Source organism: Vigna unguiculata, chromosome 3, assembly GCF_004118075.2.
Source record: "Vigna unguiculata cultivar IT97K-499-35 chromosome 3, ASM411807v1, whole genome shotgun sequence".
In the NCBI taxonomy this organism is placed as follows: domain Eukaryota; kingdom Viridiplantae; phylum Streptophyta; class Magnoliopsida; order Fabales; family Fabaceae; genus Vigna; species Vigna unguiculata.
In genome coordinates this window covers 60520466-60591263 of record NC_040281.1, presented here as the reverse complement: position 1 = coordinate 60591263, position 70798 = coordinate 60520466, and the positions used below count along the sequence as shown (strand labels likewise).

The following is a 70798-nucleotide window of genomic DNA, read 5'->3' as shown; positions in this document are numbered from 1 at the left end:
CTTATATATACTATTTTATTGATAATGTTAAAATAACATTAGTTAATGTAAACATTGTACATGTATTATATTTGTAACTTGTGTAGTATTTATTTGTAAAGAGATGCCAAAAAAATGTGAAAATAGAAGACAGGTAAACATTCTCTTGGCAATGATTAAAATTTAATGACACGTTAATTAATATAAATATTATGAGAATTAGTTACAGAGTAGTTCAAGTTAAAGACTGATTATCAACCTGCTATCATGTTTGTCATATTTTTTTGGGCACAATACACCCCTTTGAACATATTTTCATCGGGTAGTTGGCCTGTCCTAACTCAAAATATCTTTCTCACCTCTATATTTTTAAAAAAAATTTAAAATGATCATTCAATTTTTATTTCGTTTACCAACCTACATCTATGAAACAGAAGATATTGGATTTCAAAATCCATTTAGTAAAATCGATGCATAAATACGATATGTGTATTGGATACAACATATAGAGACCAATTATTTTAGTAGTCAAAACTTTATAGCTAATGTTAATGAGCAATTTAAAAATCAATTCATCATTGAAACTATTTTAATTATCAATTTAGAGACCAATTATAATTTTTTGAAACTATTTTAGTTGTCAATTTGGTAATTATAAAATGACTAATTATTTTTTGTCACTAAAATTGGTCACTATTCAAAAATTTTATTGTGATGTATTACTACTTTATAAATTAGATACTTCATTGATAAATATCGTTAAAATATTCTAAAGTATGAAACACGATGTTTGTCATTTGAAGTGTCGGTGCATCATAGTCATAGAGTAAAACTATTAACTCGATCTCAAGATTTGGTGAAAGAAATTATTAGATTTCAAAATTGGGTTTATATAGTCACTAAATTTCAATATATATATATATATATATATATATATATATATATATTTCAATATTTTTATATATGTATTAAAAAATAAATAAAACAAAAAATAATTAAAATTTAAATTATATAAATAAAAAGAATATTTATATATATATATATATATATATATATATATATATTTATATAATATGTTAATTTAATTTTTTTTATGTTTTTTAATTTAATTTAATTTTTTTAATAAATTATATAATAATTAAATTTAAAAAAATGTAATTATATGTTTTTATTTTAATTTTTATTCTGTTTTAAATTTTTTTAATTTTATTTAAAAGTTAATTTAACAGCAGTGAACACAGTGATAGTAACGATGTGACGCAGTGAGGATGAGCTTTTGAATATTTTCTTGTTAATGTGGAGTGCAAAAAGTTAATTCGTTTTCTCTATTTTATTTTTTCTGCCTTTATATGGGTTCTTTAAATAAAGTGATAAGTCATTACTCGAAATCCTTGTATTGGTGGTTGATCCAATATATACTGCTTCTTTGACTATAATAATTAATAACCAAAGAATTCAAAAGGATTGGAGTAGATTAAAGTATTTATTAAAATAAGCTTCTTCTTTTTAAAAAAAAAACCTGCACAAAAATATGCCACTGAAAACTAAAGCAACGGTAATATTTATATTATTTGTGGGTGTAGCTAATTTTTCATGAGGTAATCGGATGATTTTTAAGGTGTTAGAAGCAAAGTTTCACTGTGCGTCTTTGCTATAATAACTGAAGAAATTCAAAATAAATTTAAATATATAATCAAATTTGATTAAATAAAGAAGTAATGTTGGATAAATAACATTGAATAAAATGAATTATTTTAATCAGATAGGATAATAGATTGAATCTTTAAAGTACTCGATTCAACCCAAATTTATATTTTAATATTTATGAATTTATAAATACATTTTAAATTTTATTTTTAATATGATATATATTTTTTTAAATTTAGTAATAAGTTATATAAAATTATAATCCACTATAATAATTATTATTAAAATTATACATTATCATTTTTAGTTAAAGATTCACTATATTGATGTCATTTATTAAAAGTAAAAATATTTTTTTTTTGTTAAAAATTATAATGTAATATAAATTGGCAATCTAAAAATCCCGATCGAATTAATCCACAATTCAAACGATTCAAATCCGATTAACTCCGTAGATTAAATGATCAAAATATAAAATTTAAAACATAAAATTCAGGTTATACAGTTAGATTAATTGTTTAATTTTGAGAGGAATAATTAAGAGTATATAAGTTAAATTAACAAAGATACATTCTATATAAAATGATCGAGTGAGGTGATATATGATTGAAGCTTTCTGAGCAGAAAAAATTAGAGGACAGTGAGAAATTGAAGTGTAAAGTAATTCTCTAGCTTGCAATAAACTAGGTAAACTTAGCAGAAGGACTACGGCACCGTGTAATCTAGTAAACTTAGGTAAGCATATGAAAAATTTCTGTATTTACAACTCCATTTCAGAAAGCTATAAAATGGAGTAGGCAAGTGAAATTACAAAATTAAGAAAAGAAAAAGAAAAAAGTGGGACTTGACTTCTCCAACCTCCTGAAAAATGATGTATTACAGACATAAATTGAGGCCTAAGTAAAAGGAAGAAGGGCGAGAATTAATGAAGATGAGAGCTCAAAAATCATAATCTATATCTGTGACATTCTGAGACGAAGAACGCTTGACCAGATGTCCATGCTCATTGTAGCGATCAAGGTTCTCACAGGGAGCAGGAAAGATGGTCCCTATTACACGCCCTTCAACAAAGGCACACTGAAAGATATGCTTCTTCTTGTAGGTTAGACCAACTGACATGTCTTGAAAACTCACATTTTTCACAGGAATTTCTTCACTGCCGTGTATACGTACTGGCACGCGAACCCCATGCCCATGGACTGTGGTAAAGCTTATGTCTGTAAGAATTGGGAGTGCCGTGGGTTCATACCCATCATCAGGGTGTTCATTGTAATCTGTCTTCATCACAATTCCAACACGAACATTCTCAAATGTCAGATTCCGATAACTTATTTGGCGCACGTATCCTCCTCGTCCAGGGGCGGTCTTGATCCTCACACCTCGTCTAGAATCCCACACAACAACATTCTCCACCGTGATATTCGATACTCCGCCAGACATCTCACTGCCTATTGAGACGCCAGCACTGTTTCATTTCACAACAAAACTATTAAGATATCAAGACCTCAATACATGTTAATTATACTAGCAATCAGTTCCCCTCAACGTTAACTGAGATTGATTTATGCACAATGGGAAAAAGTTGTCATCAGTTTATATTATGTTAGGGTTTTACCTGACCATAGAGCGAAGAACAAGGTTTCGGATCATTATATTCATGGAAGGCCTTCCATATGAAATTCCATACTGATCCCACCCACTTTTTATTGCAATTGCATCATCTCCCACACTTATGTAACAGTCCTCTATCAACATGTCCTCACAAGAGTCTGCTCGTACCATAGAAAGTAGAGCTTATTAAAATTCTTCACACAAACAATAAAATTAGATGAACATTACAATTCAATTTAGATTCCTCAGTTTGTTAATTGAAACACTAACCAAATAAAGTATTACCAGTGCCAGATAAATTGAGTGTATCATGTTTGTGCACAAACAAACATCATCTCACACATGTTATGCAAAACTAAGTTCTAAAATTAATCATCCACGTGTTTGAAACACAATTCCCTAAAATCTGACATCTCACACAAGCTTACCCAAAAAAGAAGAAAATAGATCAATTAACCCATTCCTGCCAGTATAATAATTTTCCCATTGAATCAATCCGAGCACATATTCATACTTTGAATGGTTCTGGTTCAGTTAGCCAAAAAATCAAAATATTTCCAGGATTAAGCTTCCACCCATTTCTCCACCGTACATAATAATACTAATCCCCTTCTATGCAACTTCCTTAACATGACGTTTCCTCAAGTTGGTTTCTTTGTTATTGCCAACTATCAAGATGAAGCTATCCTCACTCACCCCATTGTCAAGATCAATTTCCTTATTGCTAGGATAGAACTAATTACCAAATTATAGACCATACAATAAGATATGAAATAAAGTTTTGTATTCGGTAGAAGATACTTGCCAGGATCTATGCCATCAGTATTTGGAGCTTCAAAGACAGGAGCCAGTATAGTTACACCTTTTATTGTGATGTTTTTGCAGTCATACGGATGAAGTGTCCAGAAAGGAGAGTCACGCAAAGTAATATTAGAGATCACAATGTCACTGGACCACATGATCTGAACAAGTGGCCCCCTAGTGTGGTTGAGACGCTTCTGGCGAAATTTTTGCCACCATGCTTGTCCTTGGCCATTGATGGTACCGTTATGCCCTGTCAGTTATGACAATAGATGGAACCAAATATATTTATAAATAAAGCTTAAGCAACACATTAGATGAGAGGGAGGACGAGATAAAAGAGGAAAACATTGCAGTTCTAGGATTGCTTATCCGGATAATTATTGCCTCCTAATTACTGTACTGCTTACAACTTGGTCACAGATTTCTCCATAATAATGCATTATGCCACCCTTCAATGAGGTTATTCAACTAATAAGTCTTAAATTGCATCACAGTTGATATGAATCACAAAAGACTTCTATGCTAAGCCTTTTACCTTAAATAAGGTATAGGGTGCAAGGCTATTTATCAATGACCAAACTAAAATACATCAAGGAAGTATTAGTAAATGCTAAATCAATTCATCTCTCTTCAAATATAGAAATATTATTGATTCCAACTGATATGAACACTTAAAAAAATATGTCAATAAGGAACTATTATGGTTGTTGTTCACCAAAAGCTTTAGCCTTTGAAAATATATCAAAATCAAATAAACTTTAGAGGCAAGTTTCAACAATATTAATTTCATTTTGAGACGTTAAACTTTAATGTGCTAACAATGACATTAGATATTGTTATAATTGCTTAACTTAAGAGAAAGAGTTAACTTGCTAGAATACGTTAACTCATCTTTCGTATTACCTATATGACATCCATGTGTAGATCGTCATATCATTTTTGTTTCTTTACTAATGTAAGCATCCACATAAATGAATGACATCCATGTGTAGATCGTCCGACCATTGAACTCTCTTAGACACTTTTCATATTTTTAAGCCTCAAGTTGATATCAGAGGAGGTTGATTCAGCTCTATTTGTCACTGTCTGATGCATTCACTATTGTCCACTACAGTCCACCGTTACTGGCTGTTGTCTTTCAGTGGTTGCCTTCATCTCATGAAGTGATGCATTCACTGTTGAATCATTGCCATCCCCTACTCATGACACTCCAAATCAAACCACTTCCCAAAATCCCTCTCCTATTCCAAGTTCACCCAAGCCTTCATCACCTCCTCTGATCACTTATCAACGCAGGACATAGGAGATTGCTCTATCGTTACCATGTAAGTCCTCTTCTTCCAATTCCTTCACCATCATTGACCCATATCACAACTCTCAATAATGAAGATCTTGCCTGACCAAAAGCTCTTTGGAAGTTACTTGCTCTACCAAAATCCTCATCCTATTTACAACTTTCTAAGCTATCATCTGTTGTCTCCTTTTTTCTCCTTTGTCTCAATGTGTTCTCTATCATTATTCCTAATAATGTATAAGAAGCACTTTGACTAGAATCACACATGGGAACTTGTTTCTCTTCTACCTGAAAAGACAATTGGACAGAGGTGAGTTTATGTTATTAAAGTTGGGCTAGATGGTAAAATTGACCGCCTTAAAGTGAGATTGGTTGCCAATGGGTACATACACATATACCATTCCTCCATTTATGGATATCAAGAATTTCTTCCCATGTTATATCGAAGAGGAAATATACGTGGAGCAACTTCTTGACTTTGTTGTTCAAGGGAGTTAGTTAGTAAATTGCGTGATTTCTCTTTTCTCTTTAATCTTAAACGAACTCTTCATGCTTGGTTTGGAAAATTCAACCACATTGTACAAACTTGGCTTGAAACAGATCGCTTAGTCTTTTATTGTCATACCTCTCCTAAGAAATGTGTGTACTTAATTATGTGTGTTAATGATATAGTATTTAAAGGGAATAATGCCTCTAAAATTTCTCAATTGAAGAAGCATTTATGCAATTATTTTTAGACCAAAGGTCTTGGATGTCTTAAGTATTTTGTGGTATCAAAGTAGCTTGATCAAAAGAAGGTATATTTATTTCTCAGGAAAAAAATGCCTTCGATATTCTAAAAGAAATAGATATGAATTGTAAACCTGTGGCTAGTCCAATCAGTTGTGATATTGATTGGGTAGGAACTCTTATAGATCAGCCTTCCACAACTATTGTATTTTCATTGAAGGAAATATTGTTGTTAAATCTAGTGTCAAAGTTGAATACAAGGCAATCACATCACTCATTTATGAACTTGCGTGGATAATAAAACAATTGCTTCAAGAGCTAAAATTTTGTGAGATACAACAAATGAACATGCACTGTGACAACCGAGTATCCATATCAGTTCCGATCTTGTATTTCATGAGACGACCAAACATATAGGGATTGATTGTCATTTTGTTTGGGAGAAGTTGTTGACCAAAAAAATTTGCACGAAATTTGTCAATTCCAATTATCAACTCACGAATATTTAGACTAAGTCCTTGGGAGGACTATGAATTCAATTTATAGGTTCAAACATTCAATTTGAATGCTGCAACTTGAGGGAGAGTGTTAGAATTGCTTAATGTATGTGAAAAAGTTAACTTGATAGAATAGGTTAATCATCTGTTGTTACCTATTTGATACCTATGTGTCAATCATCAAATCATTTTTGTTTTTCTATTGATCCAAGTGTCAGTATAAATATGAATCCACAAAGAGATCACTGAACTCTCTTAGACATTTTTCATAATTTCCAATCCCAAAGTGATACTAAGTAAAGAAATCAAGAACAATGATGACATTTTAGTCCTTCACACATTGTAGGCACGATAAAAAATCCTAACCTGTTATCACAACATCTTTAAGATTTTGACCATGAATCAAACTGCCATATCGTGGCCCAGGATGCTCCCTCCCATACCCATATGAAGGCAGTGGAGCCATCAGTGGCCAATATTTTTCATCCTGTCAGCCATCACATAAGTGACAAATATAGTGTAAGTAAAATGTTTAAATATGAGAGTGGAAGAAATATGTAATGTAAGAAATAGATTTATCAAGGAGAAAGACAAAACTACAAATATAAGTAACTATAATTGAAGAGCTCAATGATATGATTTGGAAAAAAAGAATCGATAGCACTACTCTAAGCTAAATTCAAAATCCAGTGATAATATCTAGATCATTGATATTAAGTTCAACTGTACAAATTCTCCCACTGAAAGCCAAGTACACAATATAGACCTGTAAATTTGTGATGGGTATCAATGTTTCCAACTGTAGATATACATTTTACAGAAATCTGGCTCGTATGAAGAAATTCAGCAAACCAGAAGACTGACTCTTGACAAAATCAAAGTTTGTTATGATCTAGGTACAATAACTCTTCAAAAAGATAAATCAAGCAACATTCTACTCTTTAAATCTTAATTAGGACTTGTCATGTCGTACAATAACAGCATATGGCCTAAACAGAAGCCTATCTGTTATTATTTCATGTTGTACAACTCTTTATATCAATTTGATCACCTATAATTCAGTTCGAGGTCTTCTTCAGTAACCCTACCATTTTGGACTCTCAGTAGCAGTTTAAAGAATTATTTTTATTTTTGGCCCAAGCTTGATCGTTACTCTTGTGTTAAATTGAAGTATCTGTCTACCAGAATGGAAATTTACATATCAAAACAGCAATACGGGAACAAAATATCCTTTTCCCCCTAGGTAGGGATCAGCAACATTGATTGTAAAACACCAAAAGTTTTATCATGTATTAAGTGAAAAGATAAACCATTTATCTCTAAATCTCTCTTATTGATTTGGCCAATAGTTTTGTCTGGTCTCCCACTATGACTAACCATTGGACTATCTTCTACATGGTAAATGTTCCTCACTGGTGCTTCTTCAAGGGTTCTCTAAAATAGGTTTAAACCATCCAAAGAAGAAATTCTACCATTTTTTTTCCTTCTATAATGGGAGGTACACAAGATTTCTCTCTAATGACCATCTTCTTAATCTTATCTTGCCTTTTGTAACAACTCCATCATTGTAATATCATCTTTGCGACATGTAACTGGATTTCTTTGCTGTCTCTTTACTACTCAACACTCAGTCCCGTACAATACAGATCATATGGTTCCGTGATCGAATGTCCCTCTAAGCTTTTGTGGTATTTTTCTATCACATATCACAAGCATTGCTCCATTTCATGCAAACCTTCTTGGATCTTGTGGTTGACATCACCTTCTATCTCCCCATGATTTGGGAAGATGGGCCCAATGTATTGTAATATTCAAGCTAGAATAAAATCCAAGATTGTTTTAAAAAGAAAAATTGTGCCAAACAACTGCCGTCACAATAGGCAAAGTTCCAAACTAAACCACCAAGCCTTGAAAAAAATCTATAAATGACACAGCAGTTCTACTCTTACAATACATCATTTGTTTACCTTCTCCAGCATTAAACAGGTTAATGCACTGTGTCATCAACTCTGAAGATAAGATTTCCAACTATATCCTTCATGATTAGACAACATCTAATAACATTAGGTAACGTAAGCTAAATAGATCACACAATGCTGTTCGATCAGGTTAAAGACATTTTTTCAGAGAAATTGTTTACTACTAGATCCCTTAACAAGTTACCCCAATCTCTCTCCGTAGTTTCACAACACTAAAGATCACACAATCTACTCTCTTCACTACTGTTTCTTCTGTTACATGTGCAAACCACCTTAACAACTTCCCCCAATATCCTTCATATTAAAAATAATAGCACAAACAGTACAAAATTAACAGGAAGTTAAAAAAAAAAAAAGCAAGAAGGGAGAAAGGTAACTGACATCAATGCCGAGAATAACAGCATCTTGAGCTAGAAACAAAGTCATGTGGCTGGTGAGATTAAACGGCGCCGTAAGCCAGCGTCCGGGAGGCACGTTTAACTGCGCACCGCCTTTCTTCCCAAACTTGGAAATCGCGGAAACCGCCCTCTCGAAGGCCTCGGTGTTGACAGTGACGCCGTCACCGACACCACCGAAATCCGTCAAATTGAAGGCGGTGGGGCGGAGCTTGGGCATGGGCCTGGCCGGAAGAGCGCCGAAGGAGAGGAAGCCGCCGACAATGTTCCTCTGCCAGAGGAAAAGGGAGGCGAAGGCGGCGATCCATAGCACGGTGAAGAGGGTTTTGTGCGAGGTGAGGAAGGCGGGGAGCCAGCGGCGAAGGTCGAGCCTTTGGTGGTGGAAGCGCCCTAGCGTGGAGGTCTCCACCATTTTGCGAAGCGGGGTTGGATTTGGCAGGTGACGGAGACGTGGGTCAATGGAAACTCATGGATTGGCTTGGTGGGAAAAGGAGGGTGTGATTGAATGCGTGGATGAATATGAATTTTGATTTGGAGTGAATTGAAAGGGAAGGTCTGATACTGGAACTGGAAGTTGGGTCCGAAGACAACGATACGGAAACAACACTTTCTTCAAAATCTAACACACCATCACCTTGCACTTGGATCCTTGAATGCCTCCTCCGTTTTTTTCTTCTTTTTACAATTTCACTGCTTCCACCACACCCACATTCAATTTATTCTCTCTTTGTAAAAATTAACTTTTATGTAATTTTAGATACACTGGAATCAGCTTCCTTCAACACTCTAAGTTCATTCTCTTCTCTCTTTTCATATCAAATTCAAAGAACATCTTTTCTCCTTTGTTTAGTTCCTAAGATAATGTCTCGATCCGTGGTTGGTGATCAAATATTGTCTCAACTCTAAAAAGTAAAATATTGATAAATAATTATTTTTTTCTTATTTCATTACTCAAATCAAATTAAATTTATATTTATTTCATAAATTTGATTTAGATCAGTAAAATATAGAAGGAGAAATATATTTAATTAACGGTACATAGTTATTAAACTCTAAAAAGTAAAAGAGTGATGGATTATTATTATTATTATTTTTGTTAAAATTCCTTTCAAAGATAATTATGTGATAAATATATTTATTGTTTCTGGATAATATTTTTTATTTATTTATTAACATGCACATTTGACATGTAGAATGCAAAATTCATTATTCAAAATATTATTACTTTACTTTGAAAGTGAGAAGAATATCGCAGTGTGGCAATGAGGTTAACAACAGAACTATACCCTGATGAGTGATTGATGAATGCGTGTTATTGAGTGTTACTTTCAAATTAAGGTTAGTTCACTAAACGTGTAAATAATCAATGTTTTATAAGGACGTTTTAATTTAATTTTATTATGTTTTTTTATTAGGTGTATAGGTCAAGATATGTAATAAATCGTTCTTATGCTTTTAATATATAATTAAATTTCTATAAATGAGGGCTCCTTTAATAAACAATTTATTTAAAGTCTCAATTTATGAAATCAATTAATTTTAATTTAATAGTTTTGTTGAATTCTTTCTCCAACATTTTAACTTTGTGTATAGTCAAAGTTCTTCCACAATACTCCATTGTTATGATCACATGAAGTGTAGGAGAATGTTTGGTCTAATCCCTTCCTACGAACCTTTATATTAGTGTATTACTGAGAACTATTTAATAATGACAATAAAATAATTGCTGGTATTTTATGACGGTTTGGGTAAATTTGTTTCTCGTGTTTTTCTTTCTGATTGGTTCTTATTCTTGTGAAAAAAATAAAGAATGTTCTTGTTGGAGGAATTAGGATTTAATACTTGAATCTGAAATTACCATTGTTGCTCTCATTCGTTGTTTGATGAAATGTAAATTAGATGCATTTGAAGTATGTTGGTCTAGTTTTGGTAAATGTATTTAGAAGTCACATGTCACACTCACTCAAGATCAAAGCATGGAAAGTCTTTGCTTTTAAGTATCAAAGAAAAAAATGTCTCAACTTTTTTTTTAATATTTTAAGTCTTCAAGAAAAATAAAACATGTCTCAAAAGTACTAAAAGTTTTGACTAAAAAAATACACATTTTTTAGATCTTTTAAATCTTTAATCATTCTTGACATTTCTTACTACTCAAAAAATACATATTTTCTGTCATTTCTTTTGAAAACTTTTTTTAGGTAATACTTATATTTTAGTTATAAATACACATTTGGTACCCAAACTTTTTCAGAAAGTTCAATTTGGTACCCGAACTTTAGGAATGTTCAATTTGGTACCCCAATTTTCTAAAGAGATTCAATTTGGTCATCTTCGTTAAGTTGGAGTTAACACTGTGTCCATACAGGACACGTGTCAAGCCATGAAATTTTTTATTTTTTTTTCAAAAAAATTAAAAACTGCCACGTGTCAGTTTATCATCGTACCACGTGTTACAATCATGACATGTGGCAGTGTAATAATTGTTTTCAATTTAGTACCCTAATTTAAATTTTTGGTTCAATTTAGTACCTAATTTTTTTAAAATGATCCAATCTCGTCCTTTCCTATTTGAGACCAAATTAGTAAATAAGCTTAATTATAACTTATATAAACATGTTAAAATAATTGTTTTGAATTTATACATCAAATCACTACATCTAAATATTCAAATTATTTTATTTTTTACAAGTGTAAAAAAATTCATGTATAAAAAATTACAAAGGTTAAAATGTAAAAAATAAAATAATTTAAGTATTTAGGTGAAATGATTTGATGTATATATTAGAAAAAGTTATTGTAACATGTATATATAGGTTGTAGTTAAGCTTATTTACTAATTTGGTCTCAAATGGAAGATGACGAAATTTGATGATTTTAAAAAATTGGGGTACTAAATTGAACCAAAAATTTAAATTGGGGTATTAAATTGAAAACAACTATTAAACTGCCACGTGTCATGATTGTAAGCTGCCACATGGCACGATGATAAATTGACACGTGGCAGTTTAAAAATTTTTTTGAAAAAAAAATAAAAATTTCATGGCTTGACACGTGTCCTGTACGGACACGGTGTTAACTCCAACTTAACGGAGAGGACCAAATTGAATCTCTTTAGAAAATTGGGTACCAAATTGAACATTCCTAAAGTTTGGGTGCCAAATTGAACTTTCCGAAAAAGTTTGGGTACCAAATGTGTATTTACACCTATATTTTATTATGAATAATAATTTTAAAGAAATTGTTACCAATTTCTTTGTAAAATATTTTACACAAAATATTTTTTAATTAAAATATTTGTAAATTTTATAATTCTGTAAAAAATAGTTATTTATGAAAAAAATATTTCTCAATTAAAAATTTAGGAAAAAAAAATATTTTCTTGTAAATTTTTATAACAAAATTACAATAAAAATTTCATCAAATATGAAAAATTATAGTTATTTCTCAATTTTTTTTAATTGTTAAAAAATGTTAATCATGTAAGTTTTCTTATTGTCTATTCTTTAGTGCGTGCATATTAGTTGTTACTATTTTATGAAATAATCCTATTTAGTATTATTGTTCCGGTAAAAATTAGGGTATCTTAGACCAATAGAGAGTAAATAATCTAATTCAAAGTTAATAATTACTCAAACTATAAAATTCAAGTGCTTTAGTTTTTGGTGTGTCTTTTTATAATATAAGTAAAGTAATTACAAATCATATATCTTTGAAAGAAGAATATAATATTTCAGTTACAAAATACAAAAGATAACATATAATAATATAGACCTCTTTATCTTAAAATATCTCCTAGATTACTATACTTGTTAATTAAATAAAAATTTGTTACAGTAGATCTGTTTCTTGAAGCTGTATTTGAATCACCTTTGGACATTTTATCCATCTTCGAATATTGGATTGAACTCTGAATTACGAAACATGTATAATCCTATTGTGTATTGTTTATATATATATATATATATATATATATATATATATATATATATATATATATATATATATATATATATATATATATATATATTGTTGGGAGCACTTAGTTTTAACCACAAAATTACGCATTATGTATGTTATTGTTGGAATATTACATTTTTTTAGCTTAGTGAGTGTAATATATATTAACACTTGATATTTGAGAAGAAATTCTAATTCATACTTTGTTTCGGGGAAACTGTTGTCTAGAAGAAGAGAATCATGTGATAATTGACTTACTAGATTTTGCTTAAAGGAATATATATAAACAAGTTTATCACATCTCGTTAATATGTTCTATATATGATAGTTTTATTGCATTCTTCTTGATATCATAATTATTATTTTTATTTTATCTCCCTCTTCTAAATCACTCTTCATCAAATTCTTATCTTTTCAAAGGTAAACCTCTCTTTCTAACTCTCTTCCTTTCTTTATAGTCTTGTTCTTTTCTTTATGCTTTTCTTGGGCTGTGACTTGCACCGCACCACCACCCAATATTCCTTTCCCCGGTGATCCCAAAACCCTCCAAAGATCCCTGGTGATAGATGTGAATGGATGGAAGCATATTAAAAAATCTAATAACGTTAAAAGAAAAAAAGAAAAAAATAGAAAAGAGAGGAAAGTGGAAGAGATAATATTAGAGAGGTATGTTTGTAGATAGAGTAGATAGGAAGAGAGAAAGAGGTAGAGGCATAGGTGCATGGATGAGTGGTTGATAGCCGCAAAAGGTAAAGGCCAGAAATGAAGGTGACAGGGTCAAGAGTGGGCGAAAATAATGGGAAAAAATAGAAGGAGAGAGCGAGGAAGCTATTGTTAGAATGGTGGTAATTGTGGGAGCTCCATCTCTCAAACACGCACGACAACCTAGCTAGGTAGTTTTCCATGCCCGTAGGTGGGTACCCAAATTCAACAAACAAAACAAAAAAAGGCAAATCCAAAACAATCAGAGAACCTCAATCTCTCCGAGCAGCGGTCCATTTCTCTCCCGGACGCATAAGATTTCCGGCACGGCGATGGCCGCTGTTCGCCTATTCTTCTTCTTCCTCCTCCTCCTCCTCCTCTCCCTCCTCCCTCTCTCCCATCCTCAAACGGATAACCAAGCTCTCCTCAACCTAAAAAAATCCTTCTCCGACCCCCAAACCCTCTCCTCCTGGGTCCCCGACCAGAACCCTTGCGCCGCCCGTTGGGTGGGCGTCATTTGCTCCAACAACGTCATCAACAGCCTCCATCTCACCGACCTCTCCCTCTCCGGCATCATAGACATCGAAGCCCTCACCCAGATCCCCTCTCTCCGCTCCATCAGCCTCGTCAACAACTCCTTCGCCGGCCCCATTCCCCCCTTCAGCAAACTCGGAGTCCTCAAAGCCATCTACCTGACCAACAACAAGTTCTCCGGCCCCATCCCCTCCGACTTCTTCTCCCACTTAGCCTCCTTGAAGAAAATATGGCTCGACAACAACAAATTCTCCGGCCCCGTCCCGGAATCCTTAACCACCCTCCGCTACCTCTCCGAGCTCCATCTCGAGAACAACGAGTTCTCCGGCCCCATCCCCGAACTCAAACAGGACATCAAATCCCTCGACTTCTCCAACAACAAGCTCCAAGGCCCAATCCCACCCTCCATGTCGCGCTTCGAAGCCAAATCCTTCTCCGGCAACGTAGAACTCTGCGGGCAGCCGCTGGATAAACCGTGTGAGTCCGCGGCCAGTGAAGGCTCCGGTTGGGGATTGAAGGTGGTTGTTCTCATCTTCATTGCCGCTGTTCTCGCCGGGGTTTTTGTCATGGCGCGATCCAAGCGTCAACGCGACGATGACTTCAGCGTCATGAGCAGGGATAACGCGGAGGAAGTGGTGCAGGTGCACGTGCCAAGCTCCAACCACAGCAAGGGAACCTCCGAAGGGAGCAGGAAGGAGTCGACGTCGTCCAAGAAAGGGGTGGGGCGGAGTATTGGCGACCTCGTGATGGTGAACGATGAGAGGGGCACGTTTGGGTTGCCTGATTTGATGAAGGCTGCGGCGGAGGTTCTCGGAAACGGTGGGTTGGGTTCGGCGTACAAAGCCTCCATGGCTAGTGGGTTGTCTGTGGTGGTAAAGCGGATGCGGGAGATGAATAAAGTGAGCAGAGACATCTTCGACGCCGAGATGAGACGCTTTGGGAGACTCAGAAACCCTAACATCTTGACGCCTCTCGCTTACCATTACCGCAAGGAGGAGAAGCTGTACGTGACAGAATATATGCCCAAAGGAAGCTTGTTATACGTCTTGCACGGTACGTACCACCTTCATTCATTTCTAGCTTTTCAAGAAAATATATGAATGCATGCATGCAAGGTAATTAAAGGGATTGGGTAAAATGTTTTTCAGGTGACAGAGGATCGAGTCATTCGGACCTGAACTGGCCAATCCGTTTGAAAATTGTGAAGGGAATAGCACGAGGGTTAGGGTTTCTGTATAAAGAATTTTCTACCGAAGAGCTGCCACATGGGAACCTGAAATCAAGCAATGTTCTGCTAACTCAGAATTACGAAGCTCTCCTGAGCGATTTCGCCTTTCATCCTCTGATCAACCACAACTACGCCGTACAGACATTGTTTGCGTACAAAACTCCAGATTACGTAACACACCAGCGTGTGACACAGAAAACCGACGTTTACTGCCTGGGAATCATCGTTCTTGAGGTGATCACCGGGAAATTCCCTTCTCAGTATCACAGCAATGGCAAGGGTGGCACCGACGTGGTGCACTGGGTGCTCACTGCAATCTCCGACAGAAGAGAAGCGGAGTGTATTGATCCAGAGTTGAAGAGCACTCACTCTAACTCCCTGAATCAAATGCTGCAACTTCTCCAAATAGGGGCTGCTTGCACGGAGAGCAACCCCGACCAACGACTTAACATGAAGGAAGCCATTAGGAGGATAGAGGAGGTTCAGGTTTAATGGTTGTTCTGTCAATATCTCTAGCTTAGTACAGAGTTGCTTTTGTAGGTGAGAATTGTGCAGGCCTAGGAAACATTGCTCTTCAGCATCTTCACATATCCGACAACTAATGACTTTTGTGCATGTGATCCAAACACACACACGCGGGGCGAAAATGAATGAATGATCAGAGAGAAAAAAAGACATAAAAAATGGGAGGAAAATCGGAGGCATATGCATGATGGTGACATGTTTTTGATGAACTTTATCATGTCATGTATCTCAAATATTATGAAATATGCTGAAGCTCCGTGCCTCTTTTCTGCTGATAGCAGCCCTTGTAAATTATATGCTATTCTTATAAAATGAAATCATTTTTGAGACAGCATTCCCCCTGTATTATCACTTTTTGATTTCTCCCTTCCGTTGTAGATTTCTTTTTTCTTTTAAAGTTAGCTAATACAAACTTCTTTCACAAATGTCTAATATCCTAAGTCTTATCCATATCTTTCTGTTTCTATGTTTTTACCTCTTTCACAATATCAAAATATTATCCACTGGTTACACACTTGTATATCCTAAGTGCAACCTTTTTTTAATAGATCAAGTGTTTTGATTATGATTTGACTCATTTGATCTATATGTTATAAGACCATCAATATTACCGTTTAGAATCATTGATACGATTGGTTGATTGTGAATGGAACTTTGGTTTGTTTGATAGTTAGAATCCACGTAACTCAATTGATATTTTTTTAAATAGAACTCAGCAAATTAAATCTGTAAAGTAAGAATTATAATGTGATATAGTCAAACAATTGCAATTAAAATTCATTAAGGTTAACTTTTGATTTTCTATATATTTCTAAGATTCTTAAAATTTGTTAAGTCTTATGCGTTAGAAAAATGTAATTAAATGTCTTATGATTAATGTTTATTGGAAGAAAACAATACATAATGAAGAAATTACTTTTTTAAGTTATCTAGGCTTAAATTTACTTCTGATTCTTATAATTTTGTAATTGTATAATCTTTTATTTACATAACTTTTTTTAATTTTATATATATATATATATATATATATATATATATATATATATATATATATATATATATATATATAGGGATGACAACGGGTCGGGTCGGGCACGGATAGTGCCTACCCGCAACCCGACCCGTCAAAAAAAAAAATTCGTCTGTTACCCGCCCGTTTACCTGTCGGATATCTGCTTAAAAAATACCCGCGGATATTTTTAAAACCCGCGGGTACCCGTGGATATCCGATACCCGCAAATATTTAAAAAAATATATATTTTATAAATTTTTTAATATAAAATTATAAAAATAAAATATAAATTAAATTAAATTAAAATTATAATTAAATTTGACATAATAAAATATATTATTACTTCTAATTTTAATTAAATTTAACTTAATAAAATATAAATTAAATTTTAATTTTAATTTTTTGCAGGTAACGGGTACTCGTGGGTACAAATAGTACGATACCCGTACCCGACCCGTTTATAAGCGGGTATTAAAATACTTACTACCCGCTACCCGCGGGTAGTAACTATCCGTCGTGGATTTTATCTGCGGACACAGGTATTTTTGCCATCCCTATATATATATATATATATATATATATATATATATATATATATATATATATATATATATATATATATATATATATATAATCCTTCAATTTACTAAAATTAAGTAATTTTAATTTATTGTTAATATATCCTTCAATATTAATATATTCAACAAAATAATATTTATTAAATTTAATTATTCACTTTCATCCATAACTATTTTATTTAAATAAGTAACTGATATTATTATTATTATTTATATAGTAAAAAATTAGATAAAAAATTATAAGAAATATAATTTTATTAAAAAAAAAACAAATCGGTAATTAAAATTTTGTAAGATTAAATTGCATTTCTAAAAAAAAGGTAAGTAAATTTTTTAAACCTTTGATTTTATTATTCTTGGCAGATAGTTGGACACGTGGCACAACTCTACTCTGCTACGTGTCAATTCAAACTATTTTTGTCCATCTTCAAACGAAGAAAACCCATCGATCACTCACTCTCCTTTTAGTTCCTGCGTTTTCCAAACACACTGGTGGTGGCAAAATGTATCGAACGGCGGCGAAGCGGTTGTTGGGCGGTGCAAGGTACTATTACAGTACCAACTTTGGCCTCCGATGCCAGCCTCCTCAGAAGTTGGTACTCTCTTCGCGCTTTTTCACATCAGAGCCTCAACCATTTCCCGATCCACACTCTATCAACCGTGGTATTCCCGTCGTCACAACCACCGAAGCCCCTATCTCTTCAGATTCAGCTTCTTCCTCTTCGTCAACGGAAGATGGTGCCGCAAACCCTAAAACCAACTACGAGGACCAACAAGCTCGCGTGCTCCAGGCCTCGCTCCCTTACGTCGTTCGTTTATTTATCCTCTTCCTCTTCTTTTCAATTCCATCCTCGTTCTACTATATTTTGATAATTCAGTTTTCCGAAACTACTATCTACGTGTTTGTTTCTTGTTGTGTATATAAATTCTACGGTTTCTTCTGATTATAGCGATAAGCAATTGTGATTCTGAAATTGTGGCTTTTCAGATAAAGTTGGGATGGACCGAAGCAGCTCTAATTGCCGGAGCTAGGGATGTTGGCCTTTCCCCTTCTATAGTTGGATCTTTGTCCAGGAAGGAAGCTGCACTGGTCGAGGTGCATTTTCCTGTATTTTATTCCTATCACATCTCTCTCATTTTCATTTTCCTTTTGAGTGTGATATTTGTCGTATCTTTTCTCTTGTTATTGATTGTTATTAGTATTTACTGATTATTAGATTTGGAGTAGTGTAGCAGAGTGGTGATATCCTGTTTGATTGTTGTGACCATTTTGAGCAGTTACTGTGATGATTGAAGTTAGAGGTGTTTGTTAAATCTTCGTTAGTCATTGATGTTTTTATGTGTTTAAAAGAGGACTACAGCTTCTCTTGGTCGTGTTATTCTATGTGAGGTAGACTGCAGGATGGTACTCTCTGTCTTTTGCTTCATAATGTTCCATGTTATTACGATGGAATTTTTAACAATTTTTTTCTGTACTTCAATCACATTTTGAGTTGATGTTATGCTGCTAGCCATCCTCTCACGCAATAGGAGAAAAGTGTTCCTCGCCAAGAAAAAGACAAGAGCAATTTAAAAGGCAGAAAAATTTAGGGGTTGAGTTTGCTGTCTCCTCTCGCCTAAGCGAGGGTCTCTAAAGTTTTAGAAAATAGTTAAAAAGCTAAAAGTTCGTATTTTTCTCTGTTAATATCCAAGTGACTCTATTTTATTTTACTGGCTTTCTGAGGCATAACGTGTCCAAAAGCATAGTGAATCATAATCTGTTTAATCATAATCTGTTTAATAATAGTTGTATACACTGTGATTGTCAATAATGTAATAATGGAAGAAAATTGTTCTAGCTTTTATGTTTTTTTTTTGTATGAAATAAGTGGCTCATAATGATTACTAAGTTATATATCCCTTTTCCTCACTTACATTTTGTGCATGTGTCTGCACATATTCTCACCGCATCCTATCATTTTAAGACATGACCATTTGGTGGGAGCTACGATTTCGGGAGTTGTCGATCATGTTTATTAGTATTTTCTGGGTTGCTGTATTCAATTCTGAGTTCCTAATGGATGAATTATCGTCAACTTTTTTATTATTTGTGGTTTGCTTTATTCAGATAGTCCGTCTTCTTTTTTATACTTGGTATAACTAAGTATAATAAGTTTAATGGGTTGCCACTATTTAGTTTATATGAAGTGACCATTTTGTCTGCTGTTCTAAATTTTTTTTCAGTATTTCATGGATGACTGCTTACAAAGACTTGTCGATAAAATTGAGTCTGATGAGAGTTTAAAAAATTTGACACCAAGTGATTGCATCTCTAAGCTTATCAGATTTCGATTAGAAATGCAAGCTCCATATATATCAACATGGCCTCAAGCACTTAGCATTCAGGTAGCCTATGTCCTTTTTCCCTGGTTAGAGTCTTACATATATGAAATGTATACCTGAAAGGTTTTCTGGGAAATATTTTCTTTACAGGCGCAACCTGCAAATGTTCCTACAAGTTTTAAGCAGAGAGCAGTTCTTGTGGATGAGATCTGGCATGCTGCCGGTGATAAGGCCTCTGACATTGATTGGTATGCCAAGCGCACTATCCTTGGAGGAATATACTCGACAACTGAGATTTATATGCTGACAGATAGCTCTCCTGGTTTGTTTTTCTTTTCTTCCCTTTTAAAAAGACGCAAGAATTGTTATAATTTGCCAAGCGCACTAGTGGTTTTCTATGATCATTCGTTTGAGTCAACTTCTGGTTCTATGATTGTAGCAACCATTTGTTTTCTTGAATCAAGACTTCTGTTTTCTCGAATCAAGACTTCTGTTTTCTGGAATCAAGACTTCCCTGTTTGCTTCCATGACAATTTATGAGGATTAATTTGATAACTTATCTGTTACAAGAAAAAATAAATAGAATTTTATCGCCGTTCCATTTATATTTGTTTTGGTAGCATCTGTACATTGAATAAATGGGGTCGAGACCCTGCTTTTAGCTTGATGTGGTAAAGCTGTGACTTGTGAGGAGTTTTCTCAATTTTGGGGTTCGTTTTCTGGTAGATTTCCGCGATACGTGGGCTTTCTTGGATGCTCGAGTGAAAGATGCCTTTAATATAAAGAAAACCATTCAAGAGGTAATCCTCATGTTGTTACATTGATTGGTCCCTCAAGTTTTTCAAATTTCAATTATTTCGAAATATCATGCTTGGTGAATACCAGGATTCTCAGTCATCATAATTTTCAGGCACAGTCTTTGGCAGAAGCTGTCAGCGTCGGGCTGGGGAACTCCTTTCAAGGATTTTTCGGGAAAGGTTTCCAGAGATGAATCATAGCGTAAAGATGTGCAGGTGGTAGGCACTTCTTGCTTGTTTCATCAAACAATGTTTCTGAGGCATTGATTCTCACTTGAAGGAGGTGCTATATTTACACACTTACCACTCCAAAAAAAAGGTTATATTTCATGTACTTCGAATTTATATTCCGCCTTGGGCCTTTCACTCAAGGCTTGAGTTTCAGGGTCTTCACTGCTCACAAATTGTAGGCTTGTAAATAATCTCATCATTTCATAATTTAAAGAATCTCCTTTTCTCACCCGAAGAACTTTGCCTATTCCTGTGAACATTATTTAGGAAGTGTTTTGGCTGATAAATGAAATTTCATGTTCAAGAATCATGAGTTCTGACTTTCTCGAGATGATTAAGTTTTGCTATTGGGTCAAAAAATTTCGTGAGAATGTTTACACGTTTCCTGAATAGAAGATTTCCATATTGTTTTGACGTATATATATATATATATATATATATATATATATATATATATATATATATACGAGGAAAATTTCAATTAGATTGACACAACTTAATATTATTATGATTGTTTAAGTAAAATTTTATCAGTATTAATTAAATGATGTAATATAAACTTTTAATTTAATAATAATTTAAAAAATGTAATCTTTATATTAACTTACGTAAAATGTTACTGTTAATATTTGATTTATGTTATAAAATAAAGGTAATAAGAGAGACAAAGGAGAGGAAGAATAGAGAATGAGAGAGTAGGGAGCAACTTTTGGTTTTATGTGTGTCTAATTACTGATAGGACGAGTCCTATTTATAGGTACAATATGGTAACCCAGAAAGGATATAAAATCAAATAGTAAATACAAAATATTACATCATAAAGAGTAATGAATAATATGATTATCAATCATATGAGTAATTGTATAAATCAATGGACGACCATTAATTCATAACACTCCCCCTTGGGTGTCCATTGATAAAAGAATGTGCCTCGTTAAAACCTTACTAGGAAAAACCCTTTGGGATAAAAACCTAGTGAAGGAAAAAGAGTACATCATTTTATATAATATTGTTCTTTGCATCTTCTAATTTCTCCCCCTCATGTAAACTTACATCATTAAGATGGCGGAGTCCAATCCTATGAACCAATTGCTCAAAAGTTCTCCTTGGCAAAGACTTTGTAAATAAATCTGCTAGATTTTCACATGAGCGAATCTTTTGGATCTCTACATCACCATTTCTTTGAAGATCATGAGTGAAAAAGAATTTTGGAAGAATATGTTTTGTTCTGTCTCCTTTAATATATCCTTCTTTCAATTGAGCAATGCATGCACTATTGTCTTCATATATCGTTGTTGGTTTCATTTTTCCCAAGGATAAACCACAAGTTTGTCGCACATGTTGAATTATAGACCTTAACCAAACGCATTCACGACTTGCCTCATGTAATGCTAAAATTTCTGCATGATTTGACGATGTTGCTGTTATTGTTTGTTTCACAGATCGCCATGAAATCGCTGTGCCACCACATGTGAACAAATATCCTGTTTGTGATCGACCATTATGAGGATCTGATAAATAACCTGCATCTGCATAACCCATTAGATCTAATTTTGAATCATTTGGGTAAAACAAGCCCATATTCATAGTGCCTTTAAGGTAACGGAGTATTTGTTTTACTCCATTCCAATGTCTTCTTGTAGGTGAAGAACTATATCTTGCTAACAAATTTACAGCAAATGCTATATCGGGTCGAGTATAATTAGCAAGATACATTAGTGCTCCTATAGCACTAAGATATGGTACTTCAGGATCAAGTAGTTCTTCATCTTTTTCTTGAGGTCTAAAAGGGTCTTTATCAACATCTAATGACCTCACCACCATTGGAGTGCATAGTGAATGTGATTTGTCCATATAGAACTTTTTAAGCACTTTCGTTATATAAGCTTCTTGATGTACAAGAACACCTTTGTTTAAATACTCAATTTGTAATCCCAAACAAAACTTTGTCCTTCCAAGATCCTTCATCTCAAATTCTTTCTTTAAACAATCAATTGCCTTTGTGAGCTCATTAGGAGTTCCAACTATGTTTATGTCATCTACATAAACAGCAATTATGGCAAATTCATTCTCGGATCTTTTCATATAAATACAAGGACAAATAGGGTCATTTTTATACCCTTCCTTTAATAAGTACTCACTTAGACGGTTATACCACATACGTCCTGATTGTTTCAATCCATAAAGGGACTTATTCAATTTTATTGAATAATCCTTTTTAGAATTTGCTTTGTTGGGCACATTAAATCCTTCAGGGAGTTTCATATAAATATCATTTTCCAAAGAGCCATACAAATAGGCTATAACAACATCCATGAGGTGCAGATTCAAACCTTCTTGTGCAACAAGGCTAATTAAATATCTAAATGTTGTTGCATCCAATACTGGAGAATATGTCTCCTCAAAATCAATACCAGGTCTTTGTGAAAAACCTTGAGCAACTAACCGTGCTTTGTATCTAACAATTTCACCATTCTCATTTCGTTTTTGTACAAAAACCCATCTGTACCCAATAGGTTTTACACCCTCAGGTGTGCGAACTACAGGTCCAAAAACCTTTCGTTTAGCAAGCGAATCTAATTCTGCTTGGATTGCATCTTTCCATTTTGGCCAATCATTTCTTTGCCGACAATCTTCAATTGTCATTGGTTCTTGATCATCATTGTCACTTATGACATCCTTTGCTACATTATATGCAAAAACCTCGTCAATATTGACTTTATTTCGATTCCATATTTTATGATTCATGACATAATTTATTGAGATCTCATCATTTTCAACAATTTCAGGTACCTGAGGTTCTTCTGGAACCGAATCATTGATTATGTCAAAAGAATCTTTTGGGACTTTTACCCCCTCGATTAGGCCATCTTGCCTTTTTTCCCTTTTCTCACACGAGGATTTTTATCTTTGGAACCCAAAGGCCTACCACGCTTTAGGCGTGTTTGAGATTCATTTGCTATATTAGATTGTCCAACAGGAATATCAATTCTGATTGGAGTATTAGCAGCGGGTATATGCGACTTAGTTACCCTTTTTGTGTCAGTAAAAGCATCTGGTAATTGGTTGGCCAATTTTTGTAAATGAATTATCCGTTGAACTTCTAGTTCACACTCTTTTGTACGAGGATCAAGATGAGATAATGATAATTCATTCCAACCAATATCTTTTTCCAGTTTCTTTCTTTCTCCCCCTAACGTTGGAAAAATTGATTCATCAAAATGACTATCAGCAAATCGAGCTGTAAATAAGTCACCTGTTGATGGTTCAAGATATTTTATTATCGATGGAGAATCATATCCAACATATATTCCCAAACGTCTTTGAGGACCCATCATAGTCCTTTTTGGTGGGGAAATTGGGACATATACAGCACACCCAAAAATTCTTAAATGAGAAATATTTGGTTGTTGACCAAAAACCAACTGTAAAGGAGAGTATTTGTGATAACTTGTTGGTCTGATGCGAATCAATACTGCAGCATGCAGAATTGCATATCCCCAAGTAGTCATTGGAAGATTAGCTTTCATAAGTAAAGGTCGTGCAATCAATTTTAGACGTTTTATCAATGATTCTGCAAGTCCATTTTGAGTATGAACATGTGCTACTGGATGTTCAACTTCAATTCCAATTGACATACAATACTCATTAAAAGCATGAGATGTAAATTCACCAGCATTATCAAGACGAATTTTCTTAATTGGATAATCTGGGAAGTGGGCTCTTAACTTGATCAATTGTGCTAATAACTTAGCAAATGCTTGATTTCGAGTTGATAGTAAACAAATATGTGACCATCTAGTGGACGCATCAATTAATACCATGAAATATCTAAATGATCCACATGGTGGGTGTATTGGACCACAAATATCACCTTGTATTTGTTCTAAAAATGAGATTGACTCATTTCTAATTTTTTCTGGTGATGGTCTTATTATCAATTTTCCCTGCGAACATGCAGTACATGAGAAATCATTGGACTGAAGGAGCTTTTGACTTTTAAGTGGATGTCCACATGAGTTTTCAGCTATTTTTCGCATCATGATATATCCAGGATGACCCAACCGATCATGCCAAACAAGAAATTCATTCTTATTTGTAAGCTTCTGGCTTACAATAACATGCGTCTCAATCGCATTAATATATGTGTAGTACAAGCCATAAGAGAAGGCTGATAATTTCTCCAATACACATTTTTTATTTGACTCAATTTGAGTGATATAAAGATATTCAACATCTCCTTCATTATTTGTCTCAATATGATATCCATTTAGACGAATATCCTTGAAACTTAATAAGTTTCTATTGGACTTAGGAGAATAAAATGCATTTTTAATATGCAATCTTGTACCTCTTGGCAGAAGTACTGTAGCTCTTCCAGAGCCTTCAATTATATTTGTAGTACCAGAAATAGTACTAACATTGACTTCTCGCATTACCAAAGTAGAGAAAAATTTATTACTCTTGAGAATTGTATGAGTTGTTGCACTATCAGCAAGGCACAGATCCTCATCATTGGTGTTAATGCCAATATTCATTCTTCATATAAACATAAATATCAATATTAGAGATTACTTTGTAAGAGGAGAGAAAGAAAAAAAAAATAAAATAAAATAGAGGATTTTATTCATAAAAACATAAAAACTTGTACATATAAAAGCAACATGAATTAAATATAAAACATTGTCTTAAAAATTAATCATAAAATAAAATTATTTTCTAACACTCCCATCACCAATAAGGTGATCAATGCTTCCATCGGGTTTAGAAAAGAAATCACCAATATCAAGATGAGTAGTATCCATATGACCATAATCAGAATCACCATCTTCATAAGCAAAGTGTGTTTCTACATTCTTCTTTTTAAGTGATTCTTGGTAGAGTTCAACAAGATGCTTTGGTGTATAACAGGCACGGGTCCAATGACCTTTACTACCACAACGGTAACATATATTTTCAGCCTTTTTGCCATTATTTTCACCCCTTTCTTTTTCCTTTTTCGCATTCTTGTTCCACTTCTGTTGATGAAGTTTCTCTTTGAAATTTCCTTTATAACCATGTCCACGACCATGATTAATAGCACGACCACGACCACGACCATGGCTACGACCACGGCCAAAATTACGACCACGATTATTATTATGGTCTTGACCTCGTCCATGATTATATGGATCAGATGTTGCTGCATTCACTTCTGGGAATGGAGCAGAACCAGTTGGTCGGGCCTCATGATTTTTCATCAAGAGCTCATTATTTTGTTCAGCCACAAGAAGGCATGAAATCAATTCAGAATACTTGTGAAAACCTTTTTCACGATACTGTTGTTGCAAAAGCAAATTAGTTGCATGAAAAGTTGAGAATGTTTTTTCCAACATATCTTCATCAGTAATTCTTTCTCCACATAGAGTCAATTGAGAAGTAATTCTAAACATTGCAGAATTATATTCACTTACAGTTTTAAAATCTTGCAACCGTAAATGCATCCAATCATAACGAGCTTTTGGCAAAATCACGGTCTTTTGATGGTCATATCTTTCTTTTAAATTTTTCCATAGTACAGAAGGGTCTTTTATAGTAAGGTATTCAATTTTCAACCCTTCATGAAGATGGCGACGAAGGAAAATCATAGCTTTAGCTTTATCTTGTTCAGATGCTTTATTTCCTTCTTTAATAGCATCACCCAGACCCATTGCATCTAGATGAATCTCAGCATCTAAAATCCATGATAAATAATTGTCCCCCGAAATATCAAGGGCCGCAAATTCAAGCTTTGCAAGATTTGACATGTTTTAGAACTAGCACATAAAATATTAATATAATCAAATTTCATGTATGAAATTATTAAAATCAAATAATAATAATAATAATAATAATATGACAGAGAAAAATAAATCAAACAATTATCAAATAATCGATTAAGGAATATAGAGCGTTGTTCTTAGGGAGAAAGAAAAAAAAATATGCCTTCACGCTCAGTTGGATAACCCTCATGCTGATAACGTGTTATAAAATAAAGGTAATAAGAGAGACAAAGGAGAGGAAGAATAGAGAATGAGAGAGTAGGGAGCAACTTCTGGTTTTATGTGTGTCTAATTACTGATAGGACGAGTCCTATTTATAGGTACAATATGGTAACCCAGAAAGGATATAAAATCAAATAGTAAATACAAAATATTACATCATAAAGAGTAATGAATAATATGATTATCAATCATATGAGTAATTGTATAAATCAATGGACGACCATTAATTCATAACAATTTATAATTTATAATTGGTCAACATCAGGTGATTGTTTTCAAGAAAGGAAGATTCAGATGAGAAATAAGCTTGCATATCTAATCCAATAAATTTATAGGCTGATTTAATGTGAAAAACTACTTTATTTTAAGTTTAATAGTAATTTCTGTTCTTATAGTTTACAAAGTATATAATATTTGTTTTTAAGTTTGTACCTTATTTATAAATTTGGTTCTTTGAATTTCTTCAAAAACATTTTTTTTTCTTTTACTTTTAATTATCATATCTTTTTTTTAGTTTAATTGTCTATAATCTTTTTATTACTTTGAACATGATACTGTGAGATTGGAGAACACGACTGAATCTAAAGACTTGTTATCATTGTAACTCGTTCTGATTCAATATATTTTCAAAATTGAAAGTTAAATAAAATTAAGATAACCAAAAGTTAAGGAATAAAAATTGCGTAGAAAAAAATCCAGAGACTAATAATTAAAAATTAAAGCACTAAAATTTAAAATAAAATAATGATCAAAATTACATATTCAGTTAATATAGAAACCAAAATTACAATTAAATCTTTGTTTTATATGTAAAGCATTGTGTTAATTAGGCCACTTATTATCGAACCTAACTGATAATTCATCTTCTAAAGATTTTGTGATGCACTTATTCTTGTGAATACGTGGCTATTATAAAAGTTGAGAGTCTCAAATTGTGTATGTCATATACTAGCAAATACCATCTCTGTATCCGTCCCTCCAAATAGATTCATCCTCATAAATGAACACGACCTTAAAGCGAATAAGAAACAAAAGATAGGTCTTGGATTTATAAAGTTGTAAGTTTCATTTATATTTTTTATGCACACTTTAATTCAAATCTTACCAATTTTTTCTCCGTATGTGTCCATCACTTAAAATCTATATCTTAATGATATCAAAGTTATTTTAACGGGATTGAAGATCCAAAAGGTGTTATTGGCATGAATATGCTCTGGTCTTCTTAAGAAAATGTTTGTTTAGCAAGAGTGGATTTCAACAAATTCCGATTTTCAAAGAACCAGCCTCCATGATGGAGTCCACAATGCAGAAAGTTGATGAGAAATCAAGCAATTTTCAACATGTACAGAGAAGCCAATTACATGGTTTGTTTTGGACCATCTTACATCAGAACACTTAGACCATCAGAACACTTAGACCAGGACAAATTCTCGGTGTAAGTTTCCATGAATTTACTCTTAATTCAAGGAAATAGTCAAAAGAATTAATAAATATAGTATTTTTGTAGATATAATTATCATTCAAGTTCTAGGGAAAAAGTGTGTTTTCTATTTATTCTTCTAAACTTTAAAGGTAATATGACCTATTATGTTGTGAATTATATCCTTATTTAATCTACTCTAATTTACATTCATCACAAATTAAAGCGATGAAAGTGAAAAGTAATAAACAACACAAAATTAATCAACAACATAGTCCAGCTAATTTGGTTATCATCGTATCTATTTTCAGGCTGCAGATACTGTTCTGTAGCTATAAATGTAGGAACAAACTTTGTCCATGGAGGTTAATATCTCAAATAGAATGGAAGTTCAACTTGGAATGTACGGGAAGGTTGGAAGACGAATCTGGAAAATATCCATAACCTTTCTAGAAAAAGAATGACAAAAGAGGCATAATCCAATTTCTTGCTCGATGAGATAAACGCACCAACAACTCACATTTTCCTAGAGTTTGAAGACATGGAGGAACCTCTATATGATCTAGTATAATCTCATTTGCAAATTCTAACGCAATCGAGACTCAATTTGGAAAGAGAATGGAAGAGTAAGCACTAGTTGCACAATCCAGAAACAAAAGGGATTGAAAAACAGAATAGTTGATAACAAGAACTCTAAATTTTTCTCTGGCATGCATATTTTGTACTACTACCTAAAATCAAAAGGAAATTGAGAAAAAGTGTAAGCAGAAGAAAGATTCAGAAAGGACGAACATAAGTTACTGTTTCCAAATTATTCCCATGAAAGTGAGAATACATACATACATATATATTCATAATTATTGGGTTCTGAAAAACAGTATAATTTATAAAATACATATTACCAGAGACGGTATGAAGGAAGTGAGAATGGTGCGGTGAGGGAGTCACTCGGGGAACGTGAGAGCGGTGATGAGAGGCTCGAAATGGGGGAAGCGAGCGAGGAGGTAAGAAGGTTTAGCGAGCTCGAAGTCCTGGTACTGAAACGCAGGTGCACAGGTGCATCCTACAAGAGAGTAGTTCCTCTCACCGTCTCTTGGAGCAGCAGGTTTGAAGACACCATCGGTGGAGAAGGTGTAATCGTTGGTGGGAAAAGAGCCAAACCAGACGTTGGGAGCCACTGTGTACTGCGGCATCTGATTCTCACCGAGATCCGATCCAAGGCAAGTGAACTTCACACTCCCATCTTTCTCATTCAATTCCACAACCTGGACAACGGTTAAAAAAATTTAATTGAATTGATATTAGGTTAAAGAGAGAGAGAGAGAAGCATGCGTACGGTGATAGGGTCGCCGATGTAATGATGCCAGGTTTCGGCGCAGGGAATGCGGTGGAGGCGAGAGAGGGTTCCGGAGGGAAGGAGGAAGTAGATGGAGGTGGAGACAGGGCGGTCGACTTTGTATTCCGGCGGGAGCTGAGAGGTGGAAAGATGAACGGAATGGTCTCGGAATGTTTCGACGTAGAAGCCACCTTCTGGGTGAGGCTGCAGATTCAGCTTCTTCGCTATCTCTGATGCCGTCAAACTCATTCTCCTTTCTCTGCAGATCCGATCAATGCCCTTCACGATTCTTTCTTTATTTCAAACACCTTATCTGCACAAAGTTCAAAATCAGATTACAATTTTTCAAACTTTGCTATCGCGTGCTTGGTAGGTGGGGAATGGAGACGCAAAGCACCGTGATTTTTTCTATGGCTAATCACTCACTCTGTCTTTCAAAAGGTTTAGTTCATCGTCATTTACATTACTTTAATTCTTTGTGGCAGGTAACACTGTGTCTATTTCCTACCATTTTCTCTAATAAAATCTATCTTATTGTCGGATGGGTTATTTTATGGTGTGTAATTAAAACAAATATTTATAATTTTTACTAATGAATATTCTCATATATTTTTTTAACTTTAAACAAAATCATTTAAAATATGATTTAAATGAAAATCATAAAAAATATTGATACAAAGTGTAAATAAATTTGATTTTCTTTCGACATGCACTCATGATGTGCAACCGAAAGTTAACCGGTTAATCTGCTTATCATTTTATGTTTTTATTTATTTTTTAATTTGTATGTTGTCATAAGAAAATGGAAGATAAATTAAGGAAATTATACACCGACAATAAAGATTTGATACATTCTGATTTTTTTTTTCTTTTTATGTATACTGTATACACATTTTAACTATTTGAGTGTTGTCTTTTGCACTAAAAATGTTGAAGAAGTGTTTCACGCTATTGGAAATGCTTAGTTTATATTTTAAGGTATGTCGATTTTATAGTGATATAAATTATTGTATTTTTTATGGATGTCATGTTTGTTTTTAATTATATATGTTATAGATGTGGAAGACAGTAATTTTCAGACCAAAATGCATGATGTTAAATATTAAACTTCTTTTCAATAATGATATGTTATAATTTTTTTATTTTATTTTTATGTAGGCCAAAAGAACTTGTGGGCCTAATATAGGTCACGCTAGGGGGCCAATATAGTTAATGTTGGGATATCAAAATTTCTTAACTTGGCCAATAATATAGGTCACGCCAGGTCGGGCTGGATTTTGGGAGTTCATTTTATTGTGTAAAAGTGACCTTCGAATTATTAATTAGGAACAGCTTTCTGGAACAGGATTTTCAGAATATTTAAAAGAACATTTACCGATCAAATTTTTCTTAAACAGGAAACAAGATTTTTGAAATAAGAAATGTGTAAAATATATTTTGAAATACGGTTTTTTGGAATAGGTTTTCGAGAAAAACTTTTTGAAACACATATAGTATCTTTTAGAATAATTTTTTCAGAATACTCCTATATGAAATAAATTTTGAAAGAAGGTTTTCGGAATGCATGAAATATTTTTCTGGAAAAAACTTTTTCAAATGAATTCTTTTAGCATTTTCTCTCTTCTTCTTCTTCCTCTGCGATAGCGGTTCAGCGGTGACAGGCAACAATAATGACGACGATGGTATGGTGGAATGTTGAAGGTTATTTGAGTATTTTTCTTATGGAGTGCAGGAAGAAATTAAAAAAAATTAAAAATTAAAAATTAAAAATATTATGTTTTGACACGTGTTTAGTGTTAATTTTAACTTAACAGAAATAATTAAATGAAATCCTTTTAAATAATTAGATATTAAATTAACTAACCAATAATAAAAAATTAAATTGAATTAAAAAAAAATTAGGAGAATAAATCAATTATTATATATACTTTTTATATTGTTCTGTTTTGAGTCCCATTAACTCACAGCCAAATTTCTATTCAGTATCTTTGTCATTCATAAACAAATAAACCCTATAATTAAATAAATTAAACTTTAAACATAAATTTAATTTAATTGTAACCTTTTAATAAATTCACTCACTGATATAGAAAAAATAAGGTTAAATTACTCTTTTAGTTTCTCTATTTGTCATGAAATTTCATTTTGGTCGTTGTCTCAATTTGGTCTCATTTTCTTAAAAAGTCCTTACTGTTAACTTTGACCAGATGGTGTTAAGTCAACGCCACGTGTCAATTTATGTTTTTTTTTAATTTTTTTATTTTTGACACGTGTCACTTCACATTTGTGCCACGTGTTAAAGTGACTCAATTTGGTCCCTATATTTGTTTTTAGTTTCAATTTAGTCCCATTTTTTGTAAAAATGAAGCAATATTATCCTCCTTAGATTGAGACTCAATTTAATCTTTGTATACAACTTATGATGATATTCTTAATAAAATTGACGTTTTTATTAAATATTTGTAGAAATATTTTTAAATAAGTTTTTTTTTAGTTTTATTATTAAACAAAGTTAAACCCCAAACTTAATTTCAAAAGTTAACAATTTTGTCATCATATATAAAGGTATCACGTGTATCATATTATACAAACTTAGTAAAAATTAAAAATCAAATAACTTGTCACACATAAGTTTAAGAACTAAATTTCAAGTTCAAAACAAAATCAAAGTCTAATGTTTTGTGTAGAATTTAAAGTTAATTTAAAATATTTATAGAAATATTTAATAAAAACATTAATTTTAGTAAGAATATCACCATAAAATTTATAAAAAAATAATTTTAGTAACAATTTAAGGGAGGACAATATTGCTTCATTTTTACAAAAATTGGAACTAAATTGAAACTAAAAACAAATATAGGGACCACATTTAGTCACTTTGACACGTGATACACAACTGTGAAGTGATACGTGTCAAAAATAAAAATAAAATTTAAAAATTTTAAAAAAAATTAAAAAATCCAGAAATTGACACGTAGCGTTGACTTTAACACCGTTTGGTCAAAGTTAACGGTGATGACCAAATTGAGTCATTTTTAAGATAATGAGGATTAAATTGAGACAACGAAAGACTTGAGTACTATAATGAAATTTCATGATAAATAGAGTGACCAAAAGAGTAATTTAACAAAAAAAATAAATAAAAGAAACCAAGTACTTACAACTTTAGTTTATGAAATCATGAATTTTAATTTTTTTGGTAAAAATATATTATTAAGAATATTTATCGAGAAAAAAACCATATAAAAATAGAATGTTTGACATTTTGTAGAATAATCTCATTCAGCTTTGTCGTGGTTTTTTCTTGCTTTTCTCACATGGTATCTTAAACCCATAGAAATTGTCTTCAGCATTGGTTGACTTTGGAAATTCATGAGAAGTCGAACTGAGCTACTTCCCTGGCAAAAACCCATTGCATTGGTTGAGTTCAGAAGGAGGAGGGTTGATTTCTGTATCAGTTCATGGCGAATCATGGAGATTTTACGTATGATGTTTTTATGAGTTTCAAGGGCGAAAACGGGACTCGCTACGCGTTCACCGATCATCTCTACCGAGCTTTGCTCCGTCACGGAATCAACGCCTTCAGAGACGATCAGAGTCTCCGGAGCGGGGACGAAATCCGTCCTTCTCTGCTTCAGGCAATCGAAGCTTCCAGAATCTCTTTGGTCGTGCTCTGTCAAAACTACGCATCTTCCTCTTGGTGCCTTGACGAACTGGCCAAGATCATTCACTGCTACGAAAACAAAGGAAAGCATGTCGTTGCAATTTTTTATTTGGTGGAACCTTCGGATGTACGGTACCAGAAAAACAGTTACGCAACTGCCATGAGTAAACATGAAAGCAGATATGGAAAAGACTCGGAGAAGGTTAAAACATGGCGATCGGCTTTGGCCAGAGTTTGCGACCTAACCGGAATACACTACAGGAACCATATGTAAGTTCCGATCCTATATCTGTTTATCAACTCATCACGTACATACTACTTCTTACGCTTCAAAATTACTTGTTTTAATTTTTCTGGCTGTACTGTTTAAATGGTTTACGTTTCTATTCGAACTTATAGAGATTAAAATGAATTTAAAAGCGTAACACGTAAGTGCTAAAAGGTATTGATGATGTGTAGATGAAGTGACCAAATAAGTAATTCAACCTAACTATAATTAAATATCATTATTATTAGTTTAATAGGGATATGAATTGCTTCTGTTCATATGTCAACAAATTTACCACGCATAATTGTTTTTTATTGGATAAGAACGTTAAAAAGTATATGTATTATTTATTCCAGTATTAATGGAGTAATCTGGTAAGTAGAACATTTTTATTGTGTTAGTTCTATGTTAGTTTCTGTTCTGTGTTCCCAATTACAGTGTAAGATTTTAATTAGCTATTACGACTTTCTTTTGCCGTTTATTATAAAATGAATAGGCATAAGTATTGCGTGCCTATGCAGGTATGAAACTGAGGTTATTGAGAAGATTGTGAAAGATACCTCAGCTAAACTGCCTCCCATGCCTTTACAAATCAAGCACCTAGTTGGACTTGATTCTCGTTTTGAACGGGTGAAATCTCTAATAGATGTTGAATCAAATGATGAAGTTTGTATACTGGGGATCTATGGGGTTGGCGGAATTGGCAAAACCACATTTGCTGTGGATCTGTATAACAAGATCAGGCATCATTTTGAAGCTGCAAGTTTTCTGGCTAATGTCAGAGAAAAAACAAATAAAAGCATTAAGGGCCTGGAGGATCTCCAAAGGACACTTCTGTCTGAGATGGGTGAAGAGACAGAAACCATTATTGGCAGTACATTTAAAGGAAGTTCTGAAATAAAGTGCAGGCTTGGACATAAAAGAGTTCTTCTGGTTGTGGATGATGTTGATTCTGTAAAACAATTGGAAGCATTAGCTGGAGGATATGATTGGTTTGGTCGTGGTAGCAGGATCATTATAACAACAAGAGATAAAGATGTTCTACATAAGCATGATGTTGAAATTAAAGGATATGAAATGGAGGAGCTAAATTATCATGAATCCCTTGAACTCTTTTGTTGGTATGCCTTTAATAGGAGCAGTCCTGCAGAAAACTTTGCTAGCATCTCTACTTCTGCAGTAAGATATGCAAAGGGTATTCCGTTGGCCTTAAGAGTAATAGGCTCCAATTTGAAGGGTAGGGGTCCTGAAAAATGGGAGACTGAATTACAGAAATATAGGAAGGTTCCAGATTCGGAGATTCAAGGTGTACTGGAAATAAGCTACACAAGCCTATCCAACTTGGACCAGAAAATTTTCCTGGACATTGCATGTTTCTTCAAAGGGGAAAGGTGGGATTATGTCAAAAGGATACTAGATGCTTGTGATTTCAACCCGGATATACAAGTATTTGTTAGTAAATGTCTCATATCTGTTGATGAAAACGGTTGCTTGGAAATGCATGATCTACTACAAGACATGGGTAGAGAGATTGTTCGGAAGGAATCGCCATCAAACCCTGGTTACCGCAGCAGATTATGGTCTCATAAAGATGTTCATGAAGTACTTAAAGAAAACTCTGTGAGAATCTTGACCATTTTATACTTTTAGTTACCTTTACATGTTTGTGTACTTTGGCAAATGTATTTTGTGTGTGTGTGTGTGTTTTTACCAGCTGCAAATGTATTCTATGTTAATTCTCTTCATGTACACGCATTTCCACAGGGAAGTTATGCAGTTGAAGGAATAATGCTTTATCCCCAAAAACAAGAAAAAATAGATTATTGGACTATGACAGCCTTCAAGAAGATGAAGAACCTCAGAATTTTGATTGTTCGCAATGCAATATTTTCGTATGGTCCTAGTTATCTTCCAAATAGTTTACGGCTAATCGATTGGAAGGGGTACCCATCAAAGTCTTTTCCGCCAGATTTTTATCCCCACAGAATTGTTGACTTCAAGTTACCTCATAGTTCTCTGATATTTGAAAAGCCATTTCAGGTACACACATTTGCTTTCTCCTTCTATCCCCCCGAACCATGTGGCAACACTGTTCATGATTTAAAGCCTAATGTAATGGACTATGCTCTAATCACTTTAATTATGTTTTGTTTCGCAGAGATTTGAGGATTTAACATTCATCAATCTTTGCCATTGTCAATTCATAACTCAAATTCCTGACCTGTCTGGAGCTAAAAGCTTGAAGGTACTTACACTTGATCAATGCTATAAACTGGCAAGGTTCGATAAATCCATTGGGTTTATGCCTAACCTTGTGTATTTAAGTGCTTCAGAGTGCACTCAGCTCACAAGTTTTGTGCCAAAGATGTATTTGCCCTCTCTCGAAGTGCTTTCATTTAATTTTTGCAGAAGACTTGAACACTTCCCACATGTAATGCACAAAATGGATAAGCCATTAAAGATATACATGATGAGTACTGCCATTAAAAAGATTCCGACATCCATTGGTAACCTTACTGGACTTGAGCATATGGACATGTCAGTTTGCAAAGAGCTTAAAAATCTGCCAAGTAGCTTCTTTTTGCTTCCAAAACTTGTCACTTTAAAAGTTGATGAATGCTCTCAACTTGGAGAATCATTTCAAAGGTTCCGAGAGAGTCGCCATTCAGTGGCAAATGGCAGTTCAAATTTAGTGACACTTCAGTTTCGTGAGACTAATCCATCATATGAAGATCTTTGTGCCATTCTTGAAATTTTTCCAAAATTAGAAGACTTAAATGTATCACACAACGGATTTGTAGCCCTACCAAACATCATCAGAGGATCTTCTCACTTGAAAAGTCTTGATGTGAGTTTCTGCAGGAATCTTAAGGAAATTCCAGAACTTCCCTTAAGTATTCAGAAAGTAGATGCAAGATACTGTCAGTCCTTAACTTCAGAGGCATCAAGCATGCTATGGTCTAAGGTTTAATTACATTCACCGTACCATTATTCTTATAATGCAAGATACTGTAATTCCATAAAAATGGTATGTTGATGCAAACACACTGAGGTCTTTCGTTGTGTGACAGGTCTCAGAAGAGATCCAAAGAATGCAAGTTGTAATGCCGATGCTGAAAAGAGAAATACCTGAATGGTTTGACTGCATTGGCACTAAAGATATTCCACATTTCTGGGCTCGCAGAAAGTTTCCCGTTGTTGCTTTATCATTAGTTTTCCAGGAACCGAAAAAGAAACTGTCTGATTTTGAACATGCGTTCCAGTCAGCTGTAGAATCGTTCACTGGATTTGTGAACTGGCACACTGTAAGCCTCCACTTGTTTATTGACGGACAAGAAATATATGGTAGAGATTACCACTGTTTCAACGTTGGAGAAGATCATGTGTTATTTTGTGATCTGCGAGTCTTGTTCAGGGATGAAGAGTGGCAGGGCCTTGACGCGAGCCTTGGAGATGATTGGAAGTCCATTCAGGTTCAATACGAATCAGACCTGATTCTGAGTCATTGGGGAGTTAATGTGTACGAGCAAGAAACAAACATGGATGATATCCAGTTCAGGTTTCCCATTCCCAGCTCCACTAGGAACTTAATTCCATCATCACTTTTGGTTCCAAAAGTTTGTCCAAAGCAGAAAATGAAACATATGCTGGAAAGTTTTGATCCACGAGACATCTTTAACATGAATCTGTCTCTGATAGAGTCAGAAGAAGGTCCAAGCAGGTCTGGAAAAGTACTTTTGAGGACCTGGAGGAATGCGAAGGCTGAGATTACCGAGGAAGCTTCAGTTTCAGTCTACGGGGCAAGTTTAAAGCAAGAACACGAAGAATCTGTTGACGATGTAGTAGAGGTTTTAGAGATGATAAAGGAGAATGTACCCAAACATTTTTCTGATTCAAACCCTGAAGAAATGCAATTGTTTGGTGGATTTGTAGAAAGATTGTTGAGGGCACGGGTAGAAGTAATGAAGGAAAACGGGTTGGACATGGGTATGCCTATTCTTCTAGAGTACACTGACGTAGGAGGATCTAAATATCGACGCTTTTGGGGAGTGTTGCAGTTAAAAGTGGGAGATCCATTTTACAAAGCAGTGTTGAGGAAATATAACCAACTTTCATGGGAATTTTCGACTAGCAACAGAGCCTCCAGCTCAGGCACGTGGTTTGAAAACTTGAGGATAACCATTGTTTTGTTGAAATGCTTGGATCCAGCCATGGAGGCAGCTTCAGGCTTTGGCTATGAGGAATCCTTGGAGGAAGGATACTACGATCCTGAATTGGCAGAATTAATGATGAGGATTGAGCAAGATGCCATGGGATTTAATAAATCTTACGGCAAAATGAAGGCATGTATTGTTCGAACCGATGAATCAGTTTCTCCACAGTATTTATTTGAGACATTAATGTTCAGAAGATTAATAGCTTTGGGAAAATTGACAACGTTTGGATTTATAACTAAGTTCAAGATAACACCGTATGGGAATATAAGGGTTGAGGACGATCCTTTCCGCATTCCGAAGACGTGCTTCTGGAGTTTGATCTTGGTTCTTCATCTACTTTTCTTCATAATCATATGGTTATTTTGTTTCGTAGGATATGTGGGGCTTTTTATTTGCAGGATACCAGTAATAGGAAAGATATTAGTGTGTGGTTGGTGGCTTCTCATGCAAGTTCTTGTGTCTTGTAAATACTTGTATCATAGAATGGGTAAGATTATGAAGATAAAGAAGAAGGACTTGTAAAAAAATAGTAGCAAAGCAATGCTGGGAGTTAGAAGTTATTTTGGTAAAATATTCGTCCACAATTATCTACAATGGTTGAATTGGGAGAGGACTTTTGCTGAATCACATCGAGGTTTGATCTTAATCCTCTACACCCATGCAAGAGTTAATGTTGATATTAGTTGTTCTTTGCTTTCATGCAACGCCTTTACCTTAATGAAATTGTACAATTTGGATCATGCAGAGATGACTTAGATGATGGATTAGGACGAGTAGCGAGAGAAGGAGAATGGGTCGTTTTGGGAAAATAGTATAAGTTCTAACTGTTATGTATTTTGTTCAATTGGTGGATTGGACAAAAGCAGATGTTTCCATTTATTACAGCCACTGGCATTGACTCATTAAGTACGTAAAACAAGAAGTTATAATATTTAATGAATGTGGATTGGTGTGAAAAATTTAGGAGGAATGAAATCACGTAACATTTTTTTTTTAAGTTTTGTCGAAGAAAAAGTTGAAAAGAAAAGGGGGAATTTGACTTTTATAAATACAAAAATATTTCTTTTTATTTTATTTTTAAACTCTTTTTCATCTTTCTTGCCGCCTCAAGGTAGACTTACTGAGAGATGAGAAAATTTGATCACATAAGATTTATATAGGATTATTTTATATATATATATAAGAATTGACAACAGATAATTTTAAAGATTTGCAAGACTTTCGAAATTAATTTTTATTTATTTATACTCAAATTTTCATCATTTTATGTATATTTTTTCAACCAAATCTTTTTAAAAAATTTATATTACTTTTTATATATTTTTACTCTACTAACTCATTTTCATCCAAATTATTTCTCTATTGTATCGAACAAAAGATGCGTCTAGCACACTACACTTGTAAGGAACTTATGAAATTGTGGAGATGGACTTCATATACATGTTTTGTCACAACATTGAAAATGATACGTTCTTGATTGTTTGAAAAGGAGAGTTACTACTATATGAAATATTCTCGAAATTTCTGTAGTGTGTATATGAATATATTTATAAAAGATTAAATTAAAGTAATACTACTTTTTCAATAAACACATGTAAGAACATTTACAACAACTCACTTGTTCAAACTAGAAATGTTATGCAAATATTCAAAATCTCTTATTCTTTTGATGTTTTCAACAATCTTTCTCATAGAAGTAGTAACTTAAAATTTTTCGATCAATTAAAAAAATTGAGATAGTGCAAATTATTGATTACAACATTTTTAAAAAAATAAACATGTTTAACGATGATAGCTTAATTAAAAAAAATGGCTGTTTTCTCTTAAAATTGGTTGAGAAGTATAACATGTAAATTTAAGCTTTTTTAAAAATATATATATAATTTTATGTATGTGCGTCTGTAGCTTATTATTTCTCAATAGCTTTTTAAAACTTTTCTGCAATCTATCGTCTGATCTGCTTTTCTTAATTTATCTCAATAAAACTATCTTGAATTACTTTTCAATACAGTTATTTAAATAAAAACTAATTTGATTATAATTTACCATGCTCATAATGAATTTAAAAAAAATAATTTGTCAAAATTATTCCCAAGACTGGAATTGATCAGCAAGTGAAAAAAGTTGGTATGGTTCACTTTCTTCTTTGTTGATAGAATGGTATAATTTGATTTGATATCTGTGTATTGCAAGTTTAAACTTGCAGGACAATGATCAGAAAAACTATACAATATAACAAGGATGACCTGCTGATATACATATTCCCCAACTGACAACTATATAAACATAGTAGAATACAAAAAAAATCATACAAGAAAATTGAGATTCTAGCCTTCATTTCCAGAACAGCATATCTCTGAACAACAAGTGACGCAGCCAAAGCATCCTACAGCAATGCAGAGTTGTGTCAAAGCAGTTGCACATTGGTTGTTTAAGCGGGAACAGCACTGGATGCAGCACATGCAGCAGCAGTAACTTAACAACGCTTCACAACAACTTGTGGCCGCCTTGAAGATCTCAGGAACTTCAGGCAATTTCGATTTATATCCGGGAGGAGTATTTTCAACAGTTGCACTTAAGTTGCCAAACCCGATACCCAAATGTGGTAGTAAAATCATTCTCTGCCCTCCACCATCGCTCTTTTTTGACGTCTGTTTGCGATCAATGAAAAAATAATAAAAATCAATTCATAGCAAAATAATATAAAGAAACCATCATAAACAGGCATAGTTCTTTGATATTTAATGTTATATTAAAACATCTAATTACCGAAGGATGTTTAAATGAAAGCGTTATTTAGTATCTTATTGAAAAAGATGAGTGGTGAGTGATACATACTTCTTTTGATTCCTTGACTTTCTTTAGATAATCGGTCTCAAGTAAAAGCATTCGTGTATACTCGGAGATAAAGCCCGTCTGCAGGCTCAGTTTTGCAACCTGCAAACGAAAATTTATTCAACAATAAAAGAAACTCAAAATCCTCTACACATTGTGTGGAGTGATGGCATGCAGTATTAACATACCTTCTGTTCTAGCTGTTTATTTTCCAAAAACCATGCTTGAGCGGTAATATGCTCTATTTGATCTCTAGCACAAACCTGTTAAAAAGAAAATAGAGCAATATAAATGAATAATAATAATAATAATAATAATAATAATAATAATAATAATAATAATAATAATAATAATAATAAAATGAAACAGAAATGTAAAATTGTGGACATTAATTTATTAAATTATAAACCAGCGTCTGATCAAAACATGTTGGGACCATGACTGAAAGAATAAGATGAAACTGACATGTATTTATGTTTCACAGGCATACTAAACAAAAAAGACCAATAAACCATGATTCTGTATGTACCCATTTCAACAGATCTTACAATTATGATAAATTTGACCGAACTAGTTTGCTATTTGAAAAACAGATTTTTCAAAGAGGTTGTTCATGTAAGCACTAAATAGCTCAGCATCACCGACCAACAAAACTTAGAGCCTCCTCTCTCGGATATTGTTAGTCGCAATTTATATACAATAAAACTTGGATTTCAAGTATGCCAGGCAGAAGACTACTTTACCCTTTGTAGAGGCATGTCCTTAGCATTGTGTATCTTCATATCTACTACAAAATTACTGAAATCAGCCAAAATACCTTCGACTTTAAGAGCTTTAGGAAAATTTCCCCTGTATCTTCCAGATAAAATTAGTGGACCTTCTGATGAAAGATCTGGAATATGAGAAGGGTATACCTATAACATACATTGCAGGTAATCTCATGAGAGTAATAAACTCAGGGAAAGTTGGACATTCAGCATATTTGCGACAGAAAATAAATTGTCATAAAAGGCAAGGACATGTAGATTCACCATGGCATTCATATCAATCTTCGTTTTGAAATGTCACTCTAAAAAGACATAGGTAAAAGCAGAATTCGCCATAACCACTGTAGGTATTAGGGAACTACAGTATTAAGAAGGATGGAACGACAAGAATAATAATGAAATGGAGCACAACGGCACATTTTATCATGCAGAGTGATCAATTCAACACTGGTCATAAATTAAGACAGTAATGCAGATTCAAAAGCTGAAGGGTGGCCGTGGCACATGAACTGAAGGATGAGAATAAGAAAAACTTTGGACAGTGGTTTTGTACATATAAACTTTTTGGTAATGACCATGGGAAAGAGTGAAAAACAGGTATCAAAATGTTATTCTTCAAATCCAATCTTACAAGGTATTCTGTAAAATTTTACCTCGAGTTCACCAAGATCATCCAATGAATCCACTTTGATATTTGCAAGAACGAGAGATGAAGCTTTGTCAAACAGTGTCAGCATTCGAGGCTCAATCAAATCTGGCAAGTCAAGAAAGAGGGGCCGTTATCAAATTAGGTTTTAATGCATCAAGCCTTAACATCCTTCTCTCATACTATCCATTGAACCTACTTCCCTTAAATTTCAACAATTTCGTAATATACCAGGCAAGGGTACTTTAGTCATTCAAACTCCAATGTTAAAATGTAATTATAAAATCCTTCAGGGCTAAGCCGTGGTATTATTAAATAGTTTATGGGCCGTGTTGGGAAATAATAAAAAAATTGAGGATCTATCAGCAATTATTAGATAATTTTAGAATAAATATCAGAACAAAAATGATATTTCACTAAATGAGATTATATTATAAAATATATAGATCACATAACCCCATGTGACTGAGTTGAAAGAATCTTGTTTTGTTCATACAACACTAAATTAAATAACGACGTAAGGATGAAATGTGCTGAGGGACATATAAAAATATTGTCCCTATTTGCATATTTTTGGTGAATGAAACAGTTTTGATCGCCAGCCGCAGCTAAAGTAGCAGAAATTAAAGATTGATCGACGCTTGTGAATAATCCAAGGAACATGACATGTATAGGAAATTCTAAAGGTACAAAAGAAACAGGAACAACAGCTATTGATTCATGAGCAAGAACATTTCTGAAAAGTCAAAACCTAAGTTGGTAAAAGAATTGGAGTTGGTTGGATGTATTTAGTGAAATAAAGTAATCCATCTTCTTCATAAAACAACCTCATATAAATATGCAACTGATAAGCAAAGCTAATGCAACGGTAGTATGTATATCATTTGTGGGTGCAACTAACTACCCATGAGGTAATTGTATGATTTATCAAGGTAAAAGAGCCGCTGACCTATTACAAACAATAATAAAATTACAGTCAGTTGCTTACTTGATTTCTCAAAAATACATGCAAGGCCGTAAGGCTGAATTTTGATGTAATCCTATTCTTTTGGTAAAATCATAAGTCTCGCGCATCCAGAAAATATCAGGCTAGTAGTTCACTCCCATCATACATATTTTACACGGCTCAATTATAAGTAAACACCTTTCTTTTCTTGAAATTTTAAGGCTAAAGTAGTTCACTCATCATACATATCTTATACACTTCTAATATAAGTAACACCTTTCTTTTCTATATTCTTCCGCAATACTTCTCCATACATGATCATATAAAGTCAACAAAAACTATGTACAACTCTCACAACAGAAAACAAAATTAAGTTTTAGACACTTAAGTATAGTAATTTTAAATTAAAAAACTCTACACTCGTCTTAATCAATATGCTCAAACACTTAAATTCAATCACTGAGATTTATTATCTCTCAAGAGAAATCTCATGATTTATCAAAAATCTTTCTAATCCTCTTGGGCATGTCATAAAAAATGAGACTAAACTCCCTTGTAAATCCTAAAAACCTTTTTATAATAATTTATCCATAACAGTAAGATTTAACTCCCTTAATCTGCCAGAATTTGATTCCTAGATTAATAACTTGTCCCTTAAAACAAACATCAATGATCAGTAACTATGTTGCATTGCATTACACTATTATTTTTGGAAGCATCCTGTAATGCTTACAAACTCTGTTATTAACACCTCTAGCCTAAAGGAAATCAGTTTGTGACCTTAAACTGATGTTTCTTCTGCTCGCTAAGTAATTAAAATATTGAAATCATAAAACATAGAGAAACCCAGAATAATCTGCCTTTCCTCATTATTTCTCTGAAACCAAAATCACTTTGTCTCGCTACAAAGTACTACCATGTCAACTTAGATGCATGCCTATGATAATCTTTTCCTCTTGGATACAATAGCCTTCAACAAACCCCTCTAAATCTATCCAAAGCTTACCTAGTAAATGTTCTTCCAATCTTAATTGTGATGCACGTATTGATGATGTGCATACAAATTGATGATTTCGGCGGTCTTTGATGAAACCATTAATTTAAGATTAAATATTGTCCCGTGTCATTCTTCCTCTGATATACTACTTGTTACTTACGAGAAACACCGTCACTCAAGTGTACTGATGAGTAATGTTGGCTGTCAATGACCTAAGACAACCCTTCTCCTTCTTTAGAATAAAAATTGTGAATATAAAGATAAAGCAAAAGATAAATAATGCCAATGATATGTATTTATTTAAGTTAAATTTAGAACATACCAACATCAATTGCAGCATCGTATTGGCCCCTACCAAACGTTGCAAGGGTCCGCAAGAAATAATGATTGCAGAACAAACCTGTGGTTAAACGAGTTTAAGATGAGTGACAAAATGAACAATTTTTCCCAATACTTACAATGAATTAGAATAACTACGAGCAATATCTTAAACAGGGTTCATGAAAATTAAAACAATGTCACAATGATTAAATTTATGACAAGTAGCAAGTTTTGATCAGGGCTAAAAAAATACTAGGAATCGTACCAATGCCAAAAGTGTAGATTCGAGGGCATATTGACTCTCCATTGATCATTCGGTTCTTTACCATAGCACAAATTTGTCTCTCATCTTCAACAGTTCCATCTGTAACTAGAAAAATTATTGGAACCGAATTTTGAGCATTGGATAGCATCTCTATTGCCTGAAAAGAAAAGGCATAAATAAATAAACAAACAAATAAACTGCATTCTAATAATTGATAGAACGAAGAAAACAATTTCACTGATAATAATACGTAAAACAAGTCTTAAAACACAGAAAGATGAAACCGAATCTAAGGAATTGGTTTTCCCTGCATCAAGCTGCAAAGATTATTTTTGCTCCAAAAGAAAACTGATTAATCTGCCAAGTATATTACACTTCGTATATCTTGGTTCAGTTTAACCAGTCTCCATTATAGTTATATTAGTGAGAAAGAGTCTTTTATATAGGTACCGTGTTTAATGGACGTGAAATATTTGTACCACCTCCAGCAACGAAGTTCACGTTAATCCACTCAGTAGCCCTTTCGACAGCATCCTCGGAAGCCAATTCCATCGATTTGGAAAATAGATAAGTCTCTCCGTTAAAGGCTATAATATTAAATGAATCGTGATGATTAAGCTTGGAGAGAGCGGCTAACAGTGCACTTTTTGCGTCTTCAATTAGCTTTCCATGCATGCTACCACTGATGTCAATAAGGAATATTATTTCCCTTTTGAATACCTGCAAATCAAAATACCAGAAGTAAGGACAAAAGACACGAGTGTGTGTGTGTGTACATATATTAAACACCAGAAGTACACCTACAAAGTTTGAAGTTATAGTACAAACCTTCTCACTTCGAATATCTCCTGGAGAAAGATACATGTAGAACAATTCTCTTTGATCAAGATCATGCGCGGATGCAGATTCCAAAATAACACCACCAGTCATATGACTTGAAGAAACCTAAATGCAGACAGTGAGCCAATAAAATAACCTTTCAACTTCACAAACTAAGAAAAAAAAAGTTGGTCATGAATCATGAGTCCTTACAGCGTATGAAAAGCTAAAATCAACTTTAGACCACGCCAGAACATCAGACTCATACACGAAGTCCATAGTTCCCGCCTGACGCCTCACTTGCTGGACAGTCCCGACAAACAATCAATCAATTAATACGTACGTCACAAGTAAAACTCAACAGCGTTGCCACAAAAAAAGAAAACACGAACCTTCATTGGGTGGCTTATTGTCTTGCACAGAAGCTCACCTCCGGTAACAGCATCCAAATTAATTCGAATCTTTTCTCTTTTAGGTATCTTCTTCCCCGCAGGGTTGACAAAATCAGGAAAGTTAAAAGGCACATTCAAAGAGAACATGCCATTTGAGTACGCTATTTTCTGAGACCAACGAATTTTAATCGACAAATTGGAACCCCCATCAATCTATCACAAACAGTGAAAATCCAATCACAATCAGCACCACATCAAGGGGAAAAAAAACTAAACCATACAAATCAAGTAATCAAACAACGTATTAAGCCTAATTACCTGTGGTATAGTTAAAGTAAATATATTAGAGACAAGAAACCCTCCATTTTGAGGTGGCGCGATGTTTTGGTTCCCTTTGTCATCTTCCAGAACAACCAGTTCAGTAGTATACGATTTTCTAGGCACTCTAACCTCAACACCTAGAATTGAACCCTGTTAGCCAAATTATATCAGAACACAAAAATCTACAACACATTAAAAATCTCATTACTCAAATTAAATTAAAATTGAACCAAATAAACCTCCATGATTGTATACCGCAGTACCTGGAGGCCCATGGGAATGGCGACACGGCAATCGCAGGAGCGGCTTCCCTTGATGCAGTGGAGTCTCCAAGTGCCAGAAACAGTGACAAACGCGGTGTCGTGGTGACAGTCAACTTCCATCTCAATCGCGTACATCTGAAGCGGAATCAGCGCCGGAGGATCACATCTTCCGTGCACGTGCGGCTGGTAGCTAGGGATGTCGGGGTTGTCCACAATTCCTGGATCGCAGATCACCGCGTATACCATCGCCGCGGAAGGGAGAAGAGCCGTGGAGGAACGGGCCATCGAGGGCTGAGGTCTCGGCGGCGCCACCGCCCTGTCCTTCCCGAAGTATATACGCTTGGAGAGCCTGAGTCCGTCGTCGACCGCCTTGGAGAAATCCTCCGCCATGACGGAGAATATTAGAGAACAGACAGTTTGGAATGTGAAGAAGAAAAGAAGAGTGCAGAAGAAGCAGAACGGTTATCTTGCAAATTCACATTTCGATTTTATTCATATAATCGCAAAGAAAAAGTAGCACGAATACAGTGTGGGGCCCCCTCATAGTGTCGAGCCCCATTTTCCGTTAGGAACTGCGTGTGAGCTTTCACCGGTTGCCACGTGGGCTGATTCTCTGTCGGCAAATGGAACGCTGATTCGGATTACTTTCTGGCTTGGTTTAAAGTTTAATTATTATTATTATTATTATTAAATTTTTATTATTATGATTGATTTACTTGTTTTATTTGATCCATAATTTGGTGTTATATACTACTTAATTAGGATGGCGCAATTATAATGACAATAATGGTCAATTCTAAATAAGTGCCCTGAACTGTTGCATTAATAGACGCAATTAATAAACCTCTCTCCTCTGTCTTTATCCCCCATTCCCTGAAACTTGACCGTTGGTATGGCCCTGCTGATGAAATTAATAAAATATTTTTTTAAATTAATAATTTAACTACTATATATATTATTAAGTATTGGTATATGTAACCTCAAAAACTTCAAGGTGGAGATTCAAAATAATAATTTGAAGTTTGGAGAAATGTGCGTGAAATGAAAAATAGAAATAATACATTTAAGTTAAAAAAATATATCTGAAATAATTATGCTTTGGGCGGTGTAGTCAACTTGCGACACTTTGGGATGCATCAATCTCCGGCATTACTTTTACAATATATATTTCGCTGTAAAGGAGGGCCCTAAAATAATATTGAAAAGATATGTTATAGTTGCTTTAACCATAGTTATCACTTTCAATTTATTACAAAAATTAATAGCACTTGGTTACTTGTCATATAAAGATGATTTGGAATCATAATAGTCATGACATGAACTATGAAGATAAGTTGAACCAAATTAGATGGATTTTGAACTAAAATGTTATTTAATCTAAATATTAAATTAGCTTGTAGCTTGGTTTGATTTGGGTGGATTTTTAAATTAATTTGATTCAATCCAATCTGGACATCGTTAAATAGATATATTTGTTTCCAAAAACGCGTTACAATATGGTGATTTTATTTCTACGATAAAGAAGAATCATATTGGACGAATACAAAATCATATTATGCTGTAATAATAACTTTATCTTTATAGGGGATTTATTTTCACTTACCAAATGTTGGAGTATTTCATACTACAAAAATTTAATACTTATAACACTTACTAATAAAAATAAATCATATAAATGCTTAATTAAATTGACATATCCTTATTAAAAAACTATTTAATTACAATGTTCATAATAATTATGAGTCATGTAATAATTTTGTAAACAAATAAAAATATAATAAAGATAATGGTCGTAATACTTCTTCTTTTTATCTTTCAATTGAAATATTTCTTTTCGAAATTATGTTTTTTTATGATTATTCCTACTAAGTTTATATATATTCAGAATGATACAAATCCTTTGTCAAGGTTAAGATATTTCAGGTCAACACTTGGGTCCACTCTAAAGTTTATTCTCAAAGTTACTAGTCTTCTTCACTACTCATATCAAAGTGTTCTTCTCCTATGAAAGTTGCAAAGACCACGTTGACTGGAAGCCTAAAAAGAGACTCTGACACCTAAGTTAGTTACTATAGTAATTAAATAGTGAGGTTATAATAAAAATGAGATTCTTCACTTACCTCGTGAATACTGTTATTTATACTACATGGATGAGTCTTGATTGTTGGTCCTAGACTATGTAGGATTAGGTCATCTTAAAGTTTTCTTAATATACTTACTTATCCTTAATCATTATGTGATTTGTCCTTTTGTCTAAATAACTCCATATTACAAGAGTGACACACATTTCTATTCTTTTGGTTTAAGCGAGGCGTCCTTAACCTTCTAGTTACAGAGATATACTTAGTCAATATATGTACAATAACTATCATTTTATTTATCTTGAATTACGCATTAATTTTATTTATTTATTTGTAATTGTATCATTTAAATTATATGTCATATATATATATATATATATATATATATATATGATGTTATTTAATTTATCTTTATCATTTTATATCATTTAATATATCTTTACTTACAGGTTATTTTTATTTATATAATTTAATTTATATTTAGTTAGATACAAATTCTTTATACTACACAGTCATCCTCTGTATTAATTTATAAATATGTTATTATTTGTGTTATATATATTAACACATAATTATTTAACTTTTATTCTTATTCTATTTTGTAACATCATTCTTCTACAATTGGAAGAAGGTACTAATAAAAATAAAATAAAAGTAATTTTCTTTATCTAATTAACTTAGATAAAAAAAAAAGTTATCTTTATATGCTAGTGTTGTTTTTATACTTTGTGTATTTGTTTGGATATGTAATTCTTGAAAAATGTTAAAGATTATATTAGTTGAGCATGAGTTATAAATTTTATTGTAATAAATCGAGACTACTTTAATGTATAATTTATGTATAATGTATAAGTGTTTGTATTTCAAAAGTCACAACTTGATACATTCTGGGATGAAAGGCAGGATCACAACGAGGTTTAAAAGAGTATTTATCAAGTAAGTGAATTTTGAATAATTTGAAATAATTCATAAGTCAAACTTAAGTTATGTATCTCTTTTAACATTGCCATAGTTAGATAATTAATATGTATCTCTATGCGTTGATGAATGACCGCTATTATGAAGAAAAACAATTAAAATTGTATTAATATTTTTAATGAGTAATATTCATAACTAAATCGCATGATGTTCATGGTGGATATGAATTCTATGTTTGATAAAGTGAAACTCAATCCTATTATTGTTGGTTAAATCCTAATTCTCATTGTTTGTGTTATATATTATGTTTATTAATATTGATATTTAAGCTTTAGAAAGACATAAAACTTGTTAAATTAAAATTGTTCGAAAATATTTTGAAAAATATTCTTTAGAATGTTGATTAACATATGCTATAACTTTAGCATCTTTAAAAGTAAAAATGGCAAAGTGTTATGCCCCGCATAAAATAAGATGAGTCGCGTTAAAATCTTTAATTTGTCAACTTATTTTGACTCGGCCGTTATTTTTTTTAAAATTAAAAATTAAAATAAAAAATAATTTAAATAATTAATTATTTATATTATATTCTCTTAAAATGTAAATATATAATAGTATTATAACTTATATCATTAATACTTCCAAATTAAATTTAAATTATTAGTTATAATATAATAAGTTAACATATAGATGTAATAATTAATTTAATTTTTTCAATTAAAACATTAATTAATCATTTAAAAGCTAAAAAGTATTTATATGATTAAATATATTTTTAATATTTATTTATTTTTATACATATAATTCAATTTTAAAAATAAAAAAATGGTTGGGCTTTCACAATAAGAATATACAAGAAGATGTAACATCTCTTTTCAATTTTTATTGAATTATTAATTTAGTTATATTATGATACATTAAGAAGGAAAATGATATTTTCTTGACAAATACACTGATATAACTTAATTATGCTTTTAGTTCCTTTCATTTCGCAATCGTGAAAGATTAAAATATAATTCAATCATTTTAGTATGTTGGTAGCAAAACTTATTAAATATGTGACAAAAAAGCGACGAAACTGAAAACTTTATACAATTCAAATCCATGATACCAAAATGACAAAAACTGCAACTAAGATTTATTCATGTTTTTTTATCGGAAGGGTCTAACAAGCCAGAATAAATCCAGGAAGGAGACATATTGCAACATGATCAGCAATCAATTTTAAGGATTAGAGGTGTACATATATCATTTTAATTGTATTATAAAGAAGATGCACGCACCGTCTTAAAAATTAAATTTTAAACTAAATTTTTACAGAACCAATTTCTGATGTGAGATGTCGATATATATATATATATATATATATAACATTAGACATTATTATTAATAATCCGACAGCAATAAGTTTATCTTAATTTTTAGTGATATAGAATCTCTTAGAGACACTGTTAAAAACAAACAAAAATCATCTAGAACATATTATTGCAAGGTATGGTCGGGTAGATCCATAAGCATATGAATGTGTAGTCAACGTAACTATAACGCTCAATGACCCCACTAGAAATATTGTCCCGAATGAACTACAGAAGATACATGCAATGATGCATATTATATTCAGTGTGACATGTATCAATATACGCCATATAAGCTTTGAAACTCCATTATAAAAAATCCAAAACTAATAATAATACACTATTCTCTTCCACCCTGTCTGTTTCGTTTTTAAATAGAGAGCACGGGTGTTTCCTGTTCTATTTCATTTGAATCTAGGCTACAATAAATTATGAAGAACTCACTTTCAGTAACAGTCGAATGATCCTATCCTATACTGCAGCTGTTTCTCGATCCTCTTTTCTACTGAACACTCTATATGTGTTGGCCATATAAAGGAGTAACTAATTTACATGTCAAATAAGTCACACAACAAAAGACCACAAAATTTGAGTATTCAGAGGTATTTTTAAGGCAATGCCGTATAGCAAATCTTTGCAATGTACGATCTCAGATATTTCATCAATCTTCTCTGAAGAATGAACTCAGTTAGCACATGTAGCAAACCTCCAGGATTGCATTCTCTGAAAAACTATGGTTTTGAAAGTGAATGACCCTTTCCAAGCCAAGAAATTGTCGTAACCTTTTCAACGCCAACCAAATAGTCTTCGACCATAGTGCGCAAACTAGATTTGAGCAAAGAGTATTTCATTCCATGTATCAGGAACACCAGGCAAACACCAGTGTAAGCAATCCTGCACACCAGGCTTTGCTGTAATACTGAACCGTGATATATGAGCCTCATCCCTGAGCTGAGAAACAGCTGTTATGTCTAAGAGTCTAACACCTGTTCCCTTTACTGCATGTGCAGCGCCTTGATCACTGGACTCTTCTTCCAATATTTCTTTTCCAACAGACATTGGTTTGGTGTTGTCACAACTGCCTCCTGTGTTCCAGTCCCCACCAAAAAAATGCCTAGGAGAGATGGTTCGAAAGAATGCTTTAAGACCTGGATATTTTGGAAGCTGTGAATTCACCCAACTAACAATGCTGTGGATTGTAAGATTCTTGGCACCCCAAATCACTGCTATCTTCTTATCAGTATTTGGCACACCACCAACATGCATTACCCATCGATTAGCATTGAGCTTTCCACGATTCCAGTGGTGACCTGTGTTGAGAACCAATACATCGAACTTGTGGAGATACTGGCGCAAGAACGCTGGTGGTCGATCGAGATGCATTGCATAATCCGTGTTAGGGTTGTTTATATCAATAGGTTCAACATCACAAAGGATTGCAGACCAGTAGTACAGGATGGTCGTATTAGTGCTTGAGAAGCGAAATGCCCACCCATTAGGACGGGCAGAACCATCAGCTATAGTCAATCCATACTCCCTCCCCACATCCTCAACATGAAGCTTATCCTTACCACCAGAGATCATGCACATTAAAGACTGGAACTGTTGTCGCCCCAATGAGTCTCCAACAAAAGCTAGAGTTTTGTTTCGCATCCTGAAAGCACAAGAATTATCATCAATTGATCTTATGTTTATTGACTTCTTCTCTGTTGAACCCAAAAACAAGCAAGTAAAAAACTGAATGTAGATGAGAAAGTTCGGGGATGTTTGTTTTCTAAATCAGAGGAAACCTACAAAGGTGAAAAAAAAAGGCAATCTAGGAGCACCCTATGCCTGAATATCTTTTGAGTGAATCTAAGGGTAAAAGGAATTGAAAAAACACAATGTTCAGCACGAAATCATACTCAATTACACAAAAGCTCAACCTATACTTCTATATATGGATGAATGAAATACCTTCTCAAGAATTTAGAACCTTCAAATTCCTCCATTTGACAATCCTTGGGTTGCCATCGAAGCCTCTCATATTCAAAATCGGTACGCTGCATCAAGCGACAAGCCCACATTGTTGATAGCCACTGTTTGCAACCAAAACCTGAATATAAGGGTCGATTTTTGTCTGGGACCCATTTTCCTCTTGCATAGTTACAGACTGGATAAAGGGTCAACAAGGAAAGATACATTAGTTATCAATACTTGCAAATATTGTTCATTAGTCTAACAAATGTACAAGGTATGTCCCTCCAGCAGAAGAATTTTTTTTTTTTGGATGATAGCGCAAACAGGAGCAGTAATTTAGAAAGTTTAAGCCAGGTTGTCTAATACGTGAAATTCGTTTTCACAGGAATAATATATAACTATACCAACATACTCAAAGTTGTGACTGAGAATTGCCAGAATAATAGGTAATTCTCTTACAAATAAGAAAAAAAGAAGTCAATAACCTAATTACAAGATAATTATAAATTTTTTTCAACAATTCTGTAGTAAAAGTGGTTTCTTATAAGTTAGGAGATGCCCTTCATTACGAAGCTCATATTGGAAAATAAGTAGAAGAACAAAAATCAATTTTCCTCTACCAACCTGCCTATTTGGCCCATCTCAAGAACCAATTCCTCTTATCGTGACACATTCTAACTTAAAATCAGAACCTGAAAATAATTTGAACACGAATTCTAATTGTGTTTAACAGTTCAAAATTAGTTCCATAAAATTAATTTTATTCAACCTCCAAACAAATGGATCTAATGTTTCAAGTTTTCTTAGAAACAATTAAATAAACTAAGTTACTAAAAAAATCCAGAGATATTCTTGAAAAGGAATATCATTTTATAAAATGAGTTTAAAAGCATATATTGACTTTCGTGCAACTCATACCAAGGAGAGAAACTCAGGGAAGAGTTGGTAGATGAATGGCAAAAAGACCTATACCTTTACTTTCTGTAGAATTTTCCCATTTGTTGTCTTTCCCAACGATTGAAGAGCTTGTTTGTGGAGAATTCGTCACAGAATCCTTTCTATGCTCCTGTTCTTGTTTCAAAGTTTTCTCCTCCTTAGCTTCATTAGTGGTCTTTTCCTTTGCCAATGATTGGCCATCTTCACCCATGCTTTTCCCAGAAGAGGTTTGTGCAGGAACCATCAGTGATGCTCCCTTGAGATGCACTTTTTCTGGATCATCAGTGGTCTTTTCCTTTGCCAATGGTGGGCCATCTTCACTCATGCTTTTCCCAGAAGAGGTTTGTGCAGGAACCACCTGTGATGCTCCCTCAAGATGCAGTTTTTTTCCTTCATTTGCAGTATTTTCTTTTGTCAATGATGAGCCATCTTCTCCTTCATAAGAGGTTTGTGCAGGAATCTTTTGTGATGCTCCTTCAAGATGTAGATTTTCTGGTTCATTAGCTGTCTTTTCCTTTGGCAGTAATGGTGAGCCATCTTCACCATTGTTCTTCCCTGAAGAGATTTCTGAAGGAATAGTCTGTGATACTCCCTCCAGATGGAGTTCTTCTTTGTACTCATTGGTGGCCTTAGTCTTTGCCAACAATGAGTCATCTTCACCCAAACGAAGATCTGGTGATAGCACCTCGACTGAATGAGTAGTAACTAAATGATCTGCACACATGTAAAACAAGCCTTCCAAAAATCAGTACTGAGATCAAACAATGCAAAGGGCTCTATTTAGTATGGACCTTCAAATCCTAGGTACAAAATCAAAGCCTGATAATTGTTTGGTCTGGAAAATATTAATGTTTAAGAAACATTAACAAGTCACACACCTTTACCTAATAAATATTTATATTTTTTTCACATCGACAGGGTATAATATGAGTAAAAGTATTTCTCAAAAATAACAGTTATATAAATGGAAGTAAACCTGAAGAGAACTGCAGAGGTGGTGTTTCAGGAGGAAGAAAGGTATTAAGACCAGGCATTTTCTCCCATGACCAAAAAATGATAGTTGCAGACATGAGAACAATAGAAATAAGTGAAATTTCTTTACCCCTTAATCCATTAAAGCCTACCTTCATCCTGCATAACCATTAAATTACAAATAAAAAGGAAGTGAAAAAGATAAGGACAAACTCTCAGTTTTGAAAATGAGCTGAAACTCATCAGTGGCCTAGAATCTATGGCAGAAATATCCAAAACAATGTTCTAACAAGAGAGAACAAAATAACTACTTTCAGTCAACACATCACATAGACTAGACACTAAAAGCATGTCCACGATGTTAGCAAATCCTAACAAACTGCTAACAATACAAATAGTCTAAAGCAGTAACTATTTCTTTGGCAGGTTAATCTTAATCTTGCGTTGTCAATATTTCACTTTTCATCTCTCCCCCCTATGCAATTTAATTTGCTTCTAGTCCAACATAGCACACAAGAAAGCGATCCAAACTAACACTTCCCACCGCAAAACTTGTTCTCTTCCCCGTCTATTATGCGTCACTCGCCATCTCAATTGTGAAATTCAGATACGTTACTGCGATCCATATAATGCACTTACTTTACATTTGTAAGAAACACAATTTACAAAGGCACTATAATAGAAAAAGAAAAGCAAAGATTGATGTTATGTGGGACAATTTGCTGCATCAAAATCAGGACAAGTACATGGAACTACGAACATACAGAGGAACCCTAAAATAAAAAGACCAAAAAAAACAAAAAGTTTAAGAGCTAGCTAGCAATCTATGAGAAACGCAAATAAAATAACAATGAATGAGGCGAGTTCGTAAAAGATGAGGATGAGAATTTCACCTGTTTGGGATGAACATGGAAAGTGTGATTTGCAACGATGCTGAATCTCCAAGAAATGAGAAGCCAAAATGGCAGAATGTTGGAATGAAGAAAATAAAAAAGAAATGAGGAGAATGAGAATTTTGGGAAAAGAGAGGAAAATGCGAATCTGTGGATAACTAATAAATCGGAACAGCGGGGATCGCGGCCAGACATTAAGTTTAAACTCGGATTATTTTTTTATTAGCCTTAATTAAGTTAGATATATTATGTTATTATGTCACTCATTGATTAGGTGGACTCATTAATCAACTTTTAGTCACGTGACAATCAACGTTTATTCGGTGATGGTAGCCTTGCTCCATAACCCAATTCACTTTATTGAATAACCTATATAAAATAATTCTACAATAATAATAATAAAGGTTCAATTAAGTTTTAATTTTGTCATTTTAGATATATTTAGCTAGGCTTTTATTAATTTTTTGTTGAGGTGGATAGTCATTTTTTTTTATTTTTTAATTGAAAATATGTTATTTAAGTTTTCTATTTCTACTAATTAAATAATGTGACTGTTATTTAATTTTATTTTGATTGTTTTTTTTTTGAAGTGTTAAAAAAATTATGTGATTTTGTGGTTAATAAAATATAACATTATTATATAAAATGATTGTTTTATTATTTTAGCTCAATTGAAAATCAATTTAACGAAGTATGTGGCTTGTGAGTCAAGTATGTAACATAAATGAGGTTAACATTCAATGTTATGATAATAATGGTAGTTCAAGTGATAAAGTTGTCTAATAAACCCACAATTTATAGTTTGATTGAGGAAGAATTTAGATTGGTTTTCTCTTACAAGGAGTTTGGGTATTCAAGATGTCCTTTTGGATATTCAGAAATTTTGGATATCCAGAAACTTTTTATAGCAAAAAATAAAAATTTGATCAACTATGATATTTAAAGATGTAGTTTGTCCTTTTTTTCAACTTTGGTTGGAAGGTCCTTCTAAGTTGATCGTCGACCTCTTTCATTTTCTTTCTTACTTGGTCTAAAAAATCTCGTATTAACTATTGTTACTAATTGTCTCTCCTTCATTATGTCTCTTTTGATGTATTCAAAGGTTATTCATTCAATTAACATAAAACTCATTTATTATATTAGCATTTAACCTACTAATTCAATCCACCTTAAGTATATCTCCCTTAACCTTAGCTTAAAAGAAAGTAAGGCTAAAAGGATCTTTTTCAAATACTAACTCAATTGACATTGGGTCTAACGTCACAAAACCAAATCAATTTTCTCTCCTTTGGAAGTTTTCACTTGATTGAAAGAAAGTTATTATTCATTATCTTTTCTCTGAAAAATATTTCTTAAGTATTGAAATGATGCTCAAAGGACAAATTTCATCACTCAAGTGTTAATTCATAACTTGATCAAGAGAGACAAAGTTAATTATATTTCAACTAGGAAAAGGTCATTAAAGTCAAAGATATCTCATTGAAATTATACCTCTTTATTTTAGAAACTCATGTTGTGACTTTTAAATACATGGTTGAGATGGTGATGTTTGAATGACATGTTCTTTATATCATTTTGATGATAAGATGTGAATAAAATTAATGTATATGAATTGAAATATATAACGATTAAATTAGTTGAAAATCATATATACTTTCCAAAAAGATTTGATTATATATTTATTTAAAAAAAATGTCAATGCAATCCTTCCACTAAATTAACATTAACATTACATTTTAAAACTTTAGTTATATTCTATGAGAATTCCCTATTTATTTTTTATTTTTTTTTTCTCTCTCCACCTTTCACCACCTTCCTCTACCTCCCACTACCATCTACAGAGAACCACCCCATATTGTTCCATCCTCCTAAATATGGTATTTTTTTTTTCTCAAACACCTCGTATGCATCCCAACGAATCCAAATTTGAAGTAGATAATAACCAACACAATGCAAACAAACACATGTAAATCTAACCCAAGTTTGACAACAACATTAATCATAGAAATCCTAAGAGAGGGACAAATGAGAAAAAGGGAAAAGGGTGGTGGCGAAGGAAGGAAAAAAGGGAAAGAAATGGTGGAAGGTGAACGCCGGTAAAGGGAATGAAAAAAGAATGAAGGTGGTGAGAAGTGGAGGAACATAAAACAAGTAAGCAAAATTCTGATACATCACACTTTCATATGTCAATTTAATTAAAGAGACACATTAATTTAAAAAAAAAATAGAAACCCAATTGGATATATAAATATAGAAAAGAAATTGAATAAAAACCTTAAATATAAAAATGAAATAACTAATTAAGCTCAATGTATAATTAATAAATATTAATTACTGTGAGACGACGTTCATGAATAGAAATAATTAATTTTTAAAACATAATATATATATATATATATATATCATAAACAATAATAAATCATTATGGGACTCGAACTTTATTTTATTGCAAATCTCGAACTTTTTGAATAGATACTTTTGGTTCTATTGAATATGTCTTCGCCACTTGATATTGGATGTGAGACACTTGGGGTTATCTGCAGGAAGAACTCCAACAATGAAGTCAGTCAAAGCTCTCCTAGTGAAATCTCACATTATGCACTAATGAAATGTGTACCTTTAATAGCTGGGGTTCATTCTTATTTATAAAATATTAACCTCGTTTTCATTTGTTTAGACCATGGTTTTGGCCTAAATTACTTCTTTGGTGACCTAATGTTTTATTGGGCTTGTGTGGGCCTGGTTGGGCCCAGGTTTTGGGTTTAACACCTTTTTCATAATATCTTTAATTGATTTTTCCTAAGTTAGAATAGGCGGCCTTATTGACTACGAGAAGGTCGTGTAGTTACTAAACATGGCTTTCATATAGATGTTTGTTTCATTGTGTGATATCCTTTTAGATTCGACAAATACTTATTAGTAAGCGACCTTTAGGATTGGAAATTTTCCTAAGTTAGCGATCGACTCCGAATATATTTACCACTGCGGCTAGCTTGGTGTTGGTTAGTGGTCAACTCCGAATATATTTAACATAGCGGCTAGCTTGATTGTTGGTTTATAACAGTTAATTGTGACCACTATGGTACAATATATATATATATATATATATATATATATATATATATATATATATATATATATATATATATATATATTAAGATGACTACTATATAATATAAAATTATGAAAAATGCATTTCCATTATTTAATTCAAAAATAAAATTTAAAAGTGTGTATGTCATTCATAAAGAAATGAGTTACTATATTTAATCTTTCAAAATAAATTTTAATTTTGTTATATAACATTAATTTTATGAAAGAGTCATGTGCCATTATTTCTCGTTGTCTCCCTTTCAGCTGGCCCAATCTACATCTGGTGAGATTTTTTGCCACCTGTGTGCTATTGCGTTATTTTTATTGTTGGATCTCATAAATGTTACATGCGAAAGTTCACAAACCTTAGGATAATATGCGGCTATTTATCCTTCATGGTTTCTGATAACAAATTTCTCATTTATTTTGAGGGAATGCATTATCAGATGATTATGACAGAGTTTCATTTCACATTTGTTGAGGGTAGAACGAAATTGACAAGTATGTTATGGAATATCACTGCTAAATTTACATTATCTAATTTTTCCTGTTACAGTGAGAAGTAATAGCAGTAGTATTAAGTGATGTGCCAATTGATTAAGGTTGTCTTTCTTCGAAAACTACAAACTCTTTCAACACAGAAATCTAGTTCCAGATCTGACAATGGAAAAAAGGGTTAGAAAAAATTATAATATCAAGGACAGTACAGTATACTCCTTTTTTTTGGTGCAGTACATGCATCTTTTTACATATCATAAGATGCCTGATACAAAGTGAACACACCCTTATTAATGAAAAGCTGAAGCTGTCAGTTACCAATTCTATGCACACTGCAATCTTCTTTTTAATGAAGTAGAAAAACTGAATTCATAGAAAACATTACCTTCCCACATGATCACCAAACTTTTTGATAATCATTGCAATCAGTTGCTACATTCACCTGCATAACCATTTCCATATTGACCACTTTGTGCACATTTATTAATTATCCTTGGAAATGAAGCACTTCAGAATCACAAAGGTAAGCATGGATATGATATTGAAGAAGACTGATTCAACATCATGCTTATACTGGCTTAAATCTTCTTGTTTGGTTACTATAAACCCTTTACTTTGTAGATATGCTTATAATCCATACTCATTACCTGATGTAAAATGACCAGAAAGACTCATCAGAAGCATCATAGCCAAAAGAAGCTTGATGGGTTGCTTGCCAATATAGAATAACACACAAAATAGCACTCCTTTTGAGGCGTCAGATACAGAGAGAGGACAGGAAAATATCATCAAGAAATAAGTCTGCCCATCTCCGAACTTCATTGTGCACACTGTCTGTTTGATAAATTGTTGAAAAGTAGTGAGAAACTACGTTTAGACGAAGTGTTGAAACTACATTAGTTTTTCAGTTAGAAGTTACACCTTGAGTGAGAAACCAAGTTAGCATGCTTGTAACTGCATCTATTATTAGCACACCAAAATGAAAGTAGTGGAGAGAGAGAGACCAAGTTTGATGCTAAAAGCACTCTCAAGAATTACACAACATCATACAATCTATAAACCTGGTTCAAACCTTTTGAGAGATTGATAGTCGGTGGCTGCATTCAAAATAGGAATATTCAAGTGACACCTTAAAAATCTGTACTCCATAGCAGATTGCCAGCAGAACCCTTTGGTTCTGGATATGATGAGTGTTGCAGTCATGGGGCCAACCACATGGACCAGGGGTCTATTGGCCTTCAATTTTATGCCTACTGGCAAGGAAATCACTAACTCCAGATTTTGACTCAACCTAAAATACCATGTTGAAAGAGACCAGTGCAGGTTGCTCACAAATCACTAACAGACACTACTTCAATATTTTGTCTCCAACCATGTACAGAAAGTCTTGAAAGTAATATTAATGCATGCATCTCAAAAGGCACCACTCTTTGATGTATCATTTGTAGCACTGGTCCCAATGGGAAAAGATTCCTTCCCTTCTTATCGATTACAGTCTTACTCTTGTTGGTGAATGGAAGTTCAAGGTCTATTTTCTTCACGCATATTTTCTTTCAGACACAATTCTGTTTGAGGAATAATTGAATAAGAAATATAAACACCTCTTCCAATGGGAGACTTGTATTCTGGTTTGTCACGTTATGTGGACTAATCTCTTCTGCAGGTCCTGGTCTTCTGCAGAGAGAAGGAGTAGTTTCACCTAAATATCACGATGGCAACTTCTCGATGTGTCTACCTCAGTCTAGAATTGCACATGGCTAATTTGAAGTCGTTGTGATCGATGTCATTTTCATACAATGAATGAGATAGTCATTTAGGAGCAATCTGATTTCCAAGCTTCAAAGGCCACATCTGCCACTTGCTTAAGGCATGTTTGACGAACTGTCGCATTTAAAGATGAACCACAGTAAGTAAAACACCTCTCTAGTATCAACTTCAAAGGAATAAAAGGTAACAAAACTGTCTAAACATGAAAACTCCCAGCTCATAATGAGAATTATGCCATGTCTTCTTGTCAGTGAGAGTTTCATGACATGAAAACCCCTTATATTCTTTTAGCGCTTCATTGCAAAGATGGAGAGAATATAATATGCATTTGGTAGTAGTGGTTGCTTTTGGTGAGCAAAATATAAAAGTGAATGTGCATCTCGAGTAAACTTGGAGGGCGGGTCCTTAGCCACATACAATGAAGTTCTGTTTCGAGGAAAGTCAACCAATGATTCATTGACCAGTTCATGTTTTTCCTACCTCGGAATCTACTAATCAACAGTTAAACACATGGAAGCTACTTGATTTTGGTGTGAACTGTTTTTCTCTAATAAATTTGATGGCTGGCTCATATCTACATTAATTGAACAACGTGACACTTTAAAAAGCAGGTGGATAAACCAGAATAGAATGGCGGGTGCAGTTGAAAAATAACCATACCAAGTTCAGTTCGAACATTTAATAGCACTAACTTTGTATCACACGTCACGCCTACCTTAAGGACCAAATTAAAATTATAGTCACTGCTTCAATAGTAAAGACACAACCCATCAATCCATAAACACACCCACAGAGACATATATTATATTATATGTATGAAATGTTTGATTGCACGCCTGCATAAGTCGAGAAGAGACATAAAATAAATTAAGACAACAATCTGTTTTTCACATGTGAAAATAATTGGCAATGAATGCCTACAAGTTAGCAAATAACGATGAATAACACGACCACGGATCGAAAGAAAAGAAACTTCCTTGGCATATACGTACAAGTAACTATATTGTAATTGGCGACCAAGTGAAACGAATTTCGATCAAAATTGAGTCAAATGCTTCCTAGAGTGGACATTAAACTCATTTCTTGCCCAGAAAAAAAGATATGTACCTAATTACCAAAAATGTACGAGACACAGAGGAGTGAGATGGCACAGGTTTGGAGGCCTACAACAAGTAACAGTCCCATTATATTTTCTAAGTTTCTGTTTATCGGATTAACAAGATAAACTAAAAGGGTTAAAAAATCAGAAAAATGTGGCCAAATGAAACAAAGTGAGAGCGATCTACTACCAGACAATCTCGCTGGTTGTCCATGCTGCGATATGCTTGGAGAGACACGTGGCAACAGAAAACACCAAAGTGACAAGTTAAAAGGTGGTGAGTGACTCATGTCTAATCCATTTGAAGGAGCCTGATATTATATATGAATATGAGGCGTATTTATTTATACTAAGAAATAAGTTATTGTTTGTGTGACACAGTTTTCTAACATTAGTTTGTTAGCATAGGACAACACAAATCTGTGTTGACTCACTCTCTTCTTCCCTCAACACATCATTATTAAGAGAGAGAGGGTGTGTGTGATCTTGCAAGTTCTGTTCCGGCAACACCAACAAGGCATGGCAATTTCAGGGTCAGAGACTCAGAGTTCGTCCTCACTGAAAATTGTGTCTCAGGTGGAAGTGGAGTGCGTGAAATGCGACTCGTGCGGGTTCACAGAGGAATGCACCCCTGCGTACATCTCGAGGGTGCGTCAGAGGTACCAGGGTCGGTGGCTCTGTGGGCTGTGTGTGGAGGCTGTGAAACACGAGGTGGTAAGATCAGAAAGTGTCATCACCACCGAAGAAGCCCTGGACCGCCACATCACTTTCTGTAGAGAGTTCCGATCATCCACCGTTCTCAACGAAACTGAGCACCCCATCTTCGCCATGGGACGCCTCCTCCGCCGGAGCCTCGATTCTCCCAAGCCGCTCCGATCGAACTCTACGGGAGCTCTCGGGGTTAAAACCCTGCAATTGATTCGATCCGAGAGTTGCTTCTCTTCAATCTCCGGCTAAAAGGTCTGTTTTTTTGTTTTTAGACTCTTGCAGTTGCAGGTTAAGCATGAAGCATAGAATTGGAACCTCTGTGTGTAAGTGTTTTTCTGTGACTGTGACAGATTTTAGAAATCTATAACAAAGGCTCTAACACTGGCCCTTTATGTTTAGATTGGTTCAGGGATTTATCCCGTGATGACTTTAGTACTAGTTCCTTTTTCCTATGATCTTTAATGTATATACAGATTGATTATCAAATTCTTAAAGTCAGAGTTCTTCTAATCTGTTTGCCTTCTCTGTGTTTTCTGGAAAAAGAAAATTTGAGTTACATTTGTTTCGGTGTGTGATTATTGAAGTAAAAATGAAATTTTGATTGAAATATAATACTGGAAGCTCGTAATAAAACATCCTATAGAGCATAAAACTTGATGAATGTTCGAGCAGGATTTTTGTTTCTCCATTCTGGTTCAACTTATTTCCGTGTGCTGTTAACTTGTTATGTTTAATTTTGGCATTGGGGTTGTAAAGGAGATCTGCTTTAAGGAAATAAAGCTGAAAAGTCTTGCAACTGCTGAATTTGAATCAGAACAGAAGAAAAAGACAGCGCAAAGTTGCGATTATGATGGCTGGCTCAAGGCTCAAGCAGTCCTGAAAAGGAACCATTTTTTTCTTTCATTGGCTATAGCTGTATGCTTAAAGAATATGAGAATCTTCAACCTTTTCCAAGCTAATAATTCCAGGTGTGCTTAGCTGTTTGTGTCAATTGGCAGCATGGCCATTCAACAGTGATGCCTCCATTTTGATGATGATAATAATAATAATAATAAAAAGAAAAAAGAAATTAAGGAAAGTTGTTTAATCGGGGGCATTTTGCATGAGAGATATTTACAGAGGAGGAAGGTGCAGGGAAATTTCCCTACAGTGAAAGAGCCATCACTTTTGTTGGAAAAGTTTAGCATTTCCAAGCTACAAAAAGTTTAGATTAGAATTTGCGTCACAGAAAAAATGCACTGGACTGGAGTGGAGTGAAACTGCACAAAGTTGCACATCTTTCATCTTTTGTTCCTTTTCTTGTGTTTCTATCTGAATGCCTTGTGATGCATTGCCTTTTTCATACCCGAATTGCATTGCTTTGCAATTCATGCATTCAGGGGTGTAACATTTTGTAACTTTTACAGTGCCATCATCCACTTGAAACCTTTGCCATTAGTATTTTTATCAGAGCACACCATTCTCAAAGAACATCATGGTTGTGTTGTGTCTGATGTGAATCTTCGGGGTGCATCTTCTCCAGGAGTTTTCTGCAAATTGTAACATCATATACACCGAAACCGACAAAGATCATAATGGGGTCAGTGTACACATCCAACAAATCGGAATATTATTAATTACATTATATGTCGTTTTATTGCCATTTGCGTGTTTTTATTGAAGACTTGAAGAACGTAAAAAGATAAAAATATTTAAACAAGAGCTCATTCACTTTACGTATCTTCCATCCCGTTAACTTTGCTCTAACACATATTCAAAGTTTGTGTTTACGTGTTTCGGTTAGAGTAAAATACCAAAATCATCTGCTATTTTACTACATATAGGTACATTAAAAAAATTAATAGAGTCAACGACTTACAAGGTCGCGTATTGTGGTGTCTAACAACAATTACTCAGTTACAGATCTTGATACATACCTAGACAGCATGAGGATTATCTTAATTTAATGCTAGAAAGCAGATGATAAACGAATGTTAGAAGCAAATAAGCATCGAGATGAGATGAGTTTGTTCAAAACCAGAATCAAAGGCAATAATAAATGCAAAGTATTATTCTTCACAAGGTAACAAACTACAGAAAGATTGAAAAAAAATATACACTCACATAAATACACTTGTTTTTCATGTGAAGAAGAGTATTTTCTAAGAATCATATTACCCCGTAAATTAGCGCCCTCTCTTAACAGTCCGATCCCAAACCTACAGAATAACATTACCATGTATCCGATGTAGTGTATATTTTAAAGTCTATTTATCTTTAAAAAACATCTCTTATGTAAAATTATTGGATACGGTAGGAACCTATGAAATCTGGATACAGACCCAGACACAAAGATAAAGTTAAATTGAAAAAATATAGAACACAGAACACGGTATGTATATATGTATTAGTCTTAAATTTTGAAGTAACACATTGTCAATTAACACAAAAATAAATTTAATCTATCTATCCAATATAAAGAAAAGTGAAAAATAATGATCATATAAGATTTTTTCCTTATTTTGATAATCATAATAGAAACCTACGTGATAAATTGATAAATTTATGAATTTTTTGAAAAATCATTAAATTTGTAGTTATTAACATTATATTGAAGTGATGTCAAAATTATTTTAAATAAAAAAAATATCTTTTAAATTGAACATTTTACTGACATATATATCATAAATATGTAATATGTCAGTGTCCGATATACCGAACACAATGGCGTTTCCGGTGTTCGATACACCGGTAATAATCGGAAATATCATTGTGTTCTGGTTTCATAGGTTGTAACTACAATGGTGAAGTGTTTTAGTGAATGGTATCCATCATTTGATGGGTCACCGAAATGATTTTGAATTATACAGTTTGTTTAAAAGGTAGTTTACCTAACACCCTCTGATGGTGGTCATGAAATCAATCTGCATTCTGCATGTCCACCCTCAATGGAAAAATGGCCCAGTTAATCCAATAAGGAAGAGCTTTTTAATAGCATAGCCAACTTCTGTCCCCATTTTTCTACTCGTACCATAGCTGCTAAACAGGAACTAAACGTGCGAATCATCATTGGTTTTCCTTTACGTGATTTCTGTGACCCTACATTGACCACAACGATCAATAAACATTAACGAGCTTCGAAATAAGAGACTCTTCTTTCTGTCAATTTATTTGGACACTCTCTATTACTTGAGCCCACACTTGCATATGCAGGAACAGTACAAGGACAGTGTCAGTGGCATTATGTTCAGTTTTTTATTTCACAGCAAAAAAAGGGTATGTCTAAAATAATACATAAACAAACTTTCTAACATTCTCTTTTCTGAGTCTCATTGATGCATGAAAGAAATTGAATCTTAGCAAATTGTTTTCAAAAGGTGAACATACCTTTTCATAAAGGTATATTCATCATATGTTTAAGATAATTTTGATACATCATTCATCTTAAATAAGTTTGATTTAATCTACCGGTTTGTAATTTACCCTTGTTTAATGGACAGCATGTTAATTAGTATTAGGATGAAATTTGATGTGACAAAAGGCTGCACAATTTATACTGATAATGATCTAATCTGATAGGTTTGTTTGATTTTGGTGGTATATATGTTGGGCAACGTCAATTGATTCTTAGGTGATGATCATTTAGGTGTAAAGACCATGATGAAGAGTTTGACTTTCATTATCTTCATTTTCACCGTAAAATCAACATCAAAGCCCAATTTTCAGCGCACGAACAGTGCTGGATCATCCCGTCAAGGAAAAAGAAGCTCTTGAAGAAGCTAAACCCAAAGCAAAAAAGAAAAACAAAATCAGAAAGGTGGAATCTCTGAAGTGGAGGCCACCATATTTTGTCCTAGAACCGATGGAAACATTTGAATGCAATATAGAAAAACCAAGACTTGTACGGAAAATAATCATACCAATTACGTATGTCATTTAGTTTGCCCATTAACTCAGGATTTAAGTCTAACACCTATCTTTAGTCAAAATCTTCAAACATATCAACTTAGGACTAAAATAAATCTTAGAATGTGATACAATAACTCCAAATATCTCGTCAGGACAGACTACTTTTATATATTCATGATAGTGTAATTTAAATTTAATTTAACTCTAGAAATAGTCTAGCTTATAAAATAAAATTTGTACACAAACTTCTAATATATATAAGAAGTTTCCCAATTAATCTGAATGAAGTTTGACGAATTAATTGAGACGTTGAGAACATTCCTTTTTCTAAATATTGATTATAAAAAATAAAAAGAAATTTTCTTTTTTAATCATTGTTAATAATTAACGATATCACTATCTTTTTATTTTTATTTTTTACGTTTCATCAATCTGTTAAATTTCTAATAAGCTGAATTGTTGTTACTTTAAAACTTTTGTATACGTCATTATTCCGTTAGAGATTTAACATATTAGCAAAATGTGTTAAAATTGAAAAACTTTATGATACGGGTCGGGAAAGAAAATTAGTGGTAGAATTCATAAAATAACATTCAAATTTAAAAGTGTCCAACGAATCATATTTAGAAGTGTTAAAACGAATCATCCAACTCAATTCATCACGGATTATAATAAGTTAACCCAACCTACCATTTATTAGAGAGTTCAAGAAATTTGAGTTCAACTTGATTTATTACAGATTGATCAGTTAAACGTGTTGACTCACTTAACTTAAAAAATACATTTTTTTTCCATCTAACATTTTTTTTAATATGTAACCAGAATTCAATAAAGTCCAAACATATTTTAAAAATTTGTTTCTTATCATTTTAGAAAATAATAACCTAAATCATAATCTAAATAAAATCAAAATATACCTTACTACCTTAAGAAGAGAAATAAAATAACTAATGAAATAAGTGACAAAGGTAGAGAGTCACTGAGGTGACATGCATGGACGCGTGAGCCTCTCTCCCATTTTTTAAAAGGAAAATTTTACTTATGTTTTTGGTAGGTGGAGTAAGTTAAGAGAGGAGTGTGATTTATATATTTTTTTTCCTAACTAGGTTGGTGAGCTAACCTAACTAACCATTGTTCAATTTGGATGAGTCGGGTTCTTAGTGCATGAATCCATTTTTGGTCCATAGTGAAATTTACAATTTTTTTTAACCCAACCCAACTCGAATTCGTAATAAACTATATTGGCTTACGAGTTTTAACCCACAACTCTATTCAAATAATTTTGTAAATAATTGCAACCCATAATTAAAAATTTGAGAGTATGCACAAAGAAATTGTTGAGATGTTGGAAGTAAAAGCCATATTTACAATATCAAGCATAGCCCTTTCCATGGGCCATTAAAGTAACGGTCCACATTGCTTGGAGCCCATTTCCCTGCAAGCAATCGAATTCATGGATTTTGGGATGCATCTCAAAACTCCAAAAAAATAAGTACATACATAAACCAGCAATAAAAAAAACCAGTCGTATAAAAAAATATATAAACAATTTGCGCGTCATATATTTTTAAATTCTTATAATATTATTTCATAATTTTTTTTATTTTAAAATAGTGAATACATTATTTTCTGAATAGAAAGCAAAAAGGAAAATTATTAAGAAAAAGTTGCAGAAGGATATTGTTACCTTTTTAATACGCTGTTCCCTTTCTGCAAGGACCGAAACAAGAAAAACAATTAAAGAAGGATGTTTCTTTTATTTAACAAGACAAATTCAATGTAAGACAAACTCCTCTAATACGAGGAAAACTGCCTTAATAGCCACATTTCTCCGCAATATACAAGACAAATTAATCGTAAACTATTTGATGATTCTTTTCTCAGAAATTCTTCAATCACAATTTGGTTATGTGATGAGTTCTGAATTCAGCAGTGGGTAGATTCCCCATAAATGTGATCAAGAATAGCTATGACTCCAAAAACAAAAGCTTGATCCATCCCAGGTTTCACCACCACATGATACAAATCCTTGTTTTCCACCAACTCCTCCACCTCCTTCATCACCCTCACCTAATAAACAGATCATGAATCACCACATTTAAGCAACAACTCAATGCTACTTTTATCTGATATACACTGTGTTATGCATATTCTGAACTCAACAAACCCATACCTGTGCTACCTCGTTGCCTTTTGAGTCTACAATGCTACAACACTTGTCCGGGAAATACCCACTGATCTTAAAATCACACCCTCTGTTCCTCGTAAAGATTCTGATTGCCTTGTTCTTAAACAAACAAGAATTGGGTTCTCTCAAGCTGAAAACTAGTTTCCGTGTTCCTTCGTAGTCTAAACTGTAACCTTTCCACTTCTTGTAAATGCTCAAGGCCTCAACTATGCCTCCCTGCACATTTCATCAAAGTTAACTTTTTCGATGTTATTTTCGTGAACTTTAAGTTTAATTCACTCTTACAAAATCGATGATAAATATATACCTTCCGAAGCATGAGAAGCAAAGCGTCTCCATCTCCTTCTCTGAGGATCAAGTCTCCCTTTTTGCCACGAACACCACAACCATCGACTCTGAACAAAACCCTCTGGCCACTAGAATCCATCACCACAAAACCACCACCATTCACCACGTGTGGCCTCTTCCTCACCACATGCACCGTCTGAGACGATGAACAGTACAGTTTCCCAACGATCGGCGTCGTGTTTGTGTTCGCAGTCATTGGATCTTGCTCCTCGAATCGTGTCAAGAAAACAAAAACCAAAACGATCAAGTTTGGTGATAAAAGAAAAAAGGATCAAGTTCTCTCCCTTCTTTTCCTTCTTTGTATTGTAGCTTTCAGAATCTCTACCAGTCACGGATTGTGATAGCTTGTGGAGTTAGATGGAAGTGTGTGGCTTTATTTATGTCACCATATTGTTGAATTCTCGATGAGGATTATGATGTAGAAACAAGCACCTTAGGGAATATGAGTGTTTTTAATGCTATCTTGCACGTCTCAAATTTAAGAAAAAAAGTGAATACCTTTTATGGGTACATAATAGTGATAGCAGTATATAACAGAGTGGCCAATTCCCCTTCACTTTCAGTAAACCCAGCTCAATATCTCTGTCTCTCAATCATGCCGTGTGCCACTTCTTTTCATTCTCACTGTCTTTCTCTTCTTCTCTTTCTTTCTTCACTTCTTCATCTTCCTTCACACTGTAATGTATGATTTTGTTATCATTTTTTATTTGTGCATATTACTCTAGGAAATTTAGATTTTTGTTTGTAAACACAAAAATGTCAAAGCCTACTGGGTTTGATCCATTCTTCTTTTAGTAAAGTTGAAGCAGTGACGTATGATTCATGCACACGCTTAGTGTCGGGATTCTTGTCTACGTGGCTGCCTTCGGTTGGCTCCTTTTTCAGTTATCTAAACCTTGGACCACAAACACAAAAACGGCTATGTAGGTTATATTTTTTTGTTGGATAAGATCATGTGTCTTAATCATAACATATTGATTAGGTGATCTTATAGAGCTTGCCTTGTGTAATTAATTAAATATTGATCCTTTTAGTTATGTGATTAATGATTCGTGATTATACTTTACAACTTTTACTATAAATGAGACAAACCACAGTGAATAATAATCAATGACCAAGATTCCTTTTTAAAGACTGTTTACTTACATTATTTTTATCATCTGCATTGTTTGGGTTGATGGCTTCTTACATTTAAGTCGAAACCTTTATGGCGAAACTATAGAAAGAAATTATGCTTACGGTGTGTTCATGCTACTGAATGCTTTCTAGATTGATTCTTACCCTGTCACCATTTTTAACGTGAAAAATCTAGAAGATACAAAAGTTGACCTTCAACATAACTATTTTTTTATTTTTATCATATTTAATAATCTCATTATTTAGAATTTAAAATTTAAAATAATTTAAATATTTTTTTCATATCGGAACCTTTTTGAAAACAAAAATTATAACGAATCATAGACTTAAAATAATTCAGATATTTTTTTCTTCTTTTACACATCGAAACCCTTTTAAATGTAAAAATTATTATACGTTTACTTGCATTACAAATAATTAAAGTATCAGGGCAATTTCTCCACATATCATCAAAGAATTTTTGAGAGATTCTTTCTTTGTATAATAGATAATGGTATTATAACAATTAAATTTTGACAATTATTTTTTTATAATCTGAGTTAGTATATTTTAAGTGGTTTTAAAATATAAAAAATAAATTAAAAAAAAATTACTTAAAAAATAATAATTTAAATCGTAAGAAAAAATTGTCAAAATT

At 33.4% G+C, this 70798-nt stretch overlaps 9 protein-coding genes across 9 annotated transcripts; 4 read left to right on the top strand and 5 right to left on the bottom strand.

Annotated features, from left to right (window-relative positions):
• Window positions 1-2299: 2299 nt before the first annotated feature.
• On the bottom strand, window positions 2300-9772 carry LOC114178283 (probable polygalacturonase). Its single transcript, XM_028064102.1, has 5 exons — window positions 8922-9772; window positions 6928-7048; window positions 4043-4291; window positions 3242-3395; window positions 2300-3091 (listed from the first exon to the last, which is right to left on the bottom strand). The coding sequence occupies exons 1-5, from the start codon at window positions 9345-9347 to the stop codon at window positions 2566-2568; spliced, it is 1476 nt and encodes a 491-aa protein (XP_027919903.1). The 5' UTR covers window positions 9348-9772; the 3' UTR covers window positions 2300-2565.
• A 3816-nt stretch (window positions 9773-13588) lies between these two features.
• On the top strand, window positions 13589-16158 carry LOC114177513 (pollen receptor-like kinase 3). Its single transcript, XM_028062890.1, has 2 exons — window positions 13589-15181; window positions 15277-16158. The coding sequence occupies exons 1-2, from the start codon at window positions 13927-13929 to the stop codon at window positions 15846-15848; spliced, it is 1827 nt and encodes a 608-aa protein (XP_027918691.1). The 5' UTR covers window positions 13589-13926; the 3' UTR covers window positions 15849-16158.
• Window positions 16159-17915: 1757 nt separating this feature from the next.
• Window positions 17916-21128, top strand: LOC114176062 (ubiquinone biosynthesis protein COQ9, mitochondrial). Its single transcript, XM_028060967.1, has 6 exons — window positions 17916-18280; window positions 18460-18567; window positions 19695-19856; window positions 19944-20115; window positions 20520-20593; window positions 20704-21128. The coding sequence occupies exons 1-6, from the start codon at window positions 17975-17977 to the stop codon at window positions 20782-20784; spliced, it is 903 nt and encodes a 300-aa protein (XP_027916768.1). The 5' UTR covers window positions 17916-17974; the 3' UTR covers window positions 20785-21128.
• Window positions 21129-29038: 7910 nt separating this feature from the next.
• On the bottom strand, window positions 29039-30069 carry LOC114176384. The gene is made up of 2 exons (XM_028061423.1): window positions 29601-30069; window positions 29039-29529 (listed from the first exon to the last, which is right to left on the bottom strand). The coding sequence occupies exons 1-2, from the start codon at window positions 29847-29849 to the stop codon at window positions 29209-29211; spliced, it is 570 nt and encodes a 189-aa protein (XP_027917224.1). The 5' UTR covers window positions 29850-30069; the 3' UTR covers window positions 29039-29208.
• Window positions 30070-32870: 2801 nt separating this feature from the next.
• On the top strand, window positions 32871-38320 carry LOC114178864 (TMV resistance protein N-like). The gene is made up of 5 exons (XM_028064988.1): window positions 32871-33534; window positions 34054-35152; window positions 35297-35572; window positions 35691-36497; window positions 36604-38320. The coding sequence occupies exons 1-5, from the start codon at window positions 33062-33064 to the stop codon at window positions 38269-38271; spliced, it is 4323 nt and encodes a 1440-aa protein (XP_027920789.1). The 5' UTR covers window positions 32871-33061; the 3' UTR covers window positions 38272-38320.
• Window positions 38321-39864: 1544 nt separating this feature from the next.
• LOC114177580 lies at window positions 39865-46711 on the bottom strand. The gene is made up of 13 exons (XM_028062985.1): window positions 46322-46711; window positions 46056-46208; window positions 45738-45950; window positions 45559-45648; window positions 45355-45471; window positions 44977-45246; window positions 44527-44683; window positions 44263-44340; window positions 42005-42105; window positions 41328-41498; window positions 40773-40847; window positions 40588-40686; window positions 39865-40400 (listed from the first exon to the last, which is right to left on the bottom strand). Exons 1-13 carry the CDS (start codon window positions 46709-46711, stop codon window positions 40077-40079), a joined length of 2238 nt encoding a protein of 745 aa, XP_027918786.1. The 3' UTR covers window positions 39865-40076.
• A 4247-nt stretch (window positions 46712-50958) lies between these two features.
• LOC114179553 (protein trichome birefringence-like 14) lies at window positions 50959-55634 on the bottom strand. Its single transcript, XM_028065931.1, has 5 exons — window positions 55436-55634; window positions 54547-54701; window positions 53607-54284; window positions 52632-52827; window positions 50959-52329 (listed from the first exon to the last, which is right to left on the bottom strand). The coding sequence occupies exons 1-5, from the start codon at window positions 55450-55452 to the stop codon at window positions 51501-51503; spliced, it is 1875 nt and encodes a 624-aa protein (XP_027921732.1). The 5' UTR covers window positions 55453-55634; the 3' UTR covers window positions 50959-51500.
• A 6571-nt stretch (window positions 55635-62205) lies between these two features.
• LOC114175329 lies at window positions 62206-64217 on the top strand. The gene is made up of 2 exons (XM_028060109.1): window positions 62206-62852; window positions 63357-64217. The coding sequence occupies exon 1, from the start codon at window positions 62412-62414 to the stop codon at window positions 62847-62849; it is 438 nt and encodes a 145-aa protein (XP_027915910.1). The 5' UTR covers window positions 62206-62411; the 3' UTR covers window positions 62850-62852; window positions 63357-64217.
• Window positions 64218-68225: 4008 nt separating this feature from the next.
• Window positions 68226-69615, bottom strand: LOC114175328 (protein LURP-one-related 6-like). Its single transcript, XM_028060108.1, has 3 exons — window positions 68984-69615; window positions 68662-68892; window positions 68226-68558 (listed from the first exon to the last, which is right to left on the bottom strand). Exons 1-3 carry the CDS (start codon window positions 69218-69220, stop codon window positions 68415-68417), a joined length of 612 nt encoding a protein of 203 aa, XP_027915909.1. The 5' UTR covers window positions 69221-69615; the 3' UTR covers window positions 68226-68414.
• Between the last annotated feature and the right edge of the window lie 1183 nt (window positions 69616-70798).

Bases quoted from the DNA above. Each gene is read 5' to 3' on its own strand.
- LOC114178283 (XM_028064102.1), bottom strand. From the start codon at position 9,347: ATGGTGGAGACCTCCACGCTAGGGCGCTTCCACCACCAAAGGCTCGAC. The intron at 4,292-6,927 runs GTTAGGATTTTT...CATAACTGACAG, and splicing joins TAAAGATGTTGTGATAACAG to GGCATAACGGTACCATCAAT. The intron at 3,396-4,042 runs GCAAGTATCTTC...TGGTACGAGCAG, and splicing joins TACTGATGGCATAGATCCTG to ACTCTTGTGAGGACATGTTG.
- LOC114177513 (XM_028062890.1), top strand. From the start codon at position 13,927: ATGGCCGCTGTTCGCCTATTCTTCTTCTTCCTCCTCCTCCTCCTCCTC. The intron at 15,182-15,276 runs GTACGTACCACC...AATGTTTTTCAG, and splicing joins CTTGTTATACGTCTTGCACG to GTGACAGAGGATCGAGTCAT.
- LOC114176062 (XM_028060967.1), top strand. From the start codon at position 17,975: ATGTATCGAACGGCGGCGAAGCGGTTGTTGGGCGGTGCAAGGTACTAT. The intron at 20,116-20,519 runs GTTTGTTTTTCT...GTTTTCTGGTAG, and splicing joins GCTGACAGATAGCTCTCCTG to ATTTCCGCGATACGTGGGCT. The intron at 20,594-20,703 runs GTAATCCTCATG...CATAATTTTCAG, and splicing joins TAAAGAAAACCATTCAAGAG to GCACAGTCTTTGGCAGAAGC.
- LOC114176384 (XM_028061423.1), bottom strand. From the start codon at position 29,849: ATGAGTTTGACGGCATCAGAGATAGCGAAGAAGCTGAATCTGCAGCCT. The intron at 29,530-29,600 runs GTACGCATGCTT...ACCGTTGTCCAG, and splicing joins ACATCGGCGACCCTATCACC to GTTGTGGAATTGAATGAGAA.
- LOC114178864 (XM_028064988.1), top strand. From the start codon at position 33,062: ATGGCGAATCATGGAGATTTTACGTATGATGTTTTTATGAGTTTCAAG. The intron at 33,535-34,053 runs GTAAGTTCCGAT...GTGCCTATGCAG, and splicing joins ATACACTACAGGAACCATAT to GTATGAAACTGAGGTTATTG. The intron at 35,573-35,690 runs GTACACACATTT...TTTGTTTCGCAG, and splicing joins TATTTGAAAAGCCATTTCAG to AGATTTGAGGATTTAACATT.
- LOC114177580 (XM_028062985.1), bottom strand. From the start codon at position 46,711: ATGGCGGAGGATTTCTCCAAGGCGGTCGACGACGGACTCAGGCTCTCC. The intron at 45,472-45,558 runs GTAAGGACTCAT...GTCTGCATTTAG, and splicing joins ATTTTAGCTTTTCATACGCT to GTTTCTTCAAGTCATATGAC. The intron at 40,848-41,327 runs GTAAAGTAGTCT...TCTTTTTAACAG, and splicing joins AGGACATGCCTCTACAAAGG to GTTTGTGCTAGAGATCAAAT.
- LOC114179553 (XM_028065931.1), bottom strand. The intron at 54,285-54,546 runs GTTTACTTCCAT...ACATGTGTGCAG, and splicing joins ACCTCTGCAGTTCTCTTCAG to ATCATTTAGTTACTACTCAT. The intron at 52,828-53,606 runs GTATAGGTCTTT...CCCTTTATCCAG, and splicing joins AAATTCTACAGAAAGTAAAG to TCTGTAACTATGCAAGAGGA.
- LOC114175329 (XM_028060109.1), top strand. From the start codon at position 62,412: ATGGCAATTTCAGGGTCAGAGACTCAGAGTTCGTCCTCACTGAAAATT.
- LOC114175328 (XM_028060108.1), bottom strand. From the start codon at position 69,220: ATGACTGCGAACACAAACACGACGCCGATCGTTGGGAAACTGTACTGT. The intron at 68,893-68,983 runs GTATATATTTAT...TGAAATGTGCAG, and splicing joins TGCTTCTCATGCTTCGGAAG to GGAGGCATAGTTGAGGCCTT. The intron at 68,559-68,661 runs GTATGGGTTTGT...TCTGTTTATTAG, and splicing joins AAGGCAACGAGGTAGCACAG to GTGAGGGTGATGAAGGAGGT.